This window comes from Saccostrea echinata, unplaced genomic scaffold, assembly GCF_033153115.1.
Source record: "Saccostrea echinata isolate AGI-Se365-2 ecotype Australia unplaced genomic scaffold, CSIRO_AGI_Sech_v1 ptg000029l, whole genome shotgun sequence".
Lineage (NCBI taxonomy): Eukaryota > Metazoa > Mollusca > Bivalvia > Ostreida > Ostreidae > Saccostrea > Saccostrea echinata.
In genome coordinates this window covers 15,011,061-15,083,149 of record NW_026889778.1, presented here as the reverse complement: position 1 = coordinate 15,083,149, position 72,089 = coordinate 15,011,061, and the positions used below count along the sequence as shown (strand labels likewise).

At 33.5% G+C, this 72,089-nt stretch overlaps 1 protein-coding gene and 1 long non-coding RNA gene across 2 annotated transcripts in view; one reads left to right on the top strand and one right to left on the bottom strand.

Annotated features, from left to right (window-relative positions):
• Positions 1-12,095, top strand: part of LOC133195638 (fucolectin-6-like) — a 24,529-nt gene extending 12,434 nt beyond the window's left edge. The window contains exon 2 of the mRNA XM_061331534.1: positions 11,868-12,095. Coding sequence (XP_061187518.1) covers positions 11,868-12,079 — 212 coding nt within the window. The 3' untranslated portion in view covers positions 12,080-12,095. The remainder of the gene's footprint in view (positions 1-11,867) is intronic.
• A 19,610-nt stretch (positions 12,096-31,705) lies between these two features.
• LOC133195639 (uncharacterized) lies at positions 31,706-51,682 on the bottom strand. The gene is made up of 5 exons (XR_009722223.1): positions 51,617-51,682; positions 44,670-44,828; positions 33,705-33,832; positions 33,495-33,598; positions 31,706-32,825 (listed from the first exon to the last, which is right to left on the bottom strand). It is a non-coding gene; the product is annotated as an uncharacterized LOC133195639 (long non-coding RNA).
• Between the last annotated feature and the right edge of the window lie 20,407 nt (positions 51,683-72,089).

The window sequence follows — 72,089 nt, the reverse complement described above, 5'->3', positions numbered from 1 at the left end:
AAGTCATTTTTTACTCCGTGGAAGCAGCTGCAATAAAATGCCATATTGCATGTAAAACGTGTATTCGGGCTGATCTTAAGAGATATGGATTCTTCGAAAAAAAATAAAAGAATCTCTCTTTCTCCGACCCCAGTAAAACATTCTTTAAAACGATATTTTTGGTGATAAAATATGCAGAAAGTTCGCTGCACTTACATTGCATTATCACCGACAACATTATGTGCCGATATGTATGCAGGGACCATTCCATCGTCCATTCTTCATAAAGGGAAAAAAGTCTCAAATTGGCGTCGGTGTTAATTTGTATCAATGAACGACATGTACAGTAAGGGTAGCCAGGTACATATTATCGCCGGCGAAAAAAATGTAAGGGTGGCGATATTCACTGTCAGATACATCCTAAGAATTCCTTGCCAATTTAGCATTGAGCTGAACACAATAAAAGTGCTACTGATATTCTCCTAAGAATGATTCGAGAAAATTGATTGTAGCTAGAAGCTTTGGGAAAAAATAAAAATAAAATAAAAAACAAATATTTCCTTCGAATGTCATTTATAGCATTCATTTCCTGTATCAAATATGGTCAGTTATTTTGCTACCATGCGTTCTTCTTTTCTTACATGTGGAATGTATTTCAATTTAATGAAGAATTAATTTTGATTCAAGCCCCAAAATATTTCTGAATTTAAGGAGAATCCATAGTTGTGCAAGTCCTGCTAAAACACCGCATGTTACATGTACCCTACCCTCATATTTCACTTACCCCTTCAAAAAAGGGAAATATGGCCTATTTACACCTTTTCTACTATGCATTCAAAGGCACATTTCTCTTTTTTTTTCACAGACACTCTCCTTTCCATCTATGCCCTTAAATCAGACCATTCCATCCCGTATACATTTCCAGATATTTGTATGGGAAAAAATGTATTTTTTAATTGGTATTACTTGCATGCTCAATGAAATGGAGTAAATTAAGTACTTATGCTTTCTATAACATCAAATTAAAGGTTACAGTTTCGAACATTTAATTTCTTTTCTTATTTTACTTTGTTTATTGTTTACTCGTTTATTTCCTGCCATATGTTTATTTTATAGTTTTACTCATTATTGTTATTGAGCACGAAGGATATTGAAATCATTACTTCCCCCACCCCCCTCCAAAAAAAAAATGTTGAAAGCCCTCATATTGTTCTATGAGAATAAAGTTTTAAAGCTTTAATTTGAAATTTGTAAAAGTTTGCATCCTTTCCTCAAAACTGCTGACATCATTTGCCTCGCACTACTCTCATGGGAAATATAAAGATTAGCGTTAATTGCACTTCGATTCAGTTCAGTCTAAAGCATCCACAGAATTTCTTCCCTCAAATCAGCAACTACGATCCACACTCACTAGTTAGCGGCCGACATCGGCATTATGCAGTACTACATATATATATGATTGTGGGTCACGTGAAAATGCAATAGTCGGGCAGTACGTTATTAGATGCAAGTGAAAAGAAAAAGTATGCGTATTTCAGAATTTTAAAAGATTTTGAAAGAATTATTCTACATGTATGAAAAAACTGATCACCTATTGTAGCCCCACCATTTCCCCGAGGGACATGCTCTAAAAAAAACTGAATTACACTTTATAAGAAAGCTTTAATATGAATTTTAACTTTTCTGACAAAGTGGTTATTGAGAAAATTTTTAAAAGATGTCACTAAATTTTCACTAATTCATAATTATACTTCCCTTGAAAGAGGGCATGGTCCTTCATTTAGACAAACTTGAATCCCCTTTATCCACGGATGCTTTGTGGCAAGTTTGGTTGAAATTGTCTCAGAAGTAGATCTACTTATAATGAAAGAAAAAGTGAGCAAGCTCACATACCCCACACTCCCCCAAAACTCGACAATGCAACACGCAATGAATGGCACAGTGCATTTTAAATACACAGTATAATTCATAAATTTGTTTATATACTGTACTTATGAAATTATTTAAGGCAAAGCACCAATTTGATTGGGGGGGGGGGGGGGGGAGAGAACTATCCAAGATTTTGTGTGTGTATTAAATCATTAATATTTGGATCTCAAAATCAATAGGGGTCTTTTAAGGTCATAAAATATTTCACATAAAGTTTCATTACAAAAGCTGATTCCAGTGGATTTCCTTATTACCTAGTTGGAAAGTTTCTTCAATAATAGGCATTAAAACTCTTAAGGCAAAAATAATGGAATCGGAATTTCCTGGTAATATGCACATCCACACACTGTATACTAAATATCTGCAAAGTTTGACCAAATTCTGTGCAGCGGTTTAAGAGGAGTTGCACTGACAAACTGTTCATATCTATATTCAAGATATGGCCAAAAATCTAAGTTGAAAAGTGCCGAAATTCCCAGAAAAATAATGGAATAGGAATTTCCTGGAAATATGCACATTTACACACTGTGTACTAAATATCTGCAAAGTTTGACCAAATTCTGTGCATCGGTTTAAGAGAAGTTGCACTGACAAACTGTTCATCTCTATATTCAAGATATGGCCAAAAAATCTAAGTTGAAAAGTGCCGAAATTCCCAGAAAAATAATGGAATATGAAATTCCTGGAAATATGCACATTTACACACTGTGTACTAAATATCTGCAAAGTTTGACCAAATTCTGTGCAGCGGTTTAAGAGGAGTTGCGCTGACAAACTGTTCATCTCTATATTCAAGATATGGCAAAAACTAAAAGTTGAAAAGTGCCAAAATTCCAAGAAAAAATAAAGGAATCGGAATTTCCTGGTAATATGCACATCTACACATTCTGTCCTAAATATCTGCAAAGTTTGACGAAATTCTGTGCAGCGGTTTATGAGGAGTTGCGCTGACTAAAAAACAGGACTGACGGACTGACTGACTGACTGACACACTGACTGACTGACTGACACACTGACTGACTGACGGACGGGTCAAAAACATTATACCTCACGCAACTTGTTGCGTGGGGTATAATAAGAAGAAGCTGAAAATGTGAAAAAGTTTACAGAAGAATGACAGACAAAATGTGATCCGGAAAGGTCACGAGCTTTCAGCTCAGGTGAGCAAAATATGTTAACCCCAGCACCAATAATATCGGCACATGAATAAGAATAACGCGAAAATAATTTCCAGATAATCATTACTACTGAAAAAAAATCTATATCGAAGTACATGTATATACAACGAGAAAAAAAGGTTAGACTGATTTATCAGATATCTCAAGAAATACGGTATCTTGACATATCATAATGATATACACCAATCCTGGACACAATTTTCTGACCAAAACCTTTCCCCTACATTATTGGGAGTTATGCTAGATAAATACAACTTGTTTACTTATTTATCTGCCATACACTTTGCCTATCCTTCTCTCTCTCTCTCTCTGTTTCTGTGTGTCTCAATATCTCTCTCTCTTTTTTCACGACCTTAGTAAATATTCTTCAACACAAAATATCGGCGACAAAATGTGCAAATATTCACAGTACATATTGTCGCCGACGACAGAATGTGCTCGACACATTCCGGCCCAAACGTTTCGAAGGTCGACTTTAAATTCAAAGCAATACGAAATTGACCAAGCTGTTAGAATAAATTGACTGTATTGAATATTGATTTTGTTCTCTTTTTTAATTGAATTGTATTCTTACCAGTAAATAAGTATTGTGATTTGTACAGTTAATTAATGTTATATTGATGTTGAATAATATGCTGTTGTGGTGTAATCATGACAAGCTAATTCAGAGAAACTGTGTCCCACGCTTAAGGGGGAAAAAAAAAAGCATGCGCTGATCGGGAAGGGGGGGGGGGTCCGAGGGGGGCACTTTAAGAAGGGCGGACGGGGCCATGGGGAGTTAAGGTATAAAATTTAATTGCAAAGACTCAAATGCTTCTTTAGATATCGCCCGGAAATGAAAGTTTTACACACACACAGAATGTATGAATTTATGACTTTGACCTTTGACCTAAAAGTCAATTGGGGTCTTTCTTAGACCATAGGGAGTTGTGGTATATAATTTCACTGCAAGATCTCAAAGGCTTCTCGAGATATCGCGCAGAAACGAAAGTGTCAAAACAGACAGAATTTATGAATTTACGACCTTGACCTTTGATCTTTCGACCTCAAAATCGCCATGGGAAGTTGTTGTGTAAAATTTCATTGCAAAAGTCCAAAAGCTTCTCGAGATATCACGCGGAAACGAAAATGTTACAGACAGACGGACAGCCCTACGGTCGGACGGACGGACCGAAAATAATATCCCCCACTTTCAGTAAAAGCGGGGGATAAAAGGTCAGTCTTATGATCTACACATCTATTATTAATTGTAATATTGGCTTGATCATTGACCTAAGAATAAAGGGATCGCAGTGGATGTGAACTTTATCAGATATGAATCAGCAACCCCACCCCAACTCACCACCATTTCAAACTCTATAAGTTACTTGTATCATAGATATTCCCTCTCTAAATTGGCGAATATATTAAATATTTCTTCTATACTTCATACAATTTACAAAGCTATAACAATTTTTTTTATAATCAAGATTCCGAGCTTATAATTAGAACCGCAAATTAAATATATACACTGTACCTATATGGTATTTAGAATTGTTGTTTAGATTTTTAAAAGAAGTGTAATCTTTGCGTGTAAGTCGATCACATAAAATAAATGTGCTAAGGCGAGTTATACATGTACATGTACGTGTGAATATAACGAGTTTTCCCGACGGTGAGTCGATTCTGACTGGGGTGCATAGTCCTAAGAGCAAGTTGTCTTAGCGACCTGTCAAGCACTCGGGTGCATGTGCAAGCTGCATTGCATCCGGTTTCAATTCGCAGACGCTTATATATTTTCTGCGTGAAGCTTAGAACTCTCCACGCAATAAAGAAAAAGTTACACTTGCTAAACTCATGAATCCTTAAAGGTTTTGGGATTATATCTCATCAAGTTACATGTACATGTACTTTCTATGCCCCAGAAGGTCGAAGATCTGGGCATCATGTCCACCTGTCTGTCTGCAAAAATTTTAATTTTTTAACCATATTAAGTAAACTTGAAGTTTGGAATTCATATTCAAATATTAATGCCCTGTTAAATGTATTCATGAGTGGCCATGAGTCGGTCTGTTTGTCTGTAATCTACTACCCGATCGGATTAACTCAATATACACTATAGTCTGTTCAACATGAGCGCTTCAAACAAATTTTAAACAATAAAAAAAATGTGTTTTTAAAGATTAACCAGATTCGACGCATACAACAAAAAACACGCACTTGACACGGCTTTTCAAAGTCAACGAATTTATGATAATTATTTTGGCCATTGCTGTCAAGCGTAAGATGTCGTTATTTCCAGAGGTTATCCGAGTGTGGTGTATATAGTTTGATTTAATATCACATAATAAGAGAAACACACAGGAAATTCACGAAAATGATAATGGGGACCTTTTTTGTAATGTTTCCTTTCTGGAAAGCTCGGAAAAACACCTCGAATGTATTAACAGCACTGGATGTTAAAATATTATGCAAAATGGAGTCGCTTGGTATTCAGTTCATTATCCCCTCCTTCGCATATTTTGAATAATATCTTTACATTCCTTAAAGGGAAGGACAAGACTCTACAGATTAAAGGCCACCCAACATTCATTTCAATGTTTTTGAAAAGGGGGTTGTCATGGACGATTTCGAAACACATTCGAGCTTGTCTTTCCGCTTGTCGGAAAAGCCCGAGAAGTTGCGATTGATCTCCGAAGAGGCCTTATCTATATACATAATTGTACTAATGGAACACGAGGGTTCCTATCAAGTCATAGCGTTTGGATATAATACCGCAGGTATGATTTTTTAATAAAAAGTTCATTCTGCGTTATTTTTTGGATTTTTTTATATGGAATACATTGTAAATGTGTACTGGAAGAATAATTTATGGGGAAAAAAAACAACATAAAAATATCTAATGACCCCGGGGTGTATATTCGGGGGGGGGGGGTGTTTCCTATGTCCACAAGTACCTGTGCTTCGAAGCGGGGCTGTTTACAAGATTGTGTTCCTTTCCTTTAGTATTTTAAAACGCTACTTGCTATCAGTGATAACATCCTTTAAAGGGAATATTGACGACTACCCTCACTCATCTCGAAAATCTTAAGCAGAATTAAATTCTAATGAATCAATTTCGACTTATTTATTAAAATTTTCCCGAACTTTTTCGTAGACCTCTTGGTTTTCCCTCAATTCTATAACACTCGGAACTCTCGAGTTACACGCTTGGTGTCGTTTTTGCATCACTTCCGTAATTTCTACTTTGACATTTCCAAACCTTGTAGCATTTTTCACGTTTGACGATGAGTACTAGGGTTATTATGGAATGCCTGGGCAGTTAGATAGCACGATTAAAGACAAAAATATCTACCGAAACAAGATATCATGACACATTTTGGTGACATGTAGTAGGTAAATGATATTTCGGGCCTGATACCCAAGAGGGGTCCAGTGTAAACAAATGGAAGTGACTTACCTTCTCTATTTTATAATACCGCGGGTATGATTTTTTTTTTTAGTAAAACGTTAATTCTGCATTATTTTCTGGATTTTTCAAATGGAATACATTGTAAATGTGTACTAAAAGAATAGCTTATGAAAGAAAGACATAAAAATATTTTTTTGACCCGGGGGGGGGGGTATATTCAGGGGGGGGGGGTCCTGTCCACAAGTACCTGTGCTAGGAATTAGAGAAATCTGACTCAAAAATGACTGTAATTTTACAATAATTACCCCAATGTATTACAATACCTTAATGTTTAAATAATGAAATAAATTCCTTAAAAAATGAAAATGAATATCAATGATACTTGCCTTTTAAATTCTACATCGGGAATTAAAAAAAAATCCGCATTTTTAAAGATAAATGCTTAAATTTTTAAGAGCAAACGGAATGGCATACAAGGTCATGTCATATGGCATACATATGTACAAGGTCATGTCATAAAAGAAAATCTTTATTTTTTCATAATGATGATGCATATTTTGTATCATTTTATCGATCCTTAATAATTTAGTAATCCATCCTATGCACAGTTACATCTGTACATAGGTATACAAGTACATAAAATTGTAACAGATTCTCGTGACCTTCCAGGTCAATATAAGGAATTATTTATTCTAAATTGGACCAAAAATAGATAGGGAAATTCCAAATTGATGCAAATAGTTTTGGAAAGTTATTTCACTTGCACCTGACTTCCACTCATATGAACATAACATTAAGGCACACAGATTATTGGGTGAGGGGTTGGGGTGGGGGGTTGCAGGTGGCCTACCCCTCTCCCCACCTTTTGAGAAAGTAAAGTTTTAATTTAAATTTTAAGGATGAAAAATTTTAATGAAAGTCCCCCTCTCCCCTCGTTTATGGACCTTTTTTACATCCCACCAAATAAAATTTTGAGTTGGGAGAACGCAGCTCTGTAAAGGCTGCATAAAGAGGGCTGGGCATAATTTATTCGGGAAAAGTTTACTGTGACATCACACAAATATAGCAATTCCTCACAATAACAGAAAATGAAATAATTTGCTAATCTAAACTGCATAAGAGTAATGAACTACATCAAAACTTACCACTGCATTCATTTTTGTCGCTAGTTAAATCCCACACAGCAAGATCTAAACAAGTCACCGATCGCAATGCACTTGTCGACATGACGTCATCATGGTAAAATTGGACGCATTTTATGTGCAGTGAGAGGCGGATCAAGTAATTTTTTCACAGTGAAAAATGCATTTTATTATTAAACAGAATATTATTTGCAAATCTTAGGTAGACCATTAATACAAATCTGAAACTTTTGTTTAGTGTCATTATTTTAAAACTATCGAAAGAATGTATTGAATTAATTTTACCGTGTTTTTGTCTACAGGGTGTGCATGTTTCACGCCGAGGTGCCTCATTAAATAGCCTTTTCGCAAGGGCATAAACTTAATAGATCTTGACCATTTTTTGAATATACATAACGGACACATTCCTTAACTTGAAAAGTGCTGCTGCTTTCCTGAAATCGAGAGCATTACTTAATAAATACATAAAATACTTGATAAAGGTCACAGACATAAGCCAGATAACTTGAAATTTAAACTAATAAAATGCGAATTCTATTTAAAGCAGCAGCACTTTCCATAAACTACAAGTTATGTAGGAACAATTTATTACTTAAATTTTTAATTCTAACTAGGGTATGCCCTTGCGATATTAAAAATTTGTTTTGGGGTATGGAACCCCCCCCCCCTTTTTTTCCATTTTTTTTATTTTCAAATCTGGGGTCGAGTCACCTTTTTCCTATTTTTGTATTCTAATATGCACTGTATGTTATCAATAATGTAACTCTTTTGTCTCTATAAGCTGCTTTTAAATATATCGTTTTCGACTGATACATAAAATGTATCAGTCGAAAACGATATATTTAAAAACAGCTTATAGAGACAAAAGTGTTACATTATTGATAACATACAGTGCATATTAGAATACAAAAATAGGAAAAAGGTGACTCGATCCCAGATTTAAAAAGAAAAAAAAATGGAAAAGAGGGGGGGGGGGGTCCATACCCCAAGTGCCTGTGCTACATACAGTACACATTATATGCATTTATCACGTGACTGTCAAATAACGTGACCAAACCAAATTCATTACAGAGCGGTGTATACAATGTTATTTCAAATAATATTTAAAGCCATGTGATAATAAAGTACCTTTACAAAAATAAATTCAGTTTAAAAAGGTATGTATTTATGCACGTTTATATTCCGTCGATTTCTTCGAAGTACGCCTTAACACTGCTGCGAATTCTTTTTCTTTTCTTTTTTTTTTTTTTGGGGGGGGGGGTAGTCAAAGATTTGTTTTCAGGTAAGTTGTTATTTTTTTTCCTTTTAATACCCCCTTTTTCAAAATCAATCCTATATATGTGCTTGACATTTATTTTTTCTACATTGCACCTAAACTAGAATTAAAAATTCTAGAATAATACAATGTTGTTTTTTTAACCCCGTTTCTCTCATTATGTTTGGCTAGTACTTCAGTAGATGTGAACAAGTACATTATGTAAGATGGCATGGATTGCTTAATGAATGTGTGTCATTGAATCATTGAATCATATGATAAAACAATTATTGCTTTTTTTCGGTCAATACGATGATTTAGACACCTTCGATTCGAAGTACAATATTCACATCGCCCTTCGGGCTCGGTGAATATTGTACTCCTCAGGTGTCTAAATCATCATATTGACCTCAAAAGCCAGCAATAATTGTATAATAATTATTAGTTTTCAGAACGTTAACAATTTACTGGCGAAGTTCATACTTATTTTCATGCCTTTGTTTTTATACTTTACTACGGATAACTCTTTTCTACAAGGTCCCTAAAAATTAATGTAATTTTTCATTTAAGTTATCTTACTTTTTGAAACCTATCTATTGAACTGCTGGTCAATATACTGCGATCTATTGGACCGCAACGTATTTCGGAAAAACCGATCTGGGTTTCGAATTTTTATGTAACATTGAACAGACGTCAGTGGTAAACAATAATTTGAAACAATGCTCGGCTGTTGGCCTCGGGCAATAGAACACACTGAGGCACAGCTGCTCTGTGCACCTCGGGAAAAATATTCTGGTCTATTGACTGCTCAGGCATTAAATAATTGTATAGCATAGGCGTCAAAAGCAAATTATAGCGAGGGGCTAATTGAAAGTGGGAGGGGGGGGGTTAAATCTTAATAAAAAAAAGAAGTAAGCTTCAATTTTCAATTCTAATGCCTATATTATGTATACCTTAGCAAAAAAGTGGAGGGTTAACCCCCCTACCCCCCTCCCGGTTCCGACGCCTATTTATAGTGTGGACCGAGGCACTTCCTGGTATCGAAGATGTCGAGTGTCATCCCTTTTTTTATGTACATTGAAATATGATTTTTAAAAAAAAAAAAAACTGGATTTCAGCGATTTCCGATTTTTAATATAATTAGTGAATTTAAACACTCGATACACAAAATACACTATCCCGAAACGAAGCCTCTTTTACTAGAAGCAATGTATCTCTATAATATAAGTTACTAAGCAAAATGATCGAGTGCGAGTAGTTTCTTGGTGGAAAACTTTACATTGATTAAGAACCGCTGTGTTTATGTCTTACAAAACAAATATCTGCATGGTCAGATGCTTAAGACTTGTTTGTAAGTGGCAGATCTTTCTTACCCCAACATCATGACCCAACCTTTTGTTTTAAAATAAATTTTAGAGACATTTTATGTCATTAATGATCTATTTTTTAATTAGTTTATATAACTCAATATTTAGGTATATGTGATATAATTGTGGGTCATTTATTTGTATACATATATATATAATGTTGCGGGATCAATGTACAGTACGAGTATATTGTTGTGGGATAGTATATAAGTATAAAGATATACGTATATATCCAAAAAAGTGAAAGAACATTGTTGGATATATACTGGGTTTAGGCAGTTTACGCTTTATAAACCGCGAAGTGGTCACCTTTTCAAACCATCAGGGACCATTCAATGACTGAATGGCAGAGGTTCATCCCGTGGGAGGATGAAAGCAAATACTCGAGACTATTTAGCGAGTAAAATGGTTAGAGATTGTCCTATTTTGAATTACTTGTTTTATTCAATACGTTTTTGACGTAAATTTTTTTTTGTTCCCAAATCTTTTATCTCTTTCTCTCACATAAATGTGTTAATATTATAAACACATATATAACATAAACATATCTATATATCTATATCAAGGTTCTACATGTACATGTAATGCATGTATCGGATAATTATGGGTCATTTATATGTACATATATATAGATATAGAATATTGCGGGATCAAATTACAGGCAACTATACATCATTCTGGGTCAATATATTGATATAAAGAACATCGTGGGATATGCACAGTTGTACTTGTCTATCTATAAAATGTTAAAATCACATTGATTTGATTACACTTCCCTAAAATCTTAACGCGTGATAATTTTTTTCTGAATAATCCTTGAGTTGTGAATGATTTTCTGCGACTTCATACTGACATATTTCTTTATTACTTAAACTTCACGGTTCACATCAGGGTAACGCGCCTTCTTTATAGTAACATTTTAAAGTCATTTTATCTTATAAAATGATATACTTGAAGCTTTCTTTCATATCTGAATAATTATATAGACTTTAGGAAGAACACAACTATAGAACGATTAAAACTTATAAAATTATTTAACCTTATTTTTTCTAGATTTATACAATGTAGTACATAGTACATTAAAAACAAAAGCTCATGCATGGCATGACATACATGTAAATAAATAATGCGTTACAATCTGATAATGGTTCACTACAATTAGGCTATACACTTTAGCTGTTTCCCATAATCCCTCCAATACTCATGGGGAAGTATATAAAAAATTGTGGGTCACGCGCGAAATTCTGCCAATCCACAGAGTGGTAAGATTTCATATATATATAATTGCATTGTGGGTCATTTTTTGAGTGTGTAATTATGGGTCAAAAAAATTTTTTTTTGTAAAAAATGAAAATAGTAACTATATTATTGTCATAAACAAATTTTTAGGCACATGGTTTGTGGGTCAATATATAATGACCCATAAACCATCCATGATACCCACAACGTGAGTGAAAAAGACACAAAATATCCCACAATCCGCATGGCACAAAACTATATATATATATATATATATATATATATATATATATATATATATATATATATATATATATATATATATGAACTGAATGAACATATGAATTTTACTGTTTACGTAATTTTACTTCGTATTCTTTAATTTAGCTGGACACCTTCATGACTTCAATGTTAAAGTGGGCAAGGATGTTGATCAGATGCATACTTGTGGCCACTTTACGGGTCCTGTGAGAGTTGGGGAACGCATTACAATGTGGTGTCCGACAGGCACGGTAGCCCGATATGTACAAATACAGATTGTTAAGGGATGGCATAACTATTTGTGCCTTGCAGAAGTTCTTGTTTGGGGACACTTATAACTGTTAAAGCAATAAATTGCACAATTAATGTACAACATGACATTTTTTCTTCTTATTTCCATTTGAAAGTAATAAAATGATTAATTGTAAATATATAGAATAAAAGTTGCAGAGATCGCATTGATCGAACCTTTGATGGGACAACCTTGCATTTATGAAAGATACCATAGGGTGCATACATTTCTTATATAATCATTATGGGAAATCATTGGAATTGCCAATATCACAATCTTTCGGTGTGGTTAATTTTAAAATTAAATTGAAAACAATTTACAATTCACAAGAAAATGACAAAGTATGAATATATTTTTTTAATATAAAACCAAGCTATACAAAGCATATATTTGAGGAACGTTTCTGTTGATCTTAACTTAGCAACTACATGGTAGTACAACTACATGTACATGGTAGTACTATCTTCAACTTCCCTTAGCATAAAGGGCATGTTTTATGGATATTTAATATGTCGAATTTCATCTTTTACAATAAGGCAGTAATTTATTTTGGGCCAACATGGATTCTCGCAAGAAGACATACCACACCGGCCCATGGCCTGTGGAGCTCGCATGCTCAGACTATAGCTAGTAATATTCACGTAATGTAATTGGTTCATACATGTTCTCTCGCTGCACACATCTTTTAGTTGATAAGACTATAAGAATAAAATCATATATATCGATAAAACGTACAAGACAAGTAGTAAGTCGATTTCAAGTGAAAAATTTATATGTAGGTTCAATGCACAAATCCCACTGCGGGACGTGGAGACCGGTCCTTCGATTGAGACCGTATAAACCGAGGTCCCGTGTCGCAGTAGGTGCTGAAACGAAAAAAGGTCCGTCACTGCTCTACGGCCCTGAGTGCCGAGTATATATCAAAATTTGCAGCCCTCCACCGGCAAGTGGTTGCGTCTCCATATCAGTGAAAAATTCTCGAGAGGGACGTTAAACAACATACAATCAATCAATGCACACCTGTCTAGATTACTGTACCGACATCCTGGATTTAATTTTTAACCATTACAGTATTATTTTTCCTTTTTCGTTCTTCAAAAGTCAGAAAAATCATGAAAACAATTAATCATATGTACCGAACTATCCATTATTTTATATGTATGTACTGTAATTCGGAGTGTTTAAATCATGCAGTACTTGGTTAAGGTAGAAAAAGTTGTCCATTTATAAATTTCACATTTTTGAAATTAATAAAAGTATAACTTGTTTCAGTTGTACATTCTTAACCCTACCCCTTGTGAGAAAACAATCAACCGTTTGCACAAATCATGGAAGTGTACCGTAACAGAGTTGTTTACAGAATTACGGAAAAATAGTTGTATAGGTGTATGTCAAAGTGTCTATCGAAATGTCATTAACAACTATACCTTCCCCTGGAAAATTCAAAATATATAATATAATATTTTAAGAAATATTCAGCATGTCTTCACGGTATCAAGGCTGTCATGTGAAGTAAATTCATCCCCCAAAGCCCTACATCATTTTGCCTAGTTTCAACAGCACACACAAAATATTTTTGGTCAAAATCATTAGGCATTCTGGCTTTCAAGAATTATTGGCGTTATTGTCAACCCAACCTCAAATGGACGAGTGTTGTTGTTAACTTGTATAATTCTTGTGGCGCAATTAGCGCATTCACTTTTATTTTAAACACTGATAAATCGAATTTTAACATAGAAATTCCCTGGATATGTTCATGGGATATTGGACCATTGAACAATATTGTATTGATTGGAGATTGATTGATGTTGATGGGATATTGACCCTATCATTTTCATTGATAACATTGTTAATTAATGGGATATTGTCCCACTGTATCCATATTGCGTGGCGTTATGCATTCGTGAACTTTACCCAGTGCACAATTTAGCCTACTTGGCCTCGCCACTTTTGTTATTAGCTCACCTGAGTAAACTCAGGTGACCTATTGCTATCTGTTTTCGCCCGTCGTCGTGCGTCGTGTGTTAACATTTGAACATTTTCAGCTTCTTCTCTGCAACCGCTCAACCAATTTCAACCAAATTGGGTATATAGCATCTATGAGTGAAGGGAAATAAAAATTATGAATTTCATGGTCCCTGCTCCCCTCGGGCCCGAGGGGTGAGACCAAAACCACTAAAATCAATGCAATCTTTAAAAATCTTCTTCTTTACTCCTTGACATTAAGCATTCAAACAATTGGCATGATTGTAATAAGCATTGGTCAGGGGTTCTAGTCCTAGCGCGGGACTATATAGATTATATAGTGAAAGTGCACTATTTCTTTGAAAATCTTCTCCTCTGCTCCTGGGTATTAAACAAACAAACTTTATGTATAGTTATGATGAAAAAGGGTGTCTCTTCCAAAATTGTGAATTTCATGGCCCCTGGGTAAAGGGTTCCGGTGTTAGGTTGGGACTCAATTGATTATATAGTGAAAATGCATTAATTCTTTGAAAATCTCTTCTCTGCTCCTTGGTAATAAACAAACTAACTATATACATACTTATGATGAGGAAGGGTGCCTCTTCCAAAATTGTGAATTTCATGGCCCCGTGGTAAGGAGTTCTGGTGTTAAGGCGGGGTTTTATTGAATATATAGTAAAAATGCATTAATTCTTTGAAAACCTTCTCCTCTGCTCCTGGGTATTAAGCAGATGAACTAACTTCATGGTTATGATGTGCAAGAATCCTTCTTCCAGAGTTGTGAATTACAAGTCCCCTGGGTCAGGGGTACCGTAAAGGGGGGTGGGTGTTTGGGGGTGGAGGGCTCTAATGATTATATACTGAAAATGGTTAAATGTTTTGAAATCTGCTCCTTGGTATTAATCAAACATTTATGATGAGCAACTGATAAAACATAGGCCAATTCACAATTTCGAAAGAGGCACCATTGCTCATCAGAACTATACACTTAACATGCTAAGTTTGGTTTCTTAAAAACCATAGGCAGAGAAGGCGAACAAAAAATGTATTTCAGCTAATCAGTCATTCAGAACGCAGAAAACACAACATATATAATTTTTTGTAATCGAATCAATAGATGATTATTTTTAAATAAAAACATTTATGTGACATGTGTAGTGTTAACTTTACATGTCTCCCTCATTTAACCCTGTTTCTTACTTCGTTTACAATAGCCCGGTTTTTTATTTTAAACAAGCTAGAGTGTTCAATTTGTCACTTGTTACTATTTTGGATACAATGACATTGTCAGCAGATACAATCTGTCATTATGTCTAATGCTGACTTACGTAGTTCACACTAATTGTTAGGCCATTATTTACAATCTAAATTGTCTACATTTTTTTTTCGTTTCTCCCCATCACGAAAAGGAGTACACGGCGGATGTGACGGGTCGACAAGGGATGCATACTCCTCGATGGCACCTGATCCCATCTCTGATATTTTAGAGGTCCGTGTTTCCTCTGCCCTAGAATTGTATTTTTTAAATGGAATTTTTAGCATGATTACTGTTCGTTATCTTCAAAGAACTGCGAACGATAGTATTGTTCTGCCGCCTAACTCCAAGTCAAATTTCATGTTAACATATTTGAATGATTTTTCATATTTATATAGATATGAATTTTCATAAAACATAACTAATTTGGGCAAACAAAGAGGGATAACTCTTTAATTTTGGTAAAAATTGCGTGTTTCACTATAGAAATCAATAGAAAACGGAAAATATGTTTAACCCCCCCTTCCCCCCGTGAATCAAAAATTCTTTTTTATGGGTTTTATGAATTGTTATTTCACAAATTCATTCCAAAGCTTTTGTTGTTTCACGGGGGAAGGACATATGTTTATAGACAAACAAACTGCATTTATTACCAATTTCAAATGAGACTGCAAATAAAATAAAGTCTTTTATCAGTCTTTTCTGTTGAATTTTACATAAAATAAACATAAAGTTTTAAGGGTCATTTATCAATTTCCATGCGTTTTTGAAAATCTATCGATTTTTAAAACCTGATTTCAATGGGTAAAATTTTCAACCCCCCTTTTGAAAAGAGTCGTAAATGAGAGCAATTAAGTTTTTGACACTGGTTTAAGAATTATTAATCAATTAATAATGAACTCTTCTTTGTTTTCAATAGTTTTTTTGGCAAAACTGCCATTTATATTGAATTAAATGGGTGAAAAATGTAGGCGGGAATCAATAGTTAGCGTGCATGGTTCTTTCATGGGTTTGTTCCCGTTTTGCACACATTTGAATTTCAGGTATTGAAAAAATGTGTGCAAAAAAGGAATTTGTCCAGGTAAGATAAATGCGTCATTGATTTAGTCTATAACATAGTTGTGAATTTGGAGAAAAAAGAAATCTATGACAAGAATACTAAGAAAAATGAGTAATTTTGCATTAGTTTTTTTTTTCTATTTTGATTTATTTATGTAATTTCATAATAAGAGAAAAAAACTATTTCAAAACATAAAAAAATATCATAAATACTAATCAAAACTATAATTACAATGTACATTCATATGATACTGACTGGGCAAGTTAAAATTTTTTTTATTAAGATTGAATTCATTAACTCATTCAAATTATCTTCATGAAATTAAAAAAAAAAGGGGGGGGGGGGGGGGCTGCGATAACGATATTTGTCTGATTTATCAACTTCAGTTGGATCGAACAAGTTAAATTTTCAAAGTTTATTCTTTTAAATATATATTATGATGCATTGGTGAAATACAGGTAATTCCAGGTAAATCCCAAACAGAGATCAGACTATAATTGCTATCAAAACATACCTATTGTCTGATAAGAGCAATTAAGTTTTTGACACAGGTTTAAGCTATTGCTGTGCTTTGAAAGTAAAAAAAAAATGTTTTCCCTTGAAACAAATGTCAGCCCCCCCCCCCCCCCCCCCCCATGTCGGATTCTATTTTATGACGAAGGAATAAAGTGTGATGCTCTGCAACAGCAACAGCAACAGTTTCGCGCTTTCCTTTGCTTAGGAATCTCAGGTAAGTTTTACAACGCCCGTCCATCCTTGGACGAGTTCATTGGTTACTCTGAAAGGTGACACAGGTTAATCCATCGTTTACATTTTCCACAATGGTCTGCCTAGTTTGAGTGATGGTAGTTTAATAGCACAAAATTAATGTTAAATTCTATTCCTGATAGGTCTATAGTTTTTTTTTTAATTGCTATCTTCGGTAACCTATAAGGGCTGTGACTTGTTTTGGATTTATACGTAAGATTTTATCATTGGAAAGATACACATGCAGCACAGATCGACGTGTGTCACGCGGGATTTTTTCAGAGCCCCCTACCCCCTTCCACTTTGAAAAACTGCTACAGGCCTGTAAGAAGCTATTTGGATTGCTGTATATCAAATCTTGCGATGTCATTTAGTAAATAGTGATAGAATTAAATGCATGTAGTATTTAGTATATTTAGTGTACGTTTATATGGACAAATATTTCGATTAATAATAGAAACAATATTCCTGAAAACGAGTGACGTACTGAATACAATTAATTTCTAAAAGTAGTACGATTACTTATATCACTAGATATGAATTTAAGATTAAAAGAAATTGGAAGTATTTCAGGCATGTGCAACTTCGTGATAAAGTCACTACATGCATGTACATACATGTATGTACATGCATTTCAATTCGTAGTACATGTATTTTATTCAATAGAAGATGGAACTCAATAGCATACATCTTATGTCATTTTAGGATATTAATGACACTTCTTAGTTAATTTCCTTCAGCTTGAGTATCTCTGAGGTTTTATAAGTAAACTTAATGTTTTGCACCATAGAAACCCCGAACTTAATTTAACAATCCATAAACTAAACTATAGTAAAGGATGTGTGTGTGTGTTTTTTTTTTTTTTTTTTTTTTTTTTTTTTTTGTTTTGTTTTTTGTTTTGTTTTTTTACATGTATAAAAGGATATATGTATATAAAAGAGTAGATTCGGATCTTGAATACGCTAATAAATAAATAAATACGATGTACAGATTTCAAGCGAGGTTTGCCAATGATTGAAGAGTTCTAACCCGAAGAGGGCGAATTGTCTTAAAGGCAAGTTGTCTTAGCGGCGAACCGTCTTAAGTATTCTTGCGCACGCGTAAAATGACGTAAGCCCATGGTATCCGGTTTAACCTCGCGAAGACTGTAGCCCAAACATCCGGGCGTTACATGTACTACAAAAATTTAATTAAAAAAAAAAGGTTTTCCAGCAAAGTCAGTAAAGGTTATCTAGGTTGAGGAAAAGTAATGGATGACCATTTCCTTCCAAGATGGCATGAAAAGGATAATTTATGTCCCCATGTGTAATATCGGTACAAATTTAATTCAAATAGAATCCAGAAATATTTTATTTTCATTTAAGTTTTAACAATCAAGTGCAAATTTTACTGGTGGTTTTGTGAGTTTGATCATACGTTTCACAATACTAAAAAGTCTCTGTTTGTGTTTCTTTGTCTTGGAATGATTTATGTTTATTTTGTGAAACATGTAATATTCTTCAATAAGAATCAGTTATTTGTGCGTTTGTGTGTGTGTGTGTGGGGGGGGGGGGGGTGTCAAAAACTTCTGTGCAGCTGTCTATAGTAGGTTTCTAAATACTGTCTGTAATACCAATGCTTCAAGTGAATAAACAGCATAGTGATGAAAGAATCCAACATCTATTTTTTCAGGCAATATATGTTGGCCACTTCATGTAGGACCTTTTTTTGACCCCTCGAATTTCTGAAAAATCGAGACTGCTGGGTTTGGTTGGCAATGCAGTTTTATCATTTGGTCCCTTGATGACCATGTATCTATCGAATATGACGTATTTTTCTCTTTAGTCAACGTGTTATGACATCATTAAATGTGTCATTTTTCCAATATTCTGTAAGTTCCTTTAAACATGGCCACAAGTTGAAGCATTTTTCAATAATTCATATAGAGTACAACCTCTGATCCAAAATATGCAATTAGATAATTAAAAAAATCTTATTCTGAAGATCATTTGAACTGTTTTAATTTTTGGATCAAGGGCTGTGCTCATATTTTAATTCTTTGCTGAATGTAGTCAAATAGACCTACACGTATTTTCTGCAAAATTCAAGAATATTGCATCTTCACAAAGCCTATTTTTCAATACATGTACCTGGAGTCTCAAAAAGAAATTGTGTTATAGGAAATAAAAGCATTAAGTAGCTACTTTATTTTTATATATGAAAGGGGACAGAGAGTGATAGTCAATTAATTGATACAGGGACAGGGTCACTCTATTCATAAAATGAACCTAGCTCTTTAAAAAAAATCACAGTAGTGTTTTTTATGCATGTTACTTTAACAATAGTGGAATTTTATTTTTATGCTGACTGACTTTTTTCATGCTAATTGTTAGGCCATTATTTACACACTGAATTGTCGACGGATTTTTCCGTTACTTCCCGATCATGACAAGGAGGACACGGAGAGTGTGACAGGTCGGCAGGGGATGCTCACTCCTCCATGGCACCTGATTCTACCTCTGATGTCTTAGAGGTCCGTGTTTGCTCTGCTCCTATTTTATAATGTTTAATGGACTTTTCAGCTCGAATACTGTTCGTTATCTCCACCTATTTCATTTCATGAAATTTTACAACTCTTTTGTTGCCCAATTCTTGTAAGTATTTCTGACAATAGTTTGATAAAGTGTTAGTAAGAACTCAGCAGGGGCACTTTCGACAAAGTTATTTATGTTTATCTCTTTTGTCTTTGTAGTATTAAAAAGATATACATGTATATTGAATCATCAATCTTATTTTTATTTATTAAATTTTTTATATTTTTCATTTTCACCGATTTGAACTCCATTCAGGCAAAGACGCTTTGCATGGATTTTGGTCTAAATTGGTCCTGTGAGTCTACACTGAACGTTAAAAATATGAAAACTTTAAAAACGATGAGTAAATGTTCAAAACACCGATAGAAACCAGTGGTGTCATCAGAAACTCTTCAACAGAAAAAGCTTACTTCACCTTAGCTTTTCTAAGCTTAGCAGCACCAGGTTAACTAGTTGTTATAATAGACAACTACAGAATAAACAATTAACTCAAAGATGATTAAAATTCAAATGAAATAGCCTATATTTTAAATAGTTAAATCTTTACTAGCATATTGATAATAATAAATTGAAATATCTTACAGTAGTGCTCCCTGTACATGATCAATACATAGGGCTCACGGCGGATAATTTACTATTGAAGATTCCTAGATATACGCAAGGAATAAATTATCGCGTTATTATGCGAGGAGCACCACTCGCGAAATAAAATTACTCGCTTTTATTTTTATGGTGCTTTAATGTATGTAAAATCTCTAGATAAATCACCAATTGGCGAATTATTGTTCGCGCGATTTGACGTCATTGGGCCATTTTGCGATATGAAGAACTCGCGTAAAATAAGGAATCTACAGTATCGAAATATGCTCCTGATCTTACCCATGGTGTTTCCAGAGACCTGTTTTTCTCTGGTCAGGATTTCTTTTGTTAATTGGATGTATGAGATTGATCACTGTTTGTTATCTCTGCATGTTACAAAAAAAGAGTAAGATATGGAGTTCTAAATTAAATATTACATGCATTTTCCTTGTTAAAAAGTACATTAATGAAAATTCAATATTAAAGTTAACCTACTGATAATTTAAGTTCTTTTGTATCTAAGCTCGGGATATGTCATATAAACCATAGTTATATTTTACTATACGAGGGGTGTTCGATATGTAATGAGTATTGTATCACAGCGCGGGAGAAGGTACCGTCTTGCCATACCCACCATACTTTCCAGGTATAACCCCATGTGACATTTTTTTCCTTTTTCCAAAACTTAAAAAAAAGTTCTTATCTGGTCCTCGTTAAAAGTCCCGACAAGCCCACGCCTCAGGCATCCGTTAGTGCCTCAGAGGTTAACATGTACCTAAATAAGCGTACCAAAAATGGATTCAAAGATTGAATTATGTATTTCAAACCGCGGAGAATACTTTGAAGGGACGTTATGATCATTTCACTGTTTGAGTCGAGTGCTTTTGAAATATCATACAATATACATTACATATCGAACAACCCTCATAGTTATGTTCTCTTAGTATTCAACAGATTAAATTTATTAAAACAATAATGATCGAATATACATTTCGCAAAAAGGGACTAACTAAGGTATTAAACATTGCAAAAATCCATTTAAGAAAAAGATACATTTATAATAAACAAGTAAATGTAATATAACATGGAACCTTAATGAAATAATAAGTGGAACGGTTTAAATTCACAAGTTTTGAAGTATTCAATGAAAAAGAATGAACAAAGCAGTGTGTTAATAAGGGACGAGGGATACATGGCTACATGACCCAGTTAAACTATGACACATTCTCTTATATAATTCTCTTGTAATATCTGCAAAGCATGATTTAAACCATCGGTACTTGTATAAATTTATGTTTATACAAGTACTTTAGTGTTTTTGTTTTGCTTTACCATCTTATATAAAAATATGAAAAGTTTTAAAATTCTTTTAAACAATAACAAATTATGAAATTGATTGATCCACTCCTCTGTTTCCCTACACTGCGCGTCCGAGAAGTCATTTACATCATACACGATCTGTTATAAGTACAGCAAGACCATATTCGGTGAATACAGGGGCTAAATTATTAGGTAAAACATGTAAGAATCAGCACATGGTGAGGTATTTTGTGAAACTGTGAACACAAATTATTTTCGCATGGTTGCTGACAGAAAGCTTTGTAAGGTTTATCTAATTTTGCTTATTTAGCTTACTTGTGACGCCATAGTTGGTTTTTCTCGTACTCGAGAAAGTAAACATGATATATTCTTACATGTATTATGTTTATTTCTTGTTTAACCACGTCCTGAACAATATTGAGTTAAGCTTCACCTTTCGATATTTTTACAGTTAATAAAAATTTTGATTGATTGATTGATTATATGTTGTTTTTCGTCCAATTCTAGAATTTTTCATTCATTTAGAGACGTCACCATATACCGGTGAAGAGCTTCAAATTTTGAAATTTCAATCGGCACTCAGGGCCTTTGAGCAGTGAGGGTTCTTTATCAAGCCGAGACTTTTGGCCTCGGTTTTAAAGGTCTCATTTGAAGTACCCACAGCTTTCATTTCAAAGTGCTGAGCGCATGATGAGGGAACAGTTGCCACCTATTTTTTATCGACTTCAGTCACGGCCGAGATTCGAACTCACGACCTTCCGATCAAGTAGCGAGCGCTCTACCGACTGAGCTTCCGTGACGGATAAAAAGAAAGAGAGAGAGAATTTTGGATTCAATGTATTTTTTTTTAAATGATGTTGAATGATAGCATTTTTGCAAATTAAGATTTTGTTTAAGTTGTCCTAAAACAAGTATGCACTTGGACTTTTATTTATTTATTTTTTGAAACCCCTATCAAAATCCGAAATATTTTAAAAGATACATGTCTGCATACATAATAGTATTTTTTATCTTTGCTTAAAAATTCCCATAATGGACAGAATAATGGGATCGTTAACATGTAGAATACCCCCCCCCCCCACTTAGACACGGTAGGGCATGTTATTTGTCAATCAATATCTCAGAAATAAAGTAAGAAACCTAATGATATAACTGCCTTAAAAGATATGGGACAAATTAAATTAGTAATATACAAAATATATTTAAAAAATTGAATGACAACCTTTTGTTTTAGCTCAAGGTCCTTCTTCCCCTTAAATCAATTAAGAGATAATACCAAAATTAACTTTAACCTTGCCTATAACCTTTGATTGGTTGAAGCTATGGCTTTGATATTTCACATGTGTATTCCTTGTGGAAAGTCCTTAATTAAGGTTCCAACAAATTTGACTTTTGACCTTGGAGTATGATCCACTTTTGCTAAAAAATAAAAGACTTTAACCTTGCCATAACTTTTTAACAGTTGGTGCTAGGGCTATCATACTTCACATATGTATTTCTTGTGACAAGGCCTTCCTTTAAATACCAACAACTTTGACCTCTTCTTCTTGACCTTTGCGTTTGACCAACTTTTTTTTAAAACTTTAACCTTGGTCACAACTTTTTGAACAGATAGTTTTATGGCCTTCAGATTTCACAGATGAATTTAACCTTTAACCTTGGTCACAACTTTTTGGACAGATAGTTTTATGGCCTTCATATTTCACAGATGAATTTCTTTTGACAAGGCCTTTGTTTGAATACCAACAATTTTGACCCTTTGACCTTGGAGATTGACCTACTTCTGAAAAACTTAAACTTGGCCTTAACTTATGAACAGTAAGTGCAAGGGTTTTTAATATTTCACATGCATATTTCTAATGACAAAGCCTTCCCTGGGTTACCATTAATTTGACTCTTTGACGCTGACCTTGGAGTTTGACCCACATTTTAAAAAGTTTGATTTTGGCCATAACTTTTGAATAGTGGTGCTCGGGCTTTCATATTTCACAGGTATAATTATTTAAATAACAGAATTTTTCATCTCTTGACCTTGGAGTTTTACTTGCATTTGAGAAACTTTAACCTTTGCCAAAAGATGCCATACGGGGGCTTCAGTGTTTCACAAACACATCTTGTTTCCTTATTATTTGTATAAGTTCTACCTTTGTTTGTGAAATATTTTTTTTTAAATAATGCATATAGAAAGTTTGCAAGTCAAAGCACAGTAGCAGGCTAATTTTCAGCGTTTAAACCTGTAAACGGTGTCCTTACGGACTTCACCCAGATCTTTAAAAAGAGGAACTATATGGTAAATGAAGTACTATTGTGAGGAACTATATAGAAAATAAAGTAGAAGTGTTCGGGAGAAAGGATTGGTGTGGTATGTCAAGGAAGTAGACAGTCACTAATGTTTAACTAGAATTTGTCTCTTATCGGCAAAACTGAAAAAAGAAAAACTATTAGCTTCCTGTCTACCTCATTCCATCTATCTTTTATTTTTGTCCCCCTCCTTCGCAAAAGCGAGGGGACATTCAATCTTATTCGTCTGTCTGTCTGTCACAAAATTTAAACCTTGGTCATGACTTTAAAATGAGAAAAGATAGGGCTCTCATATTTCACGTGTACATTACCGGTGATAAGACCTTTTCAAATATGCTATGATAATTGAACATGTTACCTTGACCTGCTTTTCATAATTGCTATCTTTCCTTATAACTTTTATTGAGAAGAGATGGGGCTTTCATATTTGACATGTGCATTCCTGTGACAAAATGTTTCCGAGCAATATGCTATTATTTTTTAGGCCTTTGACCTTGACCTTCATGTTTGACCTAATTTTCCAAAAAAAATTAACTTTTGTTATTATTTTTGAATGACATATGATATGGCGTTTATATTTGACACAGTATGCCATAAATAATGCCATCTAACCCACTAAGACACCGAAAGCGGGGGGCCACAATTCTTTAAATTTGCTTGTTCACTTCTCTTCCACATTATTATGAAGACTTCTTTATAAAGTTCTTGTACTTTGCGTTGCAGAAGTCCTTGTGTTGGGAATTTGTAGTCACAATGTGTAGAAAGAATCAATTAAAAAGGACTCTACATGCACTTCAATCAACTTTTTAAAATTTTTATTTACGTCTTAAAAGATTAAGCAATGATCATCATAGTTCCACTCTTCCTGCTGAAAAATATCTTTACTTACTGTATACAGGGTTATTTTCGCCCCGTGTTATTTTAGCCCTTTCACACTTGCTAACAATTTTTTGCCCCGTTTTAAATTCGCCCAGTCAAGGTTCGGGTTAAGAAAATATCCTGTTTTCTTTGAAATTGCCCCGTCTTAAATTTACCCACTTGTGTCTAGGGCGAAAGGGGCGAAAATAAAATTGAGGCGAAAATTTCCCTGCATACAGTTTCATTGATGACCGAACACATGATTAAATTTCAATCATTTCTCACAAAGTTTCTTTTCGAAAAGTTTTATACACTAAATCGTGATTGACGTATTTTATTCAAATTGCCTGTATGGTAATTACAAGGTAAATACACACGTATTTTCTGCTGCCTCTGATATAAATCTTTAGAATTCATTGGTCGGAGGGAATGCTGCACAAAACAATTCCATGCTGCAATCGACATCTACCTCTACAAACCGGATATCAAACCCATATCCTCTATCAATGTGACCTACTGAGTGTTTTCTGATTACCTTTAAAGAGTCTCGTAAAAGGTTTCATCTAAATATAACCGCTTTGCTATAGGAATTATGTTTACTGGAGGATCTAAATACCGTCATCAGTCTAAATGTCACTAACAGTGCACACACCTGTGCTTGCAAGACCAAATAGCCTAGGTCTACACACGTGCGATGAGATTGTCAATCGCATCTTCTCAGACCTTTCAGACTACGGGGACATTTTGAACATTTCTCTTCATTGATTAATAATATAAGGAGAGGAATATTCTCTTATGCATACTACCTTTCATGACTTTTTATGCATACTTCTTAAAGTTAGTAGAAGATTGTCCAAAAATGACAAAGCCGTACGTTCGCCGGAAACTTCCAATCAAAGTAAATCTTTCATGTTACGTGCGGGACAGGAAACCAATAAGCAAAACTCTATCTAGAGAGCAGAAAGGGCAGAGATTGAAGTACTTATTTTGTTGAAAATACTAGACGTAAAAATATCTATATTACGGGAAAAACATTCTCTCTCTCTTCCTCTTTCTGCAAAAATAAAGTGGGTTCCAAGGCCGGAAAACACCCCCTCCCTGGATCCGCCAATGGAGTTAAAATTCAATCATTACGATACCCGCACGCTTAAACCTCTTTTAAATTCAATTGTTAATTTTAAAGGCTACATTACAATTGTGATACAGTACCGACCAGACACAACCTAACAAAAAGCGAACCCAGAGCGCACCCCGGGTTCGCTCTCTGGGTTCGCTTTGGGTTCGCTTGGGGTCCGCTAGGGCTGACCCCGAGCGAACCCAGAGCGCACCCGTAGCGAAGCCGAAGCGAACCCGGAGCGGACCCAGAGCGAACGCTGAAAGCGAACCCCAAATTCAGTAGCGGTCCTAGAAAGCGAAGGCGCGTTCGGTGTTGCGTAACAGAGCTGTCAATCAGGATTAGCGATTAACTCATCAGTGCGTCGACCAATCAACATGCCGAACAGGTCTGTCAATCAGGATAAGTGAGAAAATGCGTTGACCATCAGCGCATCGACCAGTCAACATGCCAGTTTGTAATCTAAACATTGTACAAGCAAAGAGTGTGAATGTACAGTGTAAAAAATATTATTAATATGATTTTTAAACATGATTTTATATTTGTATATTTTAATTCTCCAGACAACAAGAAATATTTACACATCTATTTCATTATTTTTTCATTTTTAAAATCTATTAATACATTACATATTTTTATTATCCAGGTAGCATGTTACATGTATAGTTACATATTTATTTTTTATATATTTTTAAAATCACTTAATATATAAATATACATAGCGTAAATTTTTCAGAAAATAAGTACTTTAATTCATAATAGAAAAAAAGCAGATAATAATGGTTATAACAATTGTTATTAAAAAAAAAACAATAATAAAAAAAAAAAATGGTCTTCGATAAATTATAAAATTTTATTATCTCAAGATACAGTATAAGAACATGTACGTGCTTTAAATATTTTTTTTTTTATTTATAATTTCAATTTAATTTATCCAGATCAACATCGAAATTATCGATCTTAATAATTGATCATGAAAAAAATTAAATGTACATTGTACAGTATAAATGTGCATTATGTCAATACGTAAATTGGAGAAAAAAATCTCATTTTTTTAACTACTATGATATATTTTTTTAATTAATCAAAATCTAATAAATAAATTAAAAAAATTACCAAAATTTAATAAATAGCTTGATTTAAATACATGTCTATAGGGAAAGATTATTTTGTCAATTCTAGTTATCCTACATGTACATGTAGACCTTACATTGTATGTTTTTGAATTTTTGTAACTACTTGCAAGTCAGTCAAAAAAAATGCTGATCACTTTCCTTCGCGTCGATATATATATATATATATATATATATATATATATATATATATATATATATATATATATATATATATATATATATATATATATATATATATATTAGGGATGTCAGATCGGTCAATTTTTGATAATCGGTTACTCGGACGTTTTTCCGATCGAGTACCCGGGTACTCGGTAAAAATGTAAAATTTATTAATACAAGTGTGTTAATTTTCTTGAGCCACGTTAAGCTCGGTCAAACCCCAAAGCTGTTTTTATCACGTTTATAATCGTATATAAATATAGATTCCAACGGAAATGATTTTGTGGTGCTAAATTTATTTATCAAATGAACACAAAAGACACAATTAATACATCAAAAATTACAATTGGTGTACAGTTCTTGTTTAGAATCTATTTGATCAACGCAGAAGGAGGACAATCTGTTACGCAGGTTTGTGATGATTAAACTAGGGAAAGAGAAGGAAGGACCTTGTTGGGATCGCTAGTCTAATATTTTTTTTTCACATGATGGTCGTTTCCACGGTATACACTAAACCTACTACGCATACTGATTTTCAACATTTTTTTTTTTCAATCTTTCGTTATTTCTAAATATTTTTCGATTTTAAAGTGGGTAGCGGAATTTCTATGCAAGTCCATTTTCGCTGCCGTATATAAACTTAATAATTTAAAAATGAAGATAATAGACCATACTTAAACGATGTACAATGAAAACAATCATTGAAGCCATTCCAAAATTAAGGACAACAATAGGTGAGAACAGCTGTGTACCAGGTGACTGGTCAGATATAATTGAATAAACACAGCCACAGGAGATAACGGGTGTTTACAGGCGTAGATGACGACACGTTATTTACCGTATGCATAATTAAGTTATTTTTTGATAAAATATTTACTTTGAAATAAGAAATATATATACTTTGAAATAAGAAAAATATATTTCCGAGTAACCGAGTACCATTTTTAGTATTCGATACTCGGACGTTCGATCGAGTACCCGGTTAACCGGGTACTCGTTGACATCCCTAATATATATATATATATATATATATATATATATATATATATATATATATATATATATAATCCTGATTTCTGGGTTAGGGGACCAATGCCATGAAATCTGGCTTAAGTAGACAAAATTTATCTTTTTCCCCTATGCTTTGAAATAAAAACCAAATGCATTTTTGTTGGTACTTGGGCTTATTAATTACCATTTTAACGCTAAATTTTACAGAAAACTTGTAGGTAAAAATATACAAAAAAATTGGTCTCCCTAATATTTTGTAACCCTTTCACGTGAGTTAAGGTGACCAGTGTATATTTTCGTAAGTACTAAATCTGGCTTAGGTGGACATTTTTTTTTTCTTACAGTTGTAAGGTTATAGTGAACTAAAATTTAACAGAGAATAGTTAAATGATTCAATTTAAGAATAATATACCGTGGCAGCACAAAATACTTGAAATCTTGCAAGGCACGATAAACAGGAACGCCAGTTACAATATGTACAGCTTCTTGCTGAAGTTTATCAGGCCTTTCAGACCAGCTGCGGAGATGCTGTTCCATGCTTCTAATGCATATTCCAAAAGTGGTATCGGTCTTACATGTATAAACGTAATACTAGAATACATTTAAGCTAAGAAGTCACGATACGTAACCCTTTTAATTTACGAAAAACTGCAATTTCTTTGGAAGCCTTTTGTATAATACTGTCAGTGTGGTTTTTCCACTCCCCAGGGTTTGAGAATGTAAGTCTAAGATGATAGTGACCAAGAGAAGGATCGATTTGCTGATTATTCAACACTAAGTGCAATTATATATTTTATCTTCATTGCTGAAAAATATTAATAATTTTAGCTTGGTAATTGGGATAAAATTTCACAAGTCGTTTTTAGCCATTCTTCATTTATAAGTCGTGATTGCTCAGCCTTTCTAAGTTCTGCACGTTTTGAAAGGTGTTTGACACGAACATGCATCATACATGTATGACAATATCCTAGAGGTACCCAATAGACCACCTGGTAGGTCTTGTATATCAAGTAAGAAAAGTTGAAGTCCAAGAATAGAGCCCTGGGGAACTCCAGCTTCCGTACTTCTCACTAAATATACTGAAAATTTATTTTCGATCTGTTGCGATTGATTGAAAAGATAATTAGTCAACAAGGTACCAGGGTAAGAACTTCACCCGCAAATCTATGCTGTCTCTTGTTCTTTTAAACAAACCGTATTGAATATCTTGCTGTTATCACAAAATGCAAAACAAGTTAATTCGAATTCTTTATTGTTTAACACAAACCATTTATTATGATAAATTTCTTTTAACTGGGTGACTGTTTAATGATTTCTTAAAAACCCACATAGGCGCGTAGCTGCCTATACGCAAATATGCAAGTGCATACACATAATTGTAAAAAATAAACAAATAAATATAATAGATGAATAAATAAATAAAATCTATGGGAGAGAGAGAGAGTTATTCGAAGAAAAAATCTCAGTACCATCCAACAAATATTCGGATTTCGAATTATTTTGTGTCATACTGCTGAAGAGCGCTTTGAATTTTATATAATCATGACTATATAATGAAATTTGAAGTCCTTTATTAAATCATTGCCAAATTTAAATAAAGCATTCATGAACTTGTATTCGTTCTTTGATACATTGATAATTTTTGATATTTTTTAAAGATCTTTGAGAAATAAAATTTCAGACACATCCTTGAATGTCATGATCTACTACATGTAGTATATGATTTAAAATACGATATTTTTTGTTAATAATTAACATTAAGTATACAAGTTGTTGAACGATAGAAAAGAGTATGATACCAAATATCGATTAGATATTTAGCCTAAACTACATGTACACTAAGTTTCCGTAGAAGTATTAACTTTGCGTTAAAACAATAAATATTATGTCTTCTATTTCTAAACAAAAGATAAATGACATAATTTTTATTTTGCAAGAAAATGAATGATATACATGTATTTGGTAAAACTCAGAAACTTCTGGGCCCTCACCAGCAGGCATGTAGTATGGGGGGGGGGGGGGGGGGAGGGTTCCCTGCCTATTCTTTTCCAAACCTAACTTTTGACTATTGAAAATGTTCACTGAAAGGGTGGTTGCCCCCATCCACTTTTTGTTGTAGCATAGTTAAACCATGCTAATTTTATATAGTTTTTTGTGAAAACTGGAAATTAACCCCCACCCCACCCCCGTCTTCCTCTTCGTATACTTCACTTTTATTTGGCTACGCACCTGCCATAATGTAGTTTGTATAACAATTTACAAAGTATTTGAACATTATATTCTTTCAAAGATTTTTCCTATGCAGCATAATAAGGATACCGGTATGTAATTAACTTGATGAATTTGTTTTAAAGACAGAAATCACATGAGTATGTTTCCAAACACCAGGGAATTGTCCGATACGCAAAAATGTTTCAAATAAAATTTTTAGCAAAACTGCAATTTTATTTCTAGTTTATAAAAACAAAATATGGCTGAATATGTCGAGAAAAGGCTTTTAGGGATCTAAAATTTTAATGTCAATAGTTTGATACACACAAATAACTTTTTAAAATCGTGGAGCGATGACCTGGAGATAGCAAATGTATAGAAAAACGTGTGTAAATAAAATTTTGTAACAAATTCAAGGTAAATTTTAGTAAAACAACACACAATATCTGGAAAAAAAAATTCCCTTTCCTATATCCAAAGAACCCAATTCAACAGTACGTGCTGAATCTAATTCAAAAGCGCTATTGGTCTTTATAATTTTGAAATGTATAATATATAATAATGGGTATTTTTAGAGGTACACAATTATTTAACAGTTGCAAATAGTTGTTTCACATGCGCTAGTTTACTTATGGGCCCCCCATAAGTAAACTAAGTTAAAAATGGCCTAGCGGTTCCTGTGAAGTCGAATGTGAAAAGTTTACAGACAAGTGGATAGTCAGATGGGCAGACAATGGACAACAGGTGATCATAAAAGCTCACTTGAGCTTTCAGCTCATGTGAGATAAAAATCATTAAAGCTCACTTAAACTCATAAATTTTTTTTAAAAAGAAAAATGCCACTGTCATCACAAAATTTGGGGCACAAATTTTGATTTTACTCTACAACTTTGCAATTTTTAATGTCAACTTCAGACCATATGGTCAACTGTATAATGTACATCTATATAATTACAAAATTCTCTTGGTCCTTTCCAACATACATCTATCTATATTAGTTGACAAACCATTTGAAATTTGCATCCACATGTTGATTAAAATAGACTTTTAGATGTCTCTAGCAGGCCCGTAGAATGCGGGGGGTGGGGGTTATAGTATTTTGCTATAGTAAGTTTCCCTTTAGATGCTGGATGCCCCCCCCCCCCCCCCACACTTTTTGATGTTGTAAGGTCCAGCACTGGCAAATTCCAGGATTTGGTCAGTAAATCACCTTTTCTTTTTTGCTTGTCAGATAATTTCGGGAAGTCCCCCCCCCCCCCCCACTTTTGGTCAGTTTGGTTTTTTTTTCTTTTGAAACTGTTGCTACGAGCCTGCTCTAGATAACTCACGAAAACAAAGAGTCAAATAATAGTTTTTAACCTTTATTCAATTGATCTAAAATTGACAGGTTAACGAAATAATAATATAGTACATGTACCAAAACTGAAAGAAAAAAAAAATTTCTTGTCTTTTGCCACCACAGTATTTTTAAGGTCATATGCAATGTACATGCACTTTACAGTGAACCTTCCAACTGATAATTTTCAGAGAAAATATAATTGAAAATCATGATACCATTAAGTGTTCTTTGACAAAAAAATCAGCATACATTACATGTATCAGGAGTTTTGAAAAAATATCAAATGATGAAAACCCTTGCATTTTTTAAAAGAAAAATCCCCCCCCCCCCCCAAAAATGTTTTATGTGGTATTTTCTTCAAAATTTGATTCAGATAAGGTGTGCAAGCATTACCAGGTATCATAAAATTGCACAAAGATCTTTCAATTACTGGATTTCTTAAATTATAGAGAGAATAAGAAAATATAGTTCAAACTATACTGCGCATATCCTTAAGCCATATCATGTTAAAGACATGAAAGTCAAACACAAACTTCAGCAAACAGGAAGTCTGTGAGCCAATGCTCACTAGTAATACCCCCGCTCTGATGTGAATATACACTCTCATGAATCCCACAATATGGCATGCCTAGTCAAAGAGAGTGTCAAAATTTCAAGCATCTTTGATGAGTAGTTGCTGAGAAAACTGCGACAAAAAATTGTTACAGACAGACACACAAGGGTAAATGAGTATACCCCCCTACTTCAGAGTGGGGGTATAATTATAACAACTGTCGCTTACTACTGCAAATGATCAATAAAAGATCTCTCATTACAAATTTTACTTGTTATTAATCTACAAAAATTTTCTTATTATCTTTTAAAAAATAATTTTTATATAATTTCACATCTACATCCCTACTGATAAAAAAGCTTCCAGACATTGAAAGTTGCTATTCAAATTCATAATAAAGTTGTTGAATAAAATCCACATATTCCTGGTACTTGACAACAGATAGCTTGAAATGGACAAAGTCTTTTTCACATCCTCTGTTTCTCAAATGCTTTTCCAAATTAAATAAATAACTTTTACTTTATAATATTTACAGAGTACTGTGACTGAATGTCTTGAATTTAAACACTCTTTTTGAAGTGTATCTCTCAAAGGTTGGCAGCCTTGATCTATAAAAAAAAAAGAAAAGAAAAATCTCTATTAATCTCTAAAACTTAGAACAATCATAATTGAAAAATTTACTTTGCTATAAAATAATTACAAAATAACTTACGCACATGTATAAAAAACAAATCTCCCTAAATGACACATTTCTTAACCAACATAAAATCTTAAATGAATGGAATCTTTGATAATGATGTTCAACACACTCAGTTGTCAAAGCTGAATTAAGCATCTAAGTTAAAAAAAAAATCAAGGCTTAAATAGTACATGCAGGATCATAATCTTGTCCACAAGTTTCGATGAACTAAAGTAGATGTTAACATTCAGTTGAAGTTACCCCAACATATGTACGTATTTTTTTAAATCAAGAACACAGTCAATGTCAGCTATTTAACATAGAGAAATAAAATTGTTTATCTAGATGCACCCCCTTTCTTCTCTTATGTAGATTTTCCTTATATACATGTATATGCATACAAGTTATTAATCCTAAATCACTTTTTGACCCGAGAACAGCTGCAAGATAATTTTCAATAGGTTGCTTCCCCTTATGTGCATGTGCTCCTTTTCATGAGGTTTTCTTTAGTTAAATTTCTCAAGATTTTTCAGATTAATTTTTTGGTTAACAAATAGTACTGTGTCATACAAAACTCACAACTCCTCTCATATTTTACCTTATCTTCCTTTTGTTAACAAAATCCACTTTTCAAACATCTCTCTCTGCAGTGAGTCTATCCTTAAGTCATTAACTTGTCTTGTCTCCAATACAAAAGTTTTCCTACACAACAGGTATATAAAAAAAATAACAACCTTCATACATGTAAGTTGATATGAAAATATTAAATGTACATACATTGTAATTTATTGAAAAAAATAATTCTAACCTGGACAACTTTTAGCTTGGTTGGCATTGTTATCATCTCTGTTGGCATAATGTAATCTGAACTTTCTAATTTACCCTTCTATCAGGTGGCTATAGTTGCTCGACACATACCAATTTTTTATCCATTTCCTGAAAAAAAATGAAATTCTAATTTACTATGTGTATTAAAATGTTATTCCTTTTAAAAAGAAACTTACACTAGTGATTCAGGGGACCTAGGTTCAAATCCTGGTTTGGTCCATCCCATATTTATTTGGTGCCATTGATCACCCCTCGACTTGCAGGTAAAAGGCTTGCCAGGGGTAAAAAGAACTTGAGTTGTGTCTTCAAGGGCAAATACAATTTAAGGAGGGAGGAATTTGGTGATCAGACAGGCTTGATCCCCATCGCCAGATCACTCAGTTAATAAAAATGCTAAAGCACCTGATTAGTGATACAGAGGGCTGGGTTCAAATCCTGTTCTTGCTTATGCAGCATTTTCCTGTTACACACCTAATGTCAATGGCAGAGAAATTCAAGAACTTTCCTGTCATCAATAGACAAATATTTTGGTGACTAATTGTCTGAGTTCAGCTATATGGTACATGTTAAATTAAACTTTTTACCTCAAAGGCTAAGAACATACAAATTACAGTTTTCTTAGAGACAGTATACTAGGCAATCTGGATACATTTCCTTTGTCTGACATGGAAAAAAACTCCCATATTCATGACAGGTTTTCTTAATTTTTCACTGAAAATAACAGCTTAAAATATGATTTTTTTTAATCTTGTTTACCTAAAAGTTATGCCCCAATACACCTTATTTGACCACGTTATAGTCATTAAAGGAATCTATTTCTCAAATTAAAGAAATTGTAGGCTCCTTTCATTTACTAATTCTTGACCTTAAGAAAAAACTGCAACAAATATGTTTCAAAAATTGACAGAAAAAGCGATGTCGGCCATCCATATGGAACAGCGTCCAATCATAAAATTATGTATTATCTAAAATATGGTTGAAACGATGTCAGAGACAAACTAATTATTCATTGACAAACATCTAAAAATTATTAGAATATATTTAGGTCATTGATTTGAAATTGGTATATATGATTTTTCAAAGGAGAGTACAATTTGAAAGACAGTACAAAAAGTGGAAAACTACTGTTACTGTTACTTGATGAAAATAAAATTATGACATGATTATATAATAGTGTTGTAATTTGCATGCACTATGCCTAAATAGTAGTCAGGGTTTGACACATGGTGCACGAGCCGGAGGGGAGTGCACTATGTGTCAAACCCTGACTACTATTTAGGCATAGTGCATGCAAAGTACAACACTATTGTTATTATTATGCTGACTGTTGTATAAAAACGACAACATCTTCTCCATTTCCAATGTTTCATCACTTCTTACATTCATGTTAGTACACCCCTAACATGACGTCACATTGTGCTACATGTACATTATCTTTTTTCTTTAATTTTGAATGATCCATGTACAGATACATGTAGTTTCAGAGAATTTCAGTTGAGTGAAGGGGAAAAAATTGCAAAAAACTTTTTTAGAAAATTAATTTGTTTATTTTTTTTTCTTTAAGTGTAAAATATTTGAAACTAAGTTTATATATATTATAATACAGTGCTTTAGACAATGTCGTCTGTGGCGTAATCGGTAGCGAGTCGGACTGATGATGTCGGGGTCGTGAGTTCGATCCATGGCGTGGGAGCTGTTGGATTTTTTTCAGAAAAAGAAGCCACGCACTAGCTATTTCGGCATAGTATGTTTACGATATATAATTCCTTAGAACACTATGTGAAAATAGTTGGGTATTGATTATATAGAGACAAACTGACAGGAAGCATAATAATGTGTAATAAATAAAACGCAACATCGGACTGGGCTCTGCAGCTATATACAGGAAGTGTGCATACTGATGATACTCTTAAATTATCGTTTATTGAATTTTAAAAATTTACTCCGTTATGGTCTATATGTAAATATCACACACACACTAGCAGTGCATGTGGCTAAATCAAGAAAAAATTGTATGTGCACCACAAATACTTGATAATCATAGGTAATAAGAGATATAACAGAGCTCACCTCAACGAATGTTGTCTTTAAGTAAGGCAAAGTCCCACACTAAACTAATAATCTAGTAGTCTGCATCCCTACATGTAACATTTATGCAATTTTAGTCTAATAGGGCTTGCAGTTACTTGGGAATGGACTTACCAAAAAAATTTAAACTAGTCACTCATCCAGAAAATGTAAGTTAAATCCACCATCTGAAGCAAGTTTGAGAGTGTTTATCCCATGATGCATCATCATGCAAGTTTGGTCCAGATTGCCCTTATAATTTCTTGGTAATGGACCTGTTAAAAATCTTTAAACCTGGTCACTTATCTGGAAAATGTAGGTCAGATCCAACATCTGAAGCAAGTCCAGTAATGTGCATCCTTAGATGTATCATCCATGCAAGTTTGGTTAACACCAGGCTTATAGTTACTATGAAATGAAATCTGCTCCAAAAACTTTATCCTGGTCACTCATCCGGAAGGAAAATGTAGGTCATATTCAGCATCTGAAGGAAGTCAAGTATAGTGTGCATCCTAAGATGTATCATTTGTACAAGTTTGTTCAACCTAGGGCTTATAGTTACTTGGAAATGAAACCTGCTTAAAAAACTTTAATCTGGTCACTCATCTGGAAAATGTAGGTCAGACCCAGCAATTGAAGCAAGTCCGGTAGTGTGCATCCTTATATGTATTATCCATGCAAGTCTGGTCAATATAGGGCTTATAGTTACTTGGAAATGCTCCTTTTAGCTGAATTTGCAGCATCTGAAATCTTGACTGGTATAATGAAACATACTAGAAGCATCCTTCATGCATCTCTGATTAATATAGGGCATAGAAGTACAGCTGACCTTCTGTTTTTTGAACACGGATATATCTCAAATACCATGGATATGTTGAAGTTATATTTTGAAGTCCCATCTGCTTATTCCTTAAGTATTTTACCCTGAATATCTTAAATCCTTGGTTATCTCAAAGTATTTTCTTTGTCCCTTTGAGTTCGAGATAACGAGGTTTGACTGTACTTGAAAAGAAATCTGCTCCAAAAACTTTAACCTGGGATGCGGACGCCTGCACTGACGGTATTACATAAGCTCCCCAACTTCGTTGAGGTGAGCTAAAAATTCAAAATCCATATTCTTGACGTTATCATGAAACTAACTTAATGTCATACTGGGCTGTGCAGCTTGTATATACAATCTATTCACACCTATAATTTTTGTGAAATAGAGTTTATTGTTTAATTTTTATATATTTACTAAATCATGGTCTATATTAAAATTATGTTGTAAACATTTGGCAGAGTGGTCAATATCAAGAAAATTATGGCATTTGTCTAAGAACTTTCTGGACAACCCTCATACAAGTACTCGTTTAACTCAAAAATCTTTATTAAGGTCATGAAATACCCAATTTTCATCTAGAATGTCACAATGATCTGCAAAACTCAAAAGGAAAAAAATTGGTGGTACAATTTGGTGAATGAAAATGTATCAAACAAAAATCTAGCATAAAACCCATTATTAAGGTGACCAGAGATATATATATGATCCTTGAAATTTAAAATCTTTATTAAGGTGACCAGGTATTCAGGGTTGTCCATAAGAACTGAAATAGAAAGAGGACATTTTAAAAGTGGAAGGCTGTCTTGGATTCCTCTGCTAGTGAGGGTTGAGGGGGCAATGCAAGAATAACTGGGGGATTATGTCATTACGGGCGGCGAATTTACCTGGCCCCTGAATCTTGAGAACAACCTTGGGTATTCTGCATTTAAGCAACATGATTCCTCACTATTCCTTAACATTGAAGAATAAAACATCTTTAAAAATCAAAAATCTAGCTTACATGCATTAACCCATCATTAAGGGGACCAGAGATATATGCATGATTCTTGAACTTTAAAATCTTTATTAAGGTGACCAGGTATTCAGGCTTGTCCATAAGAACTGAAATAGAAAGGGGACATTTCAAAAGTGGAAGAGTGTCTTGGATTCCTCCTCTAGTGGGGTTTGAGGAAGCAATGGCAGAATGACAGGGGGATTAAGTAATTACAGATGGGGAATTTCCCTGGCCCCCACATCTTGAGCACAACCTTGGATATTCTATATTTAAGCATGTAAAACATTAATCAATTACATTTAAGCAATGATTCCTCACTTTTTCTTAAAACTGATGAATAAACTAATCCTATAAATCAAAAATCTAGCTTACATGCATGAAACTATCATTAAAGCTGACATGAATTCTTAAAAGCGCAACATTTGCATCAATGTATGACTAGTTTCATACCAACTAGCCGTATTCTGCCATATTTCTTTCAGATACCTTGTCTTATTGTAACAATATATACCCCAATGCCCTCGTTACACTTGAGTGAGTTTTTGGTTTGGCTATCGACGCGTGCACATCTCCGACAGTAAAGTATCTGGGAACACATGAATTGATGAAAACATTTCAAAACCACAGCAGATATAAAAACAGTCATAAAGATATTTCTAAGTATCGTTTCGAATAATATAAATGCAAGTTTGGAAGAAAAAAACATAGTTGTGCATGTTTTTTAAAAGCATGCCAATATACAGATATATAGCATAATTAACTTGGAATAATTCACAGTAAAAATTGTACAAACAATTTGCAATTATCTATTGTAAGAATGGAACTAACAACCAGCATATTTGATATGCATGTCCATATGCAAATATAATGGTGCATACCGAGAGAACGCGTCGAATGCTGTAAACTTATTCATACCTGGAAATAGACCACTGTACCCGTTCGAAGATGTGCACATGCCGAGTGATTTACACCTTGTATTTCATTGAAATATGCATCGCAGAAAAGTAATAAACTCTATAAATACTCAACAGTAAAGACGTTGTCATGTCATCATACAGCCTAGCACTCAAATACACTTAGTCCGTGCTGATCAGATTTTGGTCAGCTAGGGAAAATATCAAAAGTGAGAAGGGGAATTAGTATTTACGCGACTGGATAAAAAATAAGAAATCATTAAAAAAAAGTCTGATTGCTGTTCATGAAGTGAAACTAAAAATTGTCTAGATCTAATAAACATACAAACATTCTTTGTGTGTTATATATTGCATTACAGGCTTCATATATAATTTTTTAATTATGAAACAAGTCCTACATTGATGCAAATGTTGCGCTTTTAAGAATTCATGTCAGCTTTAATGATAGCTTCATGCATGTAAGCCAGATTTTCGTAATTATCTAAAAACTAAACTGAATAGTTTGGTGTGAGAAAATTATTTAGAATACATCAAAGCATCTAACCAAAACACAAATTAACAAATATACACACACGTGGGGAGTAGAGGGGGGAGATACTCCCTTTTTTGAGAGTGTCTTTCAGACACGTAGCATTGTTTTTGAAAGGGGACAGCCGGAAGAAATAATTGACACTTTACTGAAAAATCTTTGACAAGCTAAAAAAATGCTCTGGAAAAATGGGAGGGGGCATCCCCAATCCCCGCGTTCTACAGGCCTGTCTTTAATGGTTAATTTTGTAAGGATTTTTTTTTAAAGAATGGCTGGTTCTCCCCACTCTCATCCAACGATACTGTATTGAATACTCAAATATTTTTCTTCTGAAAATGATAGTATGAATGGAATCTGTCCTCCCCCTGACTACGGATTTTTTTCAATCCCTTTTTTCCTTTTTCATTTTTCCCCCAAGTATTTCGGCATTTTTCTGAACCCCTCCAAATTTTTAAGTGCCGAAAGTTTTGTTTTTGTTTTTGTTTTTTTGGCTTATCAATCATTTTACTGCCCCCTGCTCCCCATCGCATATACACATTTTGAGAAACAGTGCTACGTGCCTGTTTTATATGTATGTATAGGAAGCCCATCCAGTTTGAAAATTTTCCCTAGGTAGTATAAAATTTGATACCTATACAATTTCTTGTATTTTAAGAGAATCTGTAAGGATTACTTGAAACCCTACCCGCAAGATTGTGGATAAATACTTTTTTGCATTTTCATACAAGTATACACACACACATTCTCTCTCTCTCTCTCTCCCTCTCGTGTAAGCATACATGAGTGGTTTCAAGAATCTCCTCACTTTACATTTGGGTACACGGTTAGAACTATTTCAATTACCAATGTTACTTTCATATATACTAGGGATGTCAATTTTATTCGAACAGCTTAGTCGAATAGTTGGAGGCTTTAGTCGAATGATAGTCGAATATTCGTTGAAATTTAAATTAATTTTTCATGTCATTTTCACTATTTGTCTTTTTTAGACTAGTTGTACAATATTTAACCTACGCTATCACCATTATACAACGAATTTCTGATTTGTAAACATTTACGTAGTACAATAAATACTATACATCTACATTTATCCAATGCATTTGATTTCAAAATTAATATAATATTTACTGCACATTTTATCTAAATGCAGGATATCAAATGCTTGCATTTGTCCTTTCTTGTCATAACGAGACTACATGTACCCATTAATTGAAGCCATTTCTACGTGTCGTGTCAGTGACCTTTGACTGGTAAACAATTAAAGCGTGCCTCTTATAAAAACAGAGAGAACTTTTAATTATGAGATTTTGTGCAAATTATCAATACAATCTTAACAAGAGGCCCAGGGGCCACATCGCTCACCTGAGCACTATGGCTAGGAAAAAGCAGAAATCAGTTCAGTCTTGAAAGGTTGAAAAGTTTAAATATAAAAGTGGTTGGGGGGGGGGGGTGAATTGAACAAATTTGAATGTACACCACCTACAGATGCTTCCATATAAATATTACTAATCATAGCTTTGCTGTTTTTGAGAAGAAGATTTTTGAAGATTTTTCCTATATACTTTTATGTTAATTAAAACTTTAATCTTCCATTGTGGCCCCACCCTACCCCGGGGTCATGATTTGAACAAACTTGAACCAATATCACCTGAGGATGCTTCCATATAAATATGACCAATCATAACTTTGCTGTTCTTGAGAAGAAGATTTTTGAAGATTTTTCCTATATACACCTAATAGATGTTAAACTTTGATCGTCCATTGTGACCCCACCCTACCCCTGGGGGTCATGATTTGAACAAACTTGAATCTACACCCCCTGAGGATGCTTCCATATAAATATTACCAATCACTGCTTTGCTGTTCTTGAGAAGATGATTTTTGAAGATTTTTCCTATATATTCCTATGTAAAACTTTGATCGTCCATTATGACCCCACACTAGCCCCGGGGGTCATGATTTTACAAACTTGAATCTACACCACCTGAGGATGCTTCCATATAAATATGACCAATCATAGCTTTGCGGTTCTTGAGAAGAAGATTTTTGAAGATTTTTCCTCTATATCCCTATGTAAAACTTTGATCGTCCATTGTGGCCCCACCTTACCCCCGGGGGTCATGATTTGAACAAATTTGAGTCTACACTACCTGACAATAATTCCACATGAGTTTCATCTTTCCTGGCCCATTGGTTCTTGAGAAGAAGATTTTTCAATAATGCCATTAATTTTTTGCTATTTCGTAATTATCTCCCCTTGGAGGGGGGCATGGCCCTTCATTTGAACAAACTTGAATCCCCTTCACCCAATGATACTTTGTGCTAAGTTTGATTGAAATTGGCCCAGTAGATCTAGAGAAGAAGATGAAAATGTGAAAAGTTTACGCCAACGACGACGACAACGACGACAGACAACGGACAAATTTCGATCAGAAAAGCTCACTTGAGCCTTCGGCTCAGGTGAGCTAAAAAGACTGCATGATATTAATATCCATTTAATTACACTCATAACTGTCCCCCAGTTTACATGTATTTACAATTTTGTAACAGCTGTTTAATATTCTTTATGAATAGTTGCATCACGTCAGATCTTATGGAATTGCAGGTTGAAGCTTTGTAATTTGAATCTACAAAACCAAACAATTCTTGAACGTCCTCTCCATTTACAACAATCAGTGGTAAACAATCCTTGATAATCATGTTTGTGATAGCAACATTTTTATTTCCGGCTCTGACATCCCTAATACATACTAATAGTGTAATACATGTACTTACTCAACTTCAATTTAAACCAAAACATGTACTGTAGATTATTTTATATACACATAATTATGTCTGTTCTTGTCGGTAATTGTATCAATCATGCTTGTAATTTGTGATGCCTGAAAGGGCCCCGATTTGAAAATAATCTATGTACAGAAACAAATTGTTCAGTGTTGCTTAAATTTACGATATATTAGTTTTAGTTTTATATCTAAAACAGTTGAAGCCAGTTCATTGTACGTATTTAAATATATTTGATCAAGGAAAATCCGACTTTTTTCCGACGTTTGTTTAAAATATATTGAAGAATGTATTATACATATTCCACCCCCACCCCCTCCTTTTATTTTCTTTAAAAGATGTAAGATCTGTAACAAAAATGTATGTTTATGTATTAAATTTGATGTAATGAAGCCACATTCATGAACTATTAATACATATATCGAAACGGGTATTTTGATTTCTGAAACGTTTTATTCGAGACTATTTTGTGTAATCAGGCAAAATACCAGTGTCACTTTCACCTTTGATATTTTCCCTGACCAAAAATACTGATCAACAGGGACCACATGTGTTTAAGTGCTAGTGACTATGTGTTTACCGTTGAGTTACAAATGGATTTATTTCTTCCGTGATGCATATTTCATTAAAAAGGAAGTTATTATCTCGACATGTGCACATCCCTGTACCGATAGCAGTATTTCAGGTAGATTTTAAAGCATTCGATGCGTTTTCTCGGCATGCATGCATGTACATCTGAATTTGTTATACTTGAATACATAAGTTGCATAGTATGTGCATATACCGTGTAGCAGGCATAATGCTCAATAGTACAGTGTTATTTGAAAAATGAGGTAGCATGTGGTAGCCTTTTCTTGTTTATTGTTCAAATATATGTGTGAATCAAACATGCACGTGCTATTTTGATTTTAATGCATTGCATCTAAATTATTCAAAATTTAAATACTTCTTTATGGTTTTCAGTAAAATTCCTAGTTTTTCAGATTTATGGTATGTTCCAAAACTGCTTTATCAGAGATGTGTACAGGTCTACATGTTTTTATGTCAGTTCATGGCGTGTTCCAAGACTTTGCTATCAGAGATGTGTACATGTCGACAGCCAGGCTAGAAAATCACTCAAGTGTAACAAAGGCATCAGGGTCATCAGGGTTTATATAGCCGGTAAAATAAGAGAGCGAATCTGAAAGAAATATGGCGGAAAAAGGGAGTACGAGAATGAAATAAGTTGTACCAGGATGAAAATATAGCATATTTAAGAGTTCATGTCAGCTTTAAGGGGACCAGAGATATATGTATGATCCTTGAAATTTAAAATAATTATTGAGGTGACCAGGTATTCAGGGTTATCCATAAGAAATGAAATAGAAATGGGACATTTTAAAAGTAGAAGGGTGTCTTGGATTCCTCTAGCTATGCTAAAGGGGGCTGAGGGGGGAATGCCAGAATAACAGGGGGATTATGTCATTACAGGTATGAAAATTCTCAGATATTATAAAGTTAAGCAACACATTTCCTTACTACAGGCAACTCCAAATGGCTCAAACTTCGATCTTTCGACATTCTTGATTGCTTGAAATATTAGCCTTGGGTCTAGTAGCCCTTTTCACAAAAAAACTTAAGTTTTTGCATAAGATTTTAACTTATTAATAAGAATTTCTTACAACAAGAACACATTCGTAGCAGATTGAAGTTAAGATTTTATTTACGACAGACTTCATCCCTAGCAACGACTTCAATATGCTTTATAATCCTTAAATAAGTGGGTGAAAATAAAAATAAAACTTAGTTTTTAACATTTGTCAGCATAACAAACATTATTGACAACAAATATTGAATGCAATCGTTTGTGAAGCAAGGAAGTTTAAAATCTATGTCACAATCAAAAGCCTGACGTAAAAGAAGGTCATAAGTGAAACTTACATTGTAAATATTTTGTAGTGTAATTCACTTAAATTTTTGACAATGATTGTGAAAAAAATATATAATATTATTGTAAGTTGCTTTACAAAGTTCAATTTAACATGTATTTTGGTTTTTGCGGTTATATTTTTACAATAAAATCATTTTTAAAATGCTTAAGAGAGGGTTGGGGCTCTCGTAAAGTTATGATAGATTTTGCACTTACAACTTTCTTAAGAATTTTTGTAAAAACGATTTTTATCATAAGTTTTCACTTAAGATAAAAATATGTTGTAAGATTTTTTGTGAAAAGATCCACAGATTTTTTCCCTATATAACTTAGCAAATTTTCTCTTGATCTCTTAACTCTCGATCAATCTCTCAAAACCCTCAAAGTTAAAATGCAGACCTGCTGTGCATAATCTATTGTATTTTACCATTGATACCTCAAAGTGGATATGTGTACAGCGTTACATAATTAACAACTTTATCTTCACCTTTAGAATATATTTCTTTACAGTGTAACTTAAAAATCTTTAAGGTGACCAGATTCTGAAATTATGTATCATTCTTTCTACATGCAGTAAAACACGCTTATAGCTAACACGTACACTTATAATGAATTGACTCTTAGAGCAAAGTGATTTTTATTCCCTGTGACTTTAAAATATATTGTAAACTTAATGGATATATAAACGAATTACACTTATAATGAAGCAAAATTTTCCATCCCTGGCACTTTGTTATAAGCATGTTTTACTGTAATTCTTACAAAATTTTGTGATAAAATATCAGGAAAAAGATGACTTTTGGTCACAAAACTCACCTGAATGGAATTGCATGCATAATTTTATTTTAAATTTCTTCAAAACTAAATATTCTAATGGTTAAATTTCATCAAACAAACAGCCCTAGGAATCAACACTTTAAATTACCTCAATTAAACACCAAATCCTCCTTCCATTCTCATAGTTGTACAACATGTCTTCTTCATGTAAGTCCTTTCTTGTTAGCATGTATATGCAACTGTTTTCTTTTACCAAAACTTTTAATTCGATCCACTGATTGGTTTGTTTCATTTTCATTGTTGACATCTGTAGGGAAATAAAAGCTTCATAATTACAGGTATTTTAATCAAACTCAAAAGTACCTCTCTTAACAGATTATTAATCACTCTAAAATCTAAATGTTTTCCTTAACATGTAAATAAGTCATAACAAACACATTTTTAAAATATAAATATACATTTTTTTTTAATCTGTAACCTACTGTAGTAGAAAAGGAATGTATAAAGAAAATAAAAGGTTGGAATCGAACTAAGGACACCTGTTTCACTAGTCAAATGTTCTAACCATTGAACTATCAAGGCTGATTCATATAGTCTAAACTACTATTTTGTTCACTCCTTCAACAGTCTTTGATCTCAAAGACACATAACAAGTTCACCTATCTGGAATTAATCACAAGCCCCCACCCCCACCCCCCCATCACACCTTTGTTTGAATTAAAGGAAGCTTTAAACACTGCTCACTGAAGAGTTCTACATTTAGTATCTACTTCTATAGGTATCTCTCAATACCTCAAAGTACGCAGGACTGCAATCATGTGTTGTGGGTTTGTGTTCAGTAAAGTGTGCAGAGTTATGCTTAGGTCACATTTAAGCTGATGGTCAGGCAAATCAAATTTTTGTCGTATCGTCAGCTTAAAAACATGATCAGCTGACAGTAGTATCGAGCGACGTGGAGCAGTCACATTAATTCCTAAGAACACTGGTAATTTTCAAAATTTAGATAATTCTAAGTTGGCCAATAGTCGCCCAATCATCGTTCACTAAGCCACAGTTTGATTTTCACCATCAGCCAACATTTACAAAAACCCAATTCCAATAATGTTGACCCATCGACGACCGACTTTAAGAACTGTCTACCAATGTTTGGATGATGATTGAAGGTTGGTCGACAGACTATTGTACGACTGCTTCAATTGAAGGAATCGACCACCGATGCAGAGAAAATTATAACATGGCCCAACAGACACAAAATTGGTAGGTTGACAAAAAAAGAGGTCAAATTCGGGCAAGACGATGGAAGATGAACAGCTGACTGTTGCCTGAAGAAGGTATTTTTGCCTCAAAAACTGTCACCCGTTGGTCTTTCTTGGAAATGTGACTGGGGTTTTTGAAAACATGTAAACATTAAAACATAGACACTTCAAGGTATTGAGAGTAAATAACAACAGATTATGCATATCAAGACTGCATTTTGACTTGGAGGGATCATGGATTTCTGAATCAAGAGACTGAGAGTTCAAGAGATCAAACGTAAATTTGCTTAGTTATATAAGTAAAAATATCTTTGTAGTCACCTTTTCATCACCTGAAAGATTGGAATTTCCCTGTTAATTAACTACCATTTTGCTTTCTTCTTTGTTTCGTTCAAAATTCATTTAATTTTCCCTTTTTTCTCACCATTTTTGCAATGAGGTCAGTCATATTTGTTAAAGGATTTTGTGTCTAATACAAGGAGTAACATAACCACAATTCAGATCATAATAGAATTTGGCATACATATTACATTTAAGGAGGCTGGGGGGTCAACAAATTCAGGGTTAGAAACTCCTTAAAACTACAACTCGCAAATAATTGCGAGTACCAAGAAAGTGAACCCGCAATTTTATAAGACTACTCGCAATTTTCATATAAAGTTAAATTCATATAAATTAAATACATGTAACTTAAGGAAAAAGTAACTACTGTACAATACACAAAACACAACTACAGTGTGACTTTTATTTAAATTACTGATTTAAATCAAAGGCATTGTGTTCTGTCATATTATATAATTTTGCTACAATTTCAATGCAAAAAAAATCAACTCGCAAGTTTTTGCGAGTTACTTAATTTTTAACTCGCAATTGGGGAATTCTAACTCGCGTTTTGCGAGTTGTATATAGTGAATTTCGAACCCTGAAATTAACCACAAATCAACCACCAGATTTAACTTAATTTTTTAGATATGGTATCTTAAGCTGTGAACTATCATTTGGCAAAGAAAAATTTCAAAAATTTTAGTTTTAAAATTTGATCATTTTCTATATCTTCATATGGAGCTCTTCTTCTAATGAAGATCAATATAGTCTAAAAATGGCCACAACCCCCCAGTATCTTTAAATCTTCACATTTTGCTGCATGTTTATGACATCATGGTATGAAACTGAAGTCAATATGTTGATGACTTGTGTCAAAACCAGAAGTCTCTGATGAGACTGTAGCTCTGCTGGTTTGTACTTTAACAATTTTTTTTTTAAATAAATAATTTTTAATTAGACAATTTCAATATTATTGTGTGTGTTAATTAATTTCACATGTTATAATGAATATTGGACCATAATCTGTCATTGTAAGCTGGCAACAAAGAGAAAAGTATAAATTCGAAATGCAAGTCATGTACACAAAACGAAAGTAGGGTCCTGAATAAGTCCCGTGCATCTCGTTATATCCGGAGTCCACTGTACTGGGTTTCTGGTCTTTGTTATGAACTAATTTTTTGTTTTGTAATACAGAGGAATATGAATAGCAAGTTTAGTTATTACAGATCCAACCATATTTTCATTAATTTTGGGGATAAATGACTATTGGGAAAATTAACACATTCAATTGGGAAGAAAGGTACCTCTTTTGAATTAGGAATGGGGCCCTTGAATGGCCCTAATTATAGACAATCGAGAGCCCTAAGGCATCCAGGTGTGGTTCCCCGACAGCTTGGCGAAACGAATTGAATAACTATCCTACTCCCCCCCCCCCCCCTTGGGATCCCTAATTCTAAATGTTATATGCAAAGCCAGCTGTTATAATACTGCTAATTTCTTTTCCAAAACTGGTTGTTTTACCATTAATTTCATCACCATGCCTCAAAGAAAAATCCAAAAAATTTCAAGAGTGAGAAAAGTAAAAATTCTTTCCAATGGTCATGAACATACACCTGCCTACCAATACATACCTATAAACATGTGGTAAGCACTTTTTATGGCTGTAATGTATTACCGAACATTTTCTAATGTAGTAGGTTATCATTACAGAAAAAGTTGAAACCTGCAGTTTTTAACACACTGAAATTGGATTCCACGTAAAAATACTAATTACAGTTTGTGTACACAATGTGGCATGATTATCTCGTGCAGAAAGACGATGGGATTAGTTAGTTTCGCTTCATTGCATATGATACCTGTGAAATTGATTTCAAATTAATGACATTGTTACATAATTTAGCTAATAAAAAAGAAATATCACCTCTTTACTTGACTACTGACGACATATTTATTATTTATTTGGCACATTATCAGGTCTGGACGATTTCCAAAAATGGAAGTCAAGAACGATAACTGAAAGTTGCCGTAAGTGTACATCATATACAGGTAAATATTTTTCTGCCCAATCAGAACACAGCATTTTTACACATCCCAAAACATATTTCAAAGGGGTTAAAGTTAAAACTGAATATGTATCCAATATTCCATCATCTGCGCTCACCCAACGGTGATACATGTACTGTTAACATACAGGGGTTTTTCTAGGTCTTTAAATCAAGAGCCTGGGCTTTTCTATTTGGAAAAAATAGCAAAATTTGGTTGTAATTAGCAGCAGGGACCTATATATTGTTAGTACAGTATATAGGTCCCTGTTAGCAGATTAGAGAAAATATCATATTTAACACTTTTTTTTCTAAATGAATTCGAGTTTTTCTTCATTTGCAAGGTATTAATTGATTTATTTTACATTCAGTTAATCAGTTTATGGAGCATGCCTTTTAAATTTTTTTTAGCATCATTCCTGTTACATGTATACATGTTACTGAGTTCGACAGACATTATTCTAACCATACTTGTTTGTTTCGATTGTCTTGTGTGCAGGGGTGTGCAATTACCGACGCCCGGGGCTACCAATTTTAGAGATCGGGCTATCATAAATCTATACTGCGTTAGCCCGTTGGGCTAGTAAACACTGGTAAATCTGAAACGAAGGTATACATATATTTACGGCGACTGAATTGATGTACGAATTAACCTTGTTGTAAGATCATAATCTTTAATTCGTTTTAACCTATATGTTTTGTGTGTTGCTATCGCCAGTCGTTTCAGTGACATAATAATTATAGCAGGGACCTAGTATATATGTCCCTGATTATCATAGTCGATAAAAATAGGGAGAAAAAAGCGCAAACCATTATTTGTTTTATTTATTTCAACTTAAATGTTTTTTTTTAACCTTTTTGTTATACTTATACATGTATTGTTTTCGGTAATTAATGGGCTAGTGACTGGCAACCTCGGGCTAGTAACTTTGTTACTGCCACTAGCCCGACGGGCTAGTAACTAATTTTTGTAATTGCACACCCCTGCTGTGTGAGTTCTTACGTCCACTGTTCTTGGCAACTTAGCCCATCTTCCCGTTTCTGACCACTCCATATTGACTTCGGTACAAATTATGAGAGCAATGAATTCCTAATAACTTACCATTTTTTTTTGGTTCTCTCCAAATCTTTGCATTTACTTAGGCGCCATATTGAGAACATTAAGAATTTCGAACCCGATCTAAATTCAACGGATTTCTCTAAAATCCATATCTTCTAAGTAATTTTTAATAAAATTATAAGCTCCTTCAAATTTTCATTAATCATATAAATCACATTTTTCCCATTATTTTGAGTACAACTGGAAGTACATGTTTCTCATTTATTCTCATTTATTCCTTGTAAATAAAATTTCACATCAAATATTTATCTTTGTTTTACTTTGTGTTGCTGGAATTCAGTTCAACCTGACTATCCCAAGAGCAGACTATTATCCCCTCTTAGGGTAGCAGTACAGTAGAATAGAGGGCCGTAGGAACAGAGAAGTGGTAATGGTGGGATATGTTGGACACAAGCCCCCCCCCCCCCCCCCTGAAGAAACACTCAAAAATATCATTTTTGAAACAGAGTAGATCATAATTCATTTGTTTAAAGTAACACTGCTAGACTTTCTTTATTTTATATGTGAAAAATGACTTCAAGGATGCACCAGAACCCACCAAAATGTATATTCATTTATTAATGATTTTAATTTAAGGATTGCACAGGATTGAGTCCTGGAAAAATCTTGTGGGTGGCATATGCCCCCCCCCACCCCCCCAAAAAAAGGTATAAGTAACACAGGCACTTGATTCGATAAAAAAAAATTAACCCATAGTATAATAATATTGCGTTATTACTATACTATGGGTTAAAAAATTTATTACTGAAACAAGTGCCTGTGATAAGTAAGTAGTAATTAAAAATACTAATAAAAGTACTTCATAACACACTAATTGGTACAGTGTGCTCCAAAGAGGCATATAAGTAAGAAGTAAGTACAAGTAAACCCAATTTTATTAATACACCAATTAGCAGAGTTATCATACATGTAAGTACATGTATCATACAACAAAAATATGTATGTATACTTATCTTGAAGCTTTTTTGACATTTAAATCTTCTATAATAATTTAGAATTTTATTGATTTTTTTTTTTTTAAATTGGGTAGTTGTGGTACACTAACCCCGTTTTATATCCTTTTTCTTTTGCTAATAAATACATTTTATCATTTCATATAAAGACTTCAAAATTATCTTTGGTAGACCCAGGATTTTTTAAAGGGGGGTTCAACAGGCTAATAATGGGGTCTGAGCCAGTGAGGACCACCTTGTGGCCCCAGTGGGTAAAGGACAAAAGCCCCTTTAAGCTCCCAGGATTTGGGTCCTTTTTAAATCAGTTTTGTGAGTTGTGTTATGTATATTTTATGTATAATAAAAGCAATATCTAACCAAAAAAAAAAATGATTATTTCACCTTTACTAAATTTTGGCACACATGAGGGGGAAGGGGTATATAGAAACTGTTTTAAGAACAGTTTTTTACGGTAATAGAAATTTCATATTCATCCAGGATTTTAAATTTAAAATACGAATAATAGATTTACCTCCTAAAATTATGTTTCTAGGGAACATAACAAATTTTATTTTAATGCTTTATAGGCAGTGAGAAGGAATTATACACTTAAAGACCTTGAAGACTCAGATTCATATTTGAGTTGTTATTTATATAATTATGATATATGCTGATAAAACAGATTATGACATAATATTAAAAAATAATATTTATACCTAAAAATTATCAAATGTAGTACCTTAGAAAATTACATGAATTAATAGCCAAATTATTGTTACTACAAAATAACATATCTTTACTTATAATATCTAAAATTATAGACAGAAACTGTTTACATCATTGAAAACTGCAGAATAGAGTAAAAACCTCTGCAATACCTTAAATTCTTGAACATGTAATTGTAGAAGTAGTCTTTGACAATATATGACATTGTAAGTCTTGTTCAAATCTTAAACCAAATTTTACTCATTGTTCAAAAACTAAAGAGTGTCATAAAAGGAAGGAAATGGTTTGTGTTGCATTAATTTTTGTAGAATCGTTTGTTATTGTATCTCAAAACACAAATTTCAGATTCTCGTACACAAGAACCCCCCCCCCCCCCCCCCCCGCGCTTACTATCAGCTTCTTTAAATAATGCGTCAATCATATCCATGTTTCGAACGTCAAACCATGAGCATCCACAAACTTAATAATTAATTAAAATAAATATTTGATGATTTTTAAAAATATGTATCATTATGAATTCGAATGAAAAGAAATTAAAAGTGTGTATTCAGAATTTCCTCGACGTTCGCTGTTAGTCAATATTGACGCTATGCAAGCGCGTCGTATAAAAAAGGGGAAAATAATATACAAAAGGCGTATAAAACATAAAAAAAAACCCAGCTGCAAATGATAGTAAGTAACAGATTTATACTTACGAAAAAGGATCCAAAGCACTTCGAGGCGTCTGCCATCGTCTTCTTTTCTGGTTCTCCAGGTCGACCGGAAACCAGGCAACTTATTGCCAGACAAACATGAGTCATTTGTAGACCATGAATTTTCGAAATTTTAAATACTGAACTCACGAATGAATGAAGGGTAAGAAAATATAGGAAATGATTAAACTAAATGGGATATTAATTAAAACTATTCATATATAGCGGATTTTGATTAATATTACACATTTTCTCTGGGCGACTTAATAGATATATATATTCCTATGAAAATATATGCCGGGTTATAAATAATTTAATTATTTCTCGCTATGCGAATAAAAAATGCAGAAATTATAATTGCATTGAAAAAAATAATTACGAAAGAGTCTTATTTCAGGACATCAGTCATCTTACCACAAAGTACACTGCCTTAATAATCAGTTAAAATATTAGGGAGACCGGAAAAAGTCTGCTTAATCCATCGGGGTCCCAGACCGATATATAAATGCTTAACTGGGTTCCCTAACCAAGAAGTCCGGATTATATATATATATATATATATATATATATATATATATATATATATATATATATATATATATATATACAGGTATACATGCTCACGAACCTCTTACATGTACTACATGTAATTTTCGAAGTACTTGATATAGATATAAAAATAATACTAGACGGGTACGTTTAGTACTTGTGCATGAAAAGTACTCGTAATTCCAACATTAGTAAATTGAACTTGCAAAGATACCTTAATACGAAAACGTACATATATTTTTTCATTACATAGGTACCGGTATTTGAATTGTTGTAATTGTCATAATTATTTAATTTAACACTTTAATAATTATAGTTTCAAAGTAAAGCCAGGGTAATCACGTGTCGGTAATCATCCACCTGTTTCGAAGATATTTCGAGTGCTAAGATTAATTGCGATGAGTTTTTTTAATTGATACTTGCTAACTGGATGTATACTTTCTACATTGTCACGGTATACCTGAGAATATACTCCCCCTACATTTGATGTCCCTTAAGTTACGTGTACCTCGTTTGGGCACGTTATCAAGGAGAAATTCAATTATTATTCTTTTTTTTTTTTTTTTTTTTTTTTTTTTTTGATTTTTGAATTTGGAAACGTCATAGTTCTTTGTTACGTTGCATCAAGAGTACATGTTCATGTAATTTGCTGCCACCTGAATGCTGAAAATCAGTAAAATAGCTTTACGAGAGAGAGAGAGAGAGAGAGAGAGAGAGCTGTATATTATTTGAAATTAAAATCACTACAACCGGCACATAGAAAACAATTCGAGTACGGAGAGGGGTGGGGGCTCATCGAAATAAAACATACAGATATTGAATTCTTGTTTTGTTTGTTTTCTGTCTTGTTTTTATTTATTTTTAAAATTTAGAATTTTGTTTGTTAACATGCCGCTCCAGTATGTACATGTATGTAGAAGGGGGGGGGGGGTCATGAACCAGTAAGGAACACAAACTATTCAATTGATCATTTATTTGAAAACAACTTAAAAAACTAATATATTCTTATCAGTGGACCAGTTATTAGTTTTTGTTTGCTTGTTTGTTTTGGTTTTTTGATGTTGTTGTTTTTTTTATAAGTTTTCCGCTAACCTCGCCTTATAAAACAATGATTAATAGCATGGAAGTAAATTATAAACGATCTGTAAAACGAAACTCAAGTTACACTGTACGAGAATGTTTAGTAATTATCACGACCTACATATACATGTACATGTAATGGACGACAGCCTATAGCTTAAATGTAAACTGCTAAATATGAAAACTTAGCATTTTACGTGTACACTATGTCTCAGCTATTTCATAGATAAGATCATAATTCAGTTGTTTGTCTTTCAAACATTTAAATTACGATTTAGCAATTGCAATTACAATTAAAAGTTCCAACTTATTTTAAAACGCATGAATAATGTAAACAAATGAATTTGAAAGCTTTTTTAATTAAGATACTATCATCAATTTCACTCCATCCGATACATTGAAAATAAATTTAACACCTTTTCTTCTTTTTCTTTCGAGATATACTAAGCTTGTAAGTTAAGAAAAATAAAAGTGATAATTCTACGTCGAATGTACGGTGAAATTCTTGAAAATTTATCAACGTTCTCCATATTGTCACTTACATGTACATGTTTCGATCGCCATAAAAACAGTAATGATCGATTTCACTACTGTATTTGGAATATACAAGAGGCGGGGCTTACTGGCGGCAAGATTAAAGCGGGGTCCGCTTCACGCATGAGTGCGTAAAGCGAACCCAGAAAGCGAACGCCGGGCTCGCTCTAGCGGACCCAGAGCTGACCCAGAGCGAATGCATAGCGAACCCGAAGCGAACCCAGAGCGGTCCTAAATTTTCTGAAAGCGAACCCGCAGCGGACCCCGAGCGAATCCGTGGTGCTCTTTGGGTTCGCTCTGGTGTTAGGTTGTGTCCTGTCGGTACTGTAGATACCTGGTAGATCAACATTTCATATTCATATCATTCAAAACATGATACTTTCTTTTATCATTACAGCCTAATTAAGCGGACTTAAATAACGATTAAAATTACAAGATACATGTAAAAAAAAAAAAAATTAATTTCATTACACTTTTGCATAATCACCAAATCTAAAAATTTTCTTTGAATTTCGTTTAGAAACACATGCATATGGTCCACGTAATGCAGTCCTTTTTTAAAGGACAGCAACTTGTTATCTTGTTTTAAAAAGATTTTATTTATCCTACAGGCGTCTAAGTGATCTCCAAACTTTGGGCACCAACTGGCGCCTAATCAAAAATATTTTGTCGCCAACGCGAATTGTTAGTCACCAGGCAATTGTTTTTAAAGTTAACCTTCATAGTAATCAATATAAGGACGTTTGTTTACTAAAAAAAGGAAGGTAGCCAGGAAAACACATGTCCATTGCTAAAATAGTTTCCTCATAAAGTAGCAATTACATGTACGTAATTGAATCAAGATTGAAGATTCAGATAGCATCATGAATAAAAATAAACCAGTTTACTTCCTACAGTATCCAAATAAAACCGAAGTGGGTGAATGGCACTCATAGATCTTAGAAATATTTTTAAGAGAATCGCATGAGGAATAGCTAGTCTTGTTCCCTAATCATGACTTTGAGATTAAAAGAAGACATTTCTGGGTTTTTCCTTAATTTTGTTTTCACAAGGAGTTTTTGTTTTTTTCCCGCTGTTTAGGACGAGCTTATGAACAAGAACAGAAATATATTATTATTACGTTCTATATGTGAAACATGCAATAGTTTGTATTTTTTAGGGAGGATTGACTGGTAAACTGCTGCTTTGGAACAGTATGGGACAATTTTAAACAAGATTTTGTGTTGGTGTTTGTTTTTGATTTACAAATTATATTTTGAAAAAAAACATTTTTACCTATCAATGTAAATAAGCTTTTGACACATCCTCTGTTTGAAGAATTTGAGCATTTCTTCTTTAATGCAAAATGCGACCCTGGATATTACAGTTTGAATTGTATAAAAGTATGCCAATATCCCACGTATGGCAAACTCTGTATATGTCACCGCATTTCTGTGCGAAAGAGTTCTGTGATATCGATCTTGGCTGTGAAATTGAAAAAGGTATAAAATGTTTTTTTTTTTTTTTGTTTTTGTTTTTTTTTTTTGTTTATATACATGTATATATATATATATATATATATACAAAGAAGAATTAGATGAAAACATAAAGTGTCTTACTCACTGTTAGTTTATCATGATTGGACTATGAACGAATTTGTTTGAACTAATAATGTTTTTATGGAGAAAATCATTGTAAATAGAAACGTTTCTAAAACTTTTTTAAACATCCTGTTAAATGCATTATACTACTTTGGTCTTACTCAGTCCTAGTAACAGTAAGGTAAATGTTCCTCTCCTCAGAGTCTAACATTGAACTTCCTGACAACTACATCGATTTGCAGAATCCATGACAGATTGGTCGATTTCCTTCAAACATACTGGTATTGGCTCTACATACTCTTGATTTGAAAGTAAATTACTTCCATATATTAAATGTTTTTCATCTGTACATGTACTTTTGCATTTTTGAGACTTTTTAGCATTCCGATCTACTTCAGTATTTGGACATACTGTATTCATTTTCAAGGCATAGATATTTTCACCTAGGCTATTATCCATTTTTGCTATTTAAGGAATGAATTTGGGGCAGTTTAGGCTTTATAAACCGCTAAGCTGTTTATAAAAAAGGGTAAAGAAAAAAAAGTAATGCGGATCGATATATTTTTGACGCAAGTCATTGTGTCGTTAGCAACCCAATCTATACGATATAAAGTAAATTTTTATCCAATCAAATACCAACCAGAATTAAAGTATTTTTGCATTAAACAGCCCTTCAAATATTACTCTATCTATTTTCAGACCCGATTCAATAAACTCTAGTCTATTATTTTGCGCAGAAGCATCTGATTTCCTTCGAAATGAAGATTTTTCAGTTCTCTTCAATTTGCAAAACCTCTTGTGAATAAAGGATGAAATCGTAAAAATGGTAATGCAGGTGCTGAAAATTGAGACAACAATGAATCCTAGTTTCCAACCATCTGAGCTTTTTCCTTTAGAATCTGTTTAATGTCCTTTATTGAAAGCGAGTTTTCAGGTTTTACATTACCCCACGGATAAGTAGTGATATCATTCTCACGATAAGTTGTTTTTTGTTCAAAACTCGTGGATACTGCCAGTTCTTTCTCAAGCCTTGAAAGTTCTCTCTCTGTATTCTGTTCTAGGAAGACTTGAAAAAGAGGAATGTCAGGTATGGACATCTAGAGCATTTAGTTAAAATGTAAGTAAATTTTCATAAACCAACATTATTTGTTCCTTAGGTACTTGCAGGATTAGACCGCATTTGAGATATGAAAACATTTTAACAATTTTCTTCATAGAAGCAATCTCTCATTACAAACAATTTGACAAGTCCCTGGCATACACGGTAAACTAAACAAATATTTCCAAATAATAACATTTATCTTTGAAATAAGAGTGAAAATATATATCAAAGATTAAAGTACAAAAACATAACGTGCTAATATCCAAGAGTCATGAAATTTACCATGATTAAAACAATTCAAAAGCAGATATTTGTATTGGGTCTTTTCAACATGTAAACATAAATGAAATGTATAAAACTAGTTTTTTTGTTTCTTTTTTTTTAACACTCTCCTATTCACAATTTGAAAAAAAACAAACAAATTTTAACGATTCGACACTCACTTTTTACAATTATGCGGTACTTTATTAAGAATGATCATTTATTGTTCCGTTATAAAGAGATAACAACCTCGTTATATCGACAACATTTTCTCGTTTTAACGAGATATCTTACATGTACTCGTTATAACGAGAGGACTAACTCTTTATAAAGACATATCTTACTCGTTATAACAAGATAAGTTACTCGTTATAATAGAAAAATACTGACATCTTACGAACGAACATAAACAAAAAAGGGGATCGTTCATTGTATTTACAGTTGCAGAATGGAATTCTTCGATGTTATTGTGATTCCAAGAGATAAAATCCCCGCAAGACACCTCAAAACTACTTCTTGTCGTAGTCGCTACCGTGACGCTACAATACATTTCAATTGACTTGAAACGAGCAAAGAGTTTCCAAAAAGGGGAATGAAAAGAAAATAAAAAAATGTCTTATTTTGAAGCATGAAGTCAAAGATTCTCTCTTATGGAAAAGAGGGCGAGGGAGAGGTCGAAAATAAACATAAAACAATGGCTTTTCTGTTCATGCTACTGGGTAAACTTTTTACATGTCAATGATGATATTAACAGTTAAGTTGGGTTATTATTATTAAGACTTTATTAACTGATTATACAGGGTAGAGTGATGTAAGTTCAACCAACTGGGCAATTTCGATCGATCGCGAGTACCAGATAATGTATTGTTTAATAACTTTTATTGTGCGTGTACATGTACATATATCTGTTTTCTGCTTACAGGTGGCGCAAGTTATAATTTAGATTCTATATATTTTTGCTCATGCTCCCGTAATCGACGTTTCGAGGGTATATAGTTTTTGCCCTGTCCGTCCATCTGTATGTTTGTCTGCAAAAACTTTAATCCTGCCCATAATTTTTGACTGATTGAAGTTATGGCTTTTATATTTCACATGTGTATTTCTTGTGCCAAGACCTTTATTTGGGTACCATCAAATTTGATCTCCTGACCTTGACCTTTGAGTTTGACCCACTTTTGCAAAAATTACCAAACTTTAACCTTCGCCATAATTGCTAAATCTTTCATGCTTCACATGTGTATATTATAACAAGGCCTTTCTATGGATATAAATATATTTGACCTTGACCTTTAAGTTTGACCCACTTTAAAGAAAACTTTAACCTTGGACATAACTTTTGTTCAGTTAGTACTAGGGCCGTCATATTTCACAGGTATAATCCTTGTTACAAGGCCTTTCTTTGTAGACCAACAATTTGGCCTTTTGACATTGACCTAGGAGTTTGACCTGATAACCTTAACCTTGGGTATAACTTTTAAATGGTAAGTGCTTGGGCCTTTATATTTCACAAATATATTCATTGAGACAAGTCTCTTTTGGGAGTATCAATATCTTTTATCTCTTGACTTTGGAGTTTAAATTGCATCTGAGAAACTTCAACATTTTCCTAAAGCTGCCATACGGGGGCATCAGTGTTTTACAAACAAAACCTGTTAGTCCCCTACCGGTGAAACCGGAGGGGACCATAGGTTTCCTCTGAGTCTGTCCGTCCGTCTGTCTGTCTAGCTGTCTGTCCGTCTGTCTGTCTGTCTGTCTGTCCCTCTGTCTGTCTGTCAGTCTGTCCCACTTGGTTTTCCGCACTTTTTTCCTAAACGCTTGCAGATATTGAGCTGATTTTTGGTATGTGAGTGTATCTTGATGAGTTACAGATCAACTTTGCATTTCGTTCCGCTTCATTGATTTTTGACGGAATTACGGCCTTTTCAATTTTTACGGGTTTTCCGCAATTTTCTTCTAAACGCTTGTAGATATTGAGCTGATTTTTGGTATGTAGCTTTACCTTGATTAGTTATAGATCAAGTTTGCATTTCGTCCCGTTTTATTAATTTTTAACGGAATTATGGCATTTTCAATTCTTAAAGGGAACCAGATTACACTTGCCGGTAGGGGACTAGTATTGCTAATGCAATACCCTCAGAATGCTTGTTTAATATATATATTGGAGCTTCGGTCGAAATTAATATGTGTGCAGTCAAGGTTACCCTTAACGTATACAGTGTATCTTGCTATTTAATATTGTGACGGATGATGCATGATAAAGAAAATAATAACGTAATTGAACATAATTTAAGTACAAAGAAAATTAGATTAAAAAACCCATCCTACCCAAACGCATAAATTGCAGCTTTTATATAATCAACATATCTATACAAATATAACATACCGGTATATAATGAAAAGCAGCCGCAAGATAAATTAAGTGAAGATCGCCATTTAATACATCATCCAAGAAGATGCTGACTACCATGAATCCTCGTTCATTTCTTTGAAAAGATATTGAAGAAATGAATTTGATTTTTGAAGATTCATGAGGACACGAACTACGACGCTTCACGCCGGCATATTTCATGAAGCGCGTTAGCGCTTCATGATAAATATGCCGAAAGCGTTGTAGTTCATGAACCTCATGAATTTTCAAACATTAATTCATTTCTTATATTTACATTATTTTTCTGGTGAGTTGCCACAAATTTCACCATTCAACTGTCATTTTTAAAGCAAAAAAGTTTGTACTATAGTTTTGACGTCAAGTTCGGTATTATGACGTAACAATAGAGATATTCATGCTCATCCACGGTAGGTCTTGAGAAAATGAACAGTCTTCTAATTTGCAAAGCATCTAAAGGAAAAATATTTGGAAATGTAAATATTTTAAAATAAAAAGGCATTCTGAGAGTATTGCATTAGCAATACTAGTCCCCTACCGGCAAGTGTATTCTGGTTCCCGTTAAGAATTGAAAATGCCATAATTCCGTCAAAAATCAATGAAGCGGGACGAAATGCAAACCTGATCTATAACTCATCAAGGTTAAGTAACATACAAAAAATCAGCTCAATATCTGAAAGCGTTTAGAAGAAAATTGCGGAAAACCCTTAAAAATTGAAAAGGCCGTAATTCCGTCAAAAATCAATGAAGCGGAACGAAATGCAAACTTGATCTGTAACTCATTAAGATACACTCACAAACCAAAAATCAGCTCAATATCTACAAACGTTTAGGAAAAAAGTGTGGAAAACCAAGTGGGACAGACAGAGGGACAGACGGACAGACGGCTAGACGGACGGACAGACTCAGAGGAAACCAATAGTCCCCTCCGGTTTCACCGGTATAAGACTAATAAAGAATTTTTATATAAAAATTATAAAAACAAGCATTCTGAGAGTATTGAATTAGCAATACTAGTCCCCTTCCGGCAAGTGTAATCTGGTTCCCGCTAAAAATTGAAAATGCCATAATTCCGTCAAAAATCAATGAAGCGGGACGTAATGCGAACTTGATCTATAACTCATCAAGGTTAAGTCACATGTCAAAAATCAGCTCAATATTTGTAGGCGTTTAGAAAAGAATTGCGGAAAACCCTGAAAAATTGAAAAGGTCGTAATTCCGTCAAAAATCATTGAAGCGGAACGAAATGCAAACTGTAACTCATCAAGATATACATTCACATATCAAAAATCAGCCCAATATCTGCACGCGTTTAGAAAAAAAAGTGTGGAAAACCAAGTGGGACAGACTGACAGACAGACAGAGGGACAGACAGACAGACGGACGGACGGACAGACTCAGAGGAACCTATAGTCCCCTCCGGTTTCACCGGTAGGGGACTAATAAAAATATCCTACCCTTCATACTTTATGAATTAGTTACTTTTTCTTTTACTATATACAGTATGGAAAAAAATTCTTTATTAGTCCCCTACCGGTTATAGATCAAGTTTGCATTTCGTTTTGCTTCAATGATTTTTAACGGAATTATGGCATTTTCAATTTTTAAGGGGAACCAGATTACACTTGCCGGTTGGGGACTAGTATTGCTAATGCAATACTCTCAGAGTGCTTGTTATATAATGCCATTGTGCACCTCCTATTTTCCTTTTTGATCTGACACTTATTTCGGGTCTCCCAGATCAATACATGGATTTTGCCATTATAATCATATGGCAAGCGGGGGTATCATTTAGTGGGCTCATTGCTCACAGTACATCTAGTTTTAATGTTACTTAAGTTTTACTCTTCTCAAAATTTTCAAGGCATTAAGTATATGTTACCTTGTCATGGTGATATCCATACTTTCTCCAGTCATCTCCTCTGCATGTATGAGTCCCTTTCTCTATCCTGCTGGTTTTTGATAAGTTTGTGTCATTTTTTTTCTATCAAGTACCATCTTTTTAGCCCTTTTTCATCATGTGTTTTAATTGTGTATTCCTATACAGATTTTTATTTTAAAATGATTTTTCTATATACATTAGGGCAAAGAAGAAGTTGTTATGTACCAAAATCGGCCCTGTCCCCAAATCTGATGAAGATTTTTTTGAAACATGTCTAAGATGTCCTCTTTTTAATTAAGGTCTTCCGTTTCCAACGGAAGACCTTCTACTGATTGTGACGATTAAGATTATTCTTTTTTTTTTTTTTTCCTAGACGCCAACTTTGACGCTTCATATCTTCCTCATTTTTAAACAGATTTTGTTCAAATTTTCAGAGCTTTTAGACTTTACAAAACACTGTCAGAATACCGTAATACAGTTCGGAAATTACCTTCTGTTCACGAGTTATTCCCCTTTGATTGAATTTTGCATGCCTCCGATTTCCAGACAAAGGCTCAGAAATGGTTATAATTGGAGCACAAAACCCTTTGAAATTGAAAAGAGGAAGCATTGAAGTTGTGCACATCGGTTTTTGTTTTTTGATTTTTGCATTAAAAATGGCGCTAGAGAGGGGTCTAAAGTTAGAACGCGGAAAACAGCAAAAAATTTGACATATTTTCCTTTATATCTTGAAAACTAGAAATATTTTGTTAAGACATGTAGAACAAAAGTTGTGCATAATTGCAAGGGCTTTCATATTATACTATTTAAAAGGGGCTGGCCCCTATGATTAGGGATCTTGGGCCCTTAAAAGTTTTTGCTTTATAACTCAAAAACGGTAAATATTTCGATCTGGATCTTGGAAATAAAATTGTTCTTTTACACCTTTTTGATCTAATGAAAATGTTGTTTTGTTCGAGTATACCATGGGTATTGCGTAATACGTATTAGAAAGCAGGCCAGGTAAACAGGTAACGTTTTTCATTCGGCAAGGAAATCAGACCTCTTCATGTGTATAACTTAAACAGACTTGCTATCAATAATATACCCTGCGGTATTTAATGTTAATTTTCTTTTTAATAAGGTTTAAAACGTGGTTTATGGTTCACTATTAAATTATTTATTACAACTAGTCTTTCTTTTCTTCTTTTTTAAATTAGATTGATAGTGTTCAAAAGCGGAGAATATTAAATCTATCTTTCTACGTTTATTATTACAACAAACTTTGTAAGTGATTTTAAACTGTATGCATTGAATAATTCACGATCATTAGCTGTATGCATATTACGGTCTCCATGTTCAGCTCGATGTTTAGTTATGTAACCCAACGCGCGAATCCCACGCCTTTGATCGAGGTCACCAGTGTACTAGCCACCTGTGGCCAAAAACAAAGCTAGTATTTGTGATCGCGTATAATGTCAATTTTGTACAAAGAGCTATTAATTAATGGAAAGTTATGTTTTTGATTATATCGAATCAGTAAGATTACTTTACCGATCTTTTATAATCTTAATTCCAAACACTGGTGCATAAAAATCATTTTGAATTTTAATCGCTGTTTTTGTCTGTTCACGCAACAATGCATTTAAAAAAAGTATTGATCTATCCCGTGTTGTTGTATTTTAATTCATCTGCAATTGTAATTGAATGGGGGCTTTGGTAAATAATTGTAATTACTACGCATGCTACGCACATATTATTTTTACCATCACTCTTGTGAATGTCCATTTATTATTTATAGAATTAAATAAACATTAACATAAATAAAAATTCCTTCAAATATACATGTAGTATAATTCAAGTCTTTGTAATATAGCAAACAGTTTCATCCATCTCTGCCGCTTTGTGTCTTAAGTGTTGAAGTCCAGTCCTCGTTTACATACACGTGGCCACAGAGAGCCGCGGGCACCTCTATGTTGAACAAATTATTTTTTCTACTTAACTTGTTACTGTATGCGAACAAAATGATAAACATGTAATTATTTATAGGTTCCCATTATTTTTTCTGAAAATCAGAACACATTTATCAGCTCTCTTAAGGTTTTACGGACACATACAATGTACACGCATGCAAGTACAGAACATGCACGTTTTATAAGTGCATATGCAAGAGCGCCCCAAATATATGCATATCGAGAGTTTGAAATACAGAAAAATTCTAAATCCCGTATTTTTTTTTTTCATTATTTTTGCAATAAAATATCGACTATACTGAAATGATTTTATTGATTTACAGCATATATTAAAGTGAATTATAGGTCCGCTGAGTTGATCATGAGTTGTTTTTATAACGGGTAGTCCTCCTGGCCAGTCATCGTCACGGTTTGTAACATCGTAATTACACAGGTAAATGCTAAGATGCCAATCCATATATTTTCCATAAGAAATGAATTACCGGGAGATGTCTCGTTTTCTCTGATCATATATTAATTGACAGCGTTTATGAACAACTGTTAAAACACAGGCCTTTGTAATCCGGTAAATCACAAAAAAGAAAAATCCGAGACATAAAAAACAGAAAATATAAATATCTCTGGAAATAACATTAGATAACTAAAATAAATTAATGTCCGCCGATTTTTGAATTAATCCGAACATTCATTGATGTGTACCGGTATAGTGTACCTGTACAGGCAGTGTGTATATTTTTATGAAGCCTTCGTCCAAACGAACAATATAATAAATCTTGAATGAATTAACTAACCCCTTCAGTACACACACATTCGCCTATACCTGAGATCTAATCAAAATCAGATCTTTTCTACGGCCCGGAATTCTGATAGTCGCTGTATTTCTAATCTGATTGACTATACACGTACCTTTCACAAATATTCTTTAATTTTCTTCGGGACCCTTGCATCACTAGTCAGGTGCTGTACCGACTGAGCTACCCAGGCCGATATCCACGACCCAAACCATTACAGTTTAAATAATAAATAATTAATAAAACTTTTATTAACTAATATCTTCATTTTTTTTTAAATAAATTTTTAACTTAATTATAAGAAATCAATGCAGGTGCTCCACGTGTCAATTATTGTGATAGAGGTACTTACCACGTGACCTGATCATAATGCATTCATATTGGTCAACTCTGTGATGCATGTGTGTATTTATCAAACCTTTCAAACTCTTTCCTCTTGACACCATCTTTAAGTGTATTAAAAAGTCAAGCGACTTCCTGTCAATTTTGAATATCGCCACCGCACGTGTATTTTGAACTTTAATTACCAATTTCATTATTTTCATCAATAATAAATATCCTTTTCATTTCATTGTCATTTTCGGAATTTTAAAAACTAAACTTCACACAAAAAATCACGGACTTCTTGTTAAGTTATAATGCAAACAAACGACTGAAACATCTTGAACACAAGAAGGGTTGGTGAGGTGCATAACTACATGTATAAAATAAAAAGAAGCAAAGGCGGATCCAGGGCCTGCGCGCCGGGCGCACGTCCCCCCCCCCCCTTCCGTTCCGTTTTCGAATTTTTTGTATGTAGAACTTATATGTCCATTATCCTTAAATCAAGGAAAAAATATCTATTATTTGTAAGAATTTGTCAACTGCTGGGGGCTTCGCCCCTGGATCCCCACCAGGGCTTTGTTATAGACCCTCTGGGGGCTTCATTGCAGCCCCCCCCAGACCCCTCCCCTGCCTTCTACTTTGCCCCCCCCCCCCGTTATGATATTCCTGGATCTGCCACTGCAAGGGGCGTAATAAACAAGAATAATATAACTTTGAAGGGATGTGATCATCGGTATTGGTACTTTTACCTATGATATATACACAAAGACCTCTAGATCTACACGACAGAAATAAAGCTTGAGCGGCAGCTCTGCTTTAAAACATGTATCTACTTTTCGGTACAATCATAGAAAATTATAAGTATTTAGCAAATCCTTGCTACAAAGCACAAACACCATAATATTAAACTTGACATGTAACTAAAATTATTCCATCAATAATCCACGAACATACATTGAAAGGATTATAAATATCTGTAGAAATTAAAAATCAATTTGGAATTAAAAAAAAAACTGTCGGCGAGTTTCTTATTGCTGCTATTGCGTTGAACATGCAATTTGATTGAAAATCTCTCTATATATGTAATATAGAATTTTTTGTTTTATTTTTATTTTTTATCTTAATAATTAAATATTACTGATTATTTCTATTTTTATCATTATTTTGTACCACACGTATGTGTTTGTGGTTTAAGTGCAAAGTTAGGCTGTAGATTATAAAACTATAACATATGCCAGGACAGACATTTCTACATGTTACTTCTCAAGGACATAGCACTGAAAGGGGGGGGGGGCAGCCAGAGAAAAAAATTAACTTACCTGAAAAGACTTCACAAGCAAAACCAAAATAGGAAAATAGCCCAGAATCCTATTTCCTGGCGGAAAGGGGTGGGGACAACGGGACTATACTGCAACAAAAAGTGGGGGCTAACGGGACTTTCAATGAACATTACTAAAGTAAAAAAAAATAGGTCTGAAAAAAGGGGGAGGCTGATGCTACGTGCCTGCTCTTATAGCTCATGCTTTATTTGATCTGCAATATCATAAGTTTACTTGATTGAATATCTCGGAGTCTCTCTTATCCTTTCTACAGCCTTTTAGTTTGACCAACTATGCAAAATTTAGCCTTTTGAACAGTTGGCGTTAGGGCTTTCATACTTCACATCCGAAATTCTTTGTGACAAGACCTTTTCTTTGGAATAAATATTTTTGACCTTGTGACGTTCACCTTGGAGTTTGACCCACTTTTTAAAAAATCTAACCTTGGCAATACCTTTTGAACGGTTGGGACTAGTGTTTTCAGATTCACAGGTGTATTCCTTGTGAAAACGCTGTTCATTGGATATCAACAATTTTTACTATTTGACCTTGACCTTGGAGTTTGACGTACTTTAAAAAAAATTAAAAGTTTTGACTTTTTACCTTTGACCTTAGAGTTTGACCTACCTTTGAAAAATTTTAATCTCATTCATAACTTTTCAACGGTTGATGTTAGGGTTTTCGTATTTTTACATGTGTGTTTCTTGTGACAAGACCCTCCCTTGAGTACCGACAGTTTTGACTTTTGTCCTTGATCTTGGGGTTTGACCTACTTTTGAAAAAAAAAAACCGTTGACCTTTGTCATAACTTTTGAATAATTAATGCTAGGGCTTTCATATTTCAATGTCTATTTCTTATGACAAGGCATTCCTTTGGACACCGTTAATCTATCCTTGACCTTAACATTTGACTTGAGTATAAAAAAAATTAACCTTTGCCATGCTTTTCAATAGTTAGTCTTATAGCGGTTTCATATTTCACAGTTATATTCACTGAGACGAGATCTTTCTTTGGGTAACATAATTTCTTATTTCTTGACTTTGACCTTGGAGTTGGATACGGATTTGAGAAACTTAAACCTTTGCCATAAGCTGCAATACCGGGGCATCAGTGTTTCACAAACACGTTTTGTTCAATATCCAAACTGGATAAAAACATTCACAATTAATCCTTAAATCATTGTGTGGAACCTGATAAATTATTTGACTCGATCTATGGCCTGAAAGAACATGGCTAACCTTATCCAGTCATTAACTCACAGATTGGGATTTTTCTTAACCAGTGTGTGTTATGGTCTTGATGAAAGGTCATTTGGATGAGTTTGGATGAGAAGCTTTAAATTCGTTACCGTCTTTATCTAGTGAAACATTGTTGGTATCATGCAGAGTGTGACATGGCCTAAACTCAAGTTCAAGGTCACTAAGGATAAGATATTTTGACTGGATGTATGGACTGTATGAACATGAGTGAATTTGAGAAGTTAGTAATACACAGATGGGGTTTGCTCATAACCAGAGTGTGTCATGGCTTTCGCAAGGTCATTTGGACAAGTTCAAGGTCACATGCATTCCTTTATCGTCTTTTTACTACAGAGTGAAACATTGTTAGTTGATACCTCTTACAAGATTGCTTATAACCTTATGATATGGCATGACCTTGACTCAAGGTCACTTCTTCCTGCCTGCAGCTCCAACGGAAGACCTACTCGTTGCTTTGCAACGAGCTCGGCTCTAGTTCAGCTTAATTTTTGTAATTATCTCAAATCATTTTTCCTACAAAGCTATCTAAATATAGATAGTTTCCTTGGAAAATAACACTATGACGTTATGACGTCAACCTAGCGATGGTACGCAAATACGTGGGTTGTTGGAAAGTTTGTCAACTAGGCCGTTTCAGTAGAAAAATAAAATAAAGGCTAGGATTTAAGCATTTTCTTTTCTTGAATAATACTTTTAGTGATTTCATTTGTCAGCTGAACATTTTTATTGCTTTAGTATATTAAAAATGATCTCTTACCTTCTTGCTGGCAACATTTATCAAGTGGAAGGCTTATTTGTATAAAATAATATTGCAATTTGTCATTTCTATAGTACATTTTTTTTAGTTTTTATGCCATTTTCATGACAAATATATGAATGCTGGTCAACTCGCACCCAAAACAGGTCGCCCCCAAGACAACTCGCCCCTATTTAGGACAACTGGCCCCCAATCCAGGACAGCTCGTCCCCATTTAAGACAACTCGCCCCCAGTTTAAGAAACCAACAAATATTAAATATATTATATAGATATTTGAATTTAAAAATGTTCCTAGAAAATTAAAACAAACAACTGAAAATAAAATTTCTCAACTTTATTGAAATTAAAACACAACACAAATAATTTAACTCTAATATCTATTGTCGTTACTGGCACTTTTTTGATATATCTTCACTAAATTCACACATTTGTTTACATTTTCATCACAAATAAAACTAAATATATGTAATTTTCAGCTTGCATGCTTCATTTTTTTTAAACAACTAAATATACGTATTTTTCGGAGCTTGCATGTTCTAATTAGGAGTCACCTTGAAGTATCCATATTAAATGTTAGCTTGGGAGTGTCATTAAAATTTTTGTCTGATGATTTCATTTAATTAGTAATAATCATCATCATAAGTTTCTTAAAGCCGTCAGTTAAACGTTAATTTCGTCATTAAATAATTAAGATGTTTTAACTCTGAGGACAATGTGCTCTTTTAAAATAGACATATTTTATACATATAAATTCAAAAAATGATAAATCAAAATGCGCATTTATTCACTTTTTTTCATAAGAATAAAATGTAAGAAAGCATGGATATTCAGCCATTCTACAAAAACATGACCAATTAAGAATTTTTTTTTATGTCGCTTACAAATTTACCGTTGTAATATCTTAACTATAAATTTAAAGGTCGATTTCATCTCTAAGACTTAACATACACACATGGTTTTGTAATATTCACCGATATATATATGCAGTTAAAGTTCTGATATGAACGTAATGTAATGTAGAAAAAAGTGTTCCACTGCAAATCTTAATGTCGCTTCATTTATCTACAAATTTCAAGATGAAATTTTCAGCCGTAAAATCGTTCCGAATAGATTGCAATGAATGTTAAAAAATGTCTTTTATCCTATATTAAAAGAAATCAACCCACTTCTCGCAAAGAAATGCACGAATCTCCTTTCATGCGAAATTATTAACTTCCGTTCGATTTTGTTTTAAATTTCACGCATTGAAAGCAGATTTTAAAAAGAACTGAAACTTACCTGAAAGTGACCACGGAACATTATATCAACGATTCTAGTTACGAGGCAGATATTGTAGACGATTACATTTTCGACATAACAAAATGAATTAGACAAAAACATTTGTCTTTCTTAAAAATTTAACTTCCGTAACGGTAATTCAGGAAAGTTTTTGCATTAAACTTAAGGTATAACAAATTTTATTATTTTGGGAGCGAAATGCTTCATACTTTTGTTTAATATCCTAAAACAAACTTAGATTTTAACTATTGGAGAGAATTTTAACTTTTATTTCCTGGAATTAACTTCCGTAACGATTAACTTCCATAAAGATATTTTTCCATTTTAATTTAAATTCGGATTCATGCGAGACTTCATAAATCATACTTTAGCGTTCTTTGAACATCAGAAACGAAAAATTGGTCAAATTCAGCTTTAATTAAAAAATTAATAAGGCTTGATCAAGCATTAACTTCCGTAACATTACCTTAAAATCAATGGTATCTTGAAATTGTTGTAAAAAGTTAACGATACCAGATTAGTGTACAATTCTTGTTTTTAAGTTCACTGATATGTCCTTTAGAGAATTATGATATTCATTTTGCTATTTGAAACAATTATATATTATTTTCATGTTTTATACTCTGAATTGGTCCATTTATCGTAGAATGACTGATTATGATAAATCTTTTATGCATACATTGTGTTTTTATACAAAAATATGATGTAAATGCAAAAAAAAAAAAAAAAAAAAAAAAAAAAAAAAAAAAAAAAAAAAAAACTAGCTATTACAATCGTAAATATTGATTATAATTTATATTTGCATATAAAATATACATAATTGAAGAACAATTATTTTTTTCCCTTTCAATTCACAAGAAAAAATAATGGGGGCGAGTTGTCTCTATAATGAGGGCGAGCTGTCTTGAGTGGGGGCGAGTTGTCCTAAATTGGGGGCGAGCTGTCTTTAATAGTGTTGGGGGCGACTTGTCTTGGGGGGCGAATTGTCCTGCTTCCAAATATATTTGTATGAGCAATATACAGTACCGACCAGACACAACCTAACAGAAAGCGAACCCAAAGCGCACCCCGGGTTCGCTGCCTGGGTTCGCTTCGGGTTCGCTTGGGGTTTGCTATAGCTGACCCCGAGCGAACCCGCAGCGAACCAAGAGCGAACGCCGAAAGCGAACCCCAAATTCAGTAGCGAACCCAGCAAGCGAACGCGCGTTCGGTGTTGCGTAACTGATCTGTCAATCAGGATTAGCGATAAGACGTGTTAACCAATCAGCGCGTCGACCGATCAGCATGCCAGTTTGTCATTCGATGCAAATAAAACATTCTACAAGCAAAACGTGTTTATGTACAGTGTGAAATTATTATCAACACGATTAAAAAAATATTTATATTTATAAATTAATATCTAGGTAGCTTGTTATATTTACACATTTATTTTCATTATTTTTTTATTTTTAAAATCCATTTATTTATATTGCGTAAATTTATCAGACAAAAAGTTCTTTAATGTATAAAAGAAAATAATGGTTATCACAATTGTTACTAAAAGAAAAAAGAAAAAAAGTATTTTGACAAATTATAACATTTCATTATCTCAAGATACTGCACAAGAGTATGTATATGTACGTGCTTTCATTCAATTATTTTATTTTTATAATTCTAATTTACAATTTTGTTTAAACCCAGATCAACATCAAAATTATTAATCTTCTTAATTGAAAAAAAGTAAAAAAAAAAAAATGAATAATAAATAAAATAAAAATAAATAAAAAAGAAATAAAGAAATAAAGAACAGCATAAATGTACATGTACAGTATGTCCAATCGTAAACTACTATGGTATTATTTTGATTTATCTTTTACATAAAAAATAATGTAAAGCTTGATTTACCTTGTTTTTTTTTTTTTTTTTTTTTTTTTTTTTTTTTTTTTTTAATTATTATTATTATTAACTGAAATAAAAAGAAAGAAAAAACAACGCGCGATTTACATGTACATTATTGAACGAACTAATTATCGGTAGTAAATAAGCAATATAATAAGTCGTACAGTATTGTATTCTTATAAATAGCGTAACTTGAAATGAGAAAGCGTATTTAAGATGTTTAACGATTTTTTTTTTCTCTGATGATGGGTCCCGTTAACTGCTTATTGTGGTCAAGATATTTTTATACCAATACATCAGAAATGTACATTTTTACAAAAAAAAAAAAAAAAAAAAAAAAAAAAATTAATTCCCAATACTTACATAAATAATTAGTCGACAAATGTACACGACATGATTGTCGGGGTTACTTTTTATCCCTGATACTTATTATTATTTTAATTTCTGCAGATGAATGAATTTAAAAAAAATGCTGATTTTTGAATTCATAGATGGAAAGATGAATATAAGTATTCATTCATTATTTAGGCCACTTTTAAAAATTTTTTACCCCCATACTGCATATTATAAAATCCAATAGAATCAAAACTCACAGTCAACCTATATCATATGATAGAACATGCTGCATTCGATCATAAATTACATTTTTACGTATCAAAAAGATAAAAAAAATTCTAAGTCGGAGAATTACATTAATAATTATTTGTTATCTAAAATACCTATTAAACCTTATTTACATGTAGTTTCAAAAATATTTTTTCTATAATTTTTTTGTCACTTATCCAAAGTCGATTAATTGCAGCAGTAAATATTTTCAATCTAAAATATCTAATAATAAGTTTTTTGTTGTTTTTTTTAAATATCCACTCCTAAATATTTTTAACTTTTTTGTGTAAAACGTGATCGTTCGTGTATGTTGTCAACAATAACATTGCAGCCACTGCACATGCACTTGTATCGATCGCCACAAAAACAACAATGATCGATTTCACTGCTGTATTTGGAATAAACAAGGGCGGAGCTTACTGGCGGTAAGATTAAAGCGGGGTCCGCTTCGCGCATGAGTGCGTAAAGCGAACCCAGAAAGCGAACGCCGGGTTCGCTCTAGCGGACCCAGAGCTGACCCCGAGCGAACGCAGAGCGAACCCGAAGCGAACCCAGAGCGCACCCAAAATTTCTGAAAGCGGACCCGTAGCGGACCCCGAGCGAACCCAGAAAGCGAACCCGGGGTGCGCTTTGGGTTCGCTCTGGTGTTAGGTTGTGTCTGGTCGGTACTGTAAATATGATTAATCAATGATAAATTAATTTTTTAACATTATTACACGAAATACACCATTATTAATTACTCCTAGATAGGAATTAGCCTCTCGACTAACTTGGTATCCGCCAACAGAAATAGTCATGAAATGTCAAAACTAACATACTGCACATTCCTCGAGTAAATTCTTACCATAATTTTTGCTTTCTATCAAATTATTTTTCAAATATGTATGTTTTATTTTGCTTGAGGAGTGTTCACTACTTCAATTTTGGGAATTTGTT